The following is a 72,089-nucleotide window of genomic DNA, read 5'->3' as shown; positions in this document are numbered from 1 at the left end:
TGATAATTATCTGGAATGGTACAAAAGCAGAAGCAATAGAAATGATAAATACGTTGAATAAAAACGATTGGGGTATTTCATTTACCTCAGAAATAAATAATGAAAAAATAGTGTTTTTAGATTTGGAAATTAGCCATAAGGGGACTGGTATCATCACAAAAATGCATTTTAAGAAAGTTGAATCTAACGGATTTTTGGATTTCAGAAGTGCCTATTATAAAAAATGGAAAGAAAACATTCCATACAGTCAGTTCTTTCACATCAAGAAAAACTGTACTGAAGATAAAGACTATGAAACCCAGGCTGACATTTTAAAGAAAAGATTTAAGGAAAAGAAATATCCCAAAAAATTGGTTCATGTCGCATATGAAAAAAACAGAGTCAAAAAACAGGAGGACTTTTTTGAGTAAAAAAGAAAGGAAAAAAATTGAGGTGATGTGTAAAAACACAAATGACAGAGAAGGAGGCAGGTGAAAATTTAATTTTACTACAACTTATAATAATAGAGGGAATAAGATGATACGTATAATTCTGAAAAAATATTGGTATATTCTGAAACGGGATCTTATTTTTGAAAAATATTTGCCTGAGGAACCAAATATAACATTTAGGAGGGTGAAAACGATAAAACACTTAATAGCCCCAAATAGATTAAGAGAAAATAAAAAAAAAATCAGCAAGGGTAGAAAAAAATGAAGATCAGGTGATTGGAGTTTTTAAATGTAGTTCTAGGAAATGTCATACATGTGGAATTATAAACCATGGAGCAAAACAGATTACAAGTAAAAGTACAGGCGAATTAATTAAAATAAAACAAAATCTGAGTTGCGATAGCGATTATATTATTTATGTTATCGACTGTAGCTGTGGGCTACAGTACGTGGAACGCACAACACAGACGTTACGTGCTCATATGAATGGGCACAGAAATAGAACAAAAAATGGGTATTTAAAACATAGTTTATCAAGACATATACTACTCAAGCATGATAAGAATTTTAATATCAGGGTGACACCTCTAGAACAGATACCTATGGAAACTATCAATAGAAAATCTTTGCTCAATCGCAAAGAAACATATTGGATTTACTGCCTTCAAATATTGCATCCCAATGGCCTTAATGATATTATGGAAAGAATATAGTATACATCCCTGTCTAAACAAAGAAATAAAAAACGTTTGTTTTGTTTTTTAAAGAATATATATATATATATATATATATATATATATATATATATATATATATATATATATATATATATATATTCTTGTACAACCTTTTATTTGATACATCTTATTGATAGTAATTTTATTGATAAATGCTCACGTGCTTTAAGTTTTTGGATTTTTTAAGTGATTTGCTGTTTGTGGATTTGTTTTTAATGAACCATTAGAGTTGAAGTGAACTAAGCGATTGATTATACAGCTGTGGTTATATCCACACCCTTATTTGAATACCAGGTAAATTGTATTTATTTTTTTATCTATAAAGTAGAGTGAGATGCATTTTTATTTAGATACCTGAGGAAGGCGGTTGTTCCCGCCGAAACGCGTTGTATCTGTTTTTTATTTCCGTATGTTTGAGTAATAAATTCCATTTGTGGACAAGAGGTTTTAAAGTCATTACTACGGGGAATGTGGCCACTACAGAATTGGTTTACTACATTTTTAATTGTAGTTCATGGTATTGGTAAATGTAGGATGATTTTTTTTTATGTTAATTTGTGAAAATATTGGAAATTTGACAAAAAATTCATAATTTCAAAAATGTGGATTTTCATACCCTTAAACCAGAGTCATGTCACACAAAAAATTAATAAATAATATACTACATGTCTACTTTAGAGCAGCACAATTATTGAAACATATTTCTTTATTAGGAAGTTAGAAAAGTTAAAAGCCTATCAGCAATTTCTCATTTTTAAGATAAGATGATAAGTAGAACACCACACATCCAATGGGGATTATATATAAAGATGCTGGATAAATAATACCAAGGAGGTCCTTTTAACATGATAGTAATAGACTAAATGTCAATAGTAATGCTGCTTTATATTATTGACTAGAGCTGCACTGTTGTGACAAAGCCATACAACATAATTTTCACTACTCAGAAACCAGAGGGTTCAAGAGTGAAAGACTAAATGCAACTGTGGCCTCTCCCAGAGTAAGTTGAGCAGAGTGGGTGGCAAAAAATGCGATATAGGCCAAAGCACCCAGGCTGGTGGTATCCTTCCTGTACTGGAGTCACGTATGGAGTAGTGTGTGATGTCACAAGGTCAGGTCGTGAGCACTATGGGCTCTTGCTGGGTCCAAAAAAAAACGCGTTTCAAAAGACTGTGCATCCTTCTTTGTGTTTTATTCCACTTTTTTGTCAGCTGGATAATGAAAAGACAAAAATGTATACTGTTTTTAGTTATTCCTTAAGGTATTCACTGAAGGGGTTAACTGTTATGATAGTATTATAGATGGGTTGTTCCGGATTCAGCTATACCAAATATGTGTACTTTTTTACGTAGATATACAGTACAGACCAAAAGTTTGGACACACATTCTCATTCAAAGAGTTTTCTTTATTTTCAGGACTCTGAAAATTGTAGATTCACATTGAAGGCATCAAAACTATGAATTAAAACATGTAGAATGAAATACTTAAAAAAGTGTAAAACAACTGAAAATATGTCTTATATTTTAGGTTCTTCAAAGTAGCCACCTTTTACTTTGATTACTGCTTTGCACACTCTTGGCATTCTCTTGATGAGCTTCAAGAGGTAGTCACCGGAAATGGTTTTCCAACAGTCTTGAAGGAGTTCCCAGAGATGCTTAGCACTTGTTGGCCCTTTTGCCTTCACTCTGTGGTCAAGCTCACCCCAAACCATCACGATTGGGTTCAGGTCTGGTGACTGTGGAGACCAGGTCATCCGGCGTAGCACCCCATCACTCTCCTTCTTAGTCAAATAGCCCTTGCACAGCCTGTAGGTGTGTTTGGGGTCATTGTCTTGTTGAAAAATAAATGATGGTCCAACTAAACGCAAACCGGATGGAATAGCACGTCGCTGCAAGATGCTGTGGTGGCCATGCTAGTTCTGTGTGCCTTCAATTTTGAATAAATCCCCAATAGTGTGACCAGCAAAGCACCCCCACACCGTCACACCTCCTCCTCCATGCTTCATGCTGGGAACCAGCCATGTAGAGTCCATCCGTTCACCTTTTCTACAAAGACACGGTGGTTGGATCCAAAGATCTCAAATTTGGACTCATCAGACCAAAGCACAGATTTCCACTGGTCTAATGTCCATTCCTTGTGTTCTTTAGCCCAAACAAGTCTCTTATGCTTGTTACCTGTCCTTAGCAGTGGTTTCCTTGCAGCTATTTTACCATGAAGGTCTGCTGCACAAAGTCTCCTCTTAACAGTTGTTCTAGAGATGAGAAGGTGTGTCCACACTTTTGGTCTGTACTGTACATATTAATAATTATAATTTATTTTAATTTTTTTCAGATTGTATTTAAATATATTTACATTTTTTTTTCCTTTTTATTTAGTCTTTGTATAGGACATTACCTTTTAGTTCCCTACTTTTCACATATGGTATTGCAATGCAGCAGCATTGCAATACTTTATATCGGTCAATATTGCACTGACATAAGCCTCTGGAGTCATGCTCCTGGAATGATTTCAGAAGCTTTCCAAAGCTGAGTGATCTGGAGGTTATCTTGATGACCCCGTGCCACTTTGACAAGAATTGGGGGCACTTGTAATGCCAAGGGGGCACCGATTGGATGGGAGAGGGAACACACTCCTTCTCACAGACCCCTAAATGCTTTCATTGATATTGATTGTGGCATTTAGGGGGTTAAATAGCCAGGGATAGTGTGGGGACCACTTTTGGCTGTGAGAGTTGTGGCTCGGCTGTCATATAAATGAACTCCCGCTGGCAATTGCGTAGTAACAGCTTCTGCACCCATGTGGTTGCTAGGATGTACCAAAGCGTCCAAGGCTGTGAAATTCAGACCAAATAGGACATAATGGTATGTGCAGGAATGTAAAGGAGTTAAAGACAGAAAATGAAGGCTAAAGACCGCTTTACACGCAATGATATCGCTAACGAGATATCGCTGAGATCACGGAATTCGTGACGCACATCTGGCCTCGTTAGCAACGTCGTTACATGTGAAACCTACGAGGGTCCGCTAACGATCAAAAATACTCACTAAATCGTTGATCATTGACACGTCATTCATTTCCGAAATATCGTTGCTGGTTCAGTACGCAGGTTGTTCGTTGTTCCCGAGGCAGTACACATCGCTACGTGTGACTCCCCGAGAACGATGAACAACAGCGTTCCTGCGTCCTCCGGCAACGAGGTTGTAATGTCATTATGTAGCTGCTCTCCGCCCCTCCGCTTCTATTGGTGGGACACTGTGAGATGTCGCTGTGACGCCGCATGAACCTCCCCCTTAAAGAGGAGGTTGTTCACCGGCCACAGCAACGTCATTAGGAAGGTAAGTATGTGTGACACGTACCTGTTATATCGTTCGCCACAGGCAGCGATTTGCCCAAGATGCAAGAACGACGGGGGCGGGTGCTATCTCTAGCTACATCGCTAGTGATGCCGCAGCATGTAAAGCAGCCTTAATTCTGAGCTGTCCGAGTCATGAAACAATAATTTTTCTAATTCTTATGCCTGCTTTACATGGGTTGACCGATCGTGCGATTTCATGATCGATCGTACCCTCCCCTGTCTTTTGTGCATTGCGTGCAAATTGTTGTCCGTGGCGCACAAAGTCGGTAACCCCCGTTACACGTACTTACCTCCTGGGCGATGTTGTCGTGGGCGGCGAACATCCTCTTCCTGAATGGGGAGGGACGTTCGGCGTCACAGCGACGTCACCCAGCCGCCGGCCAATAGAAGCGGAGAGGCGGAGATGAGCGGGATGTAAACATCCCGCCCACCTTTTTCCTACTGCATTGCCGGCGGGTGCCGCGTGACGCAGGTAAGATGTGTTCATCATTCCAGGGGTGTCACACACTGCGATGTGTTCTGCCCCGGGTATGATGAACAATCAGCGCCATTGTAATTAAACGATATTATGGAACTGAGCGACGCGAAATCCGTGACCCCGACGATGCATCGCACGATAGTTCGTCTCGTGTAAAGCACCTTTTCTTAAAAATTTGTCAGAAATATGCAGACTAATGCCTTCTCCAAAGTGACAGGGTTCACTTTTCTGCTTTAAGAAAAATAATTAGAGTGAAAGTTACATAATGTTTTAATCATAAAGTATTTTAAGGTAATGTGTGTTAAGAAATAACATATTGATTAACTCAAATTTTTTTGCAAATTGTATATTTCATATCAATGTGTATACTAAAACTAAAAGAAAAATTGAATCTGATGAAGCAGAGTGAAAGACAGATTGGGGAAATGTGACAAGTGGACAAGAAGCAGCTGAATTTGTAAGATATTTTTACCACTCTATTTCAAAAGGTATGCACACATGAGCGTATGATTTGGATGAGTGCAATGCGAGAAAATGTTGCCCTTGCACTCAGACCAATGTTATTCAATGAGGGAGAGCAGATGGTAAGATTTTTTCCTCATCCAGATTCTGGATGAGTGAAAAGTCGCAGCCTGCTACGATTGTCAACTAGAGATGTGCCACTCATGCCCATAAAAGTCTATGAGTGCGAGTGAAACATTAGATTGTACTCGAATGACACCCGAGGGCAGTGCGATAATTACATCAGTTGACAATGGAGGAGTTAGAGAGATTAATACCTCCCTCTACTCTGCAGCTCCCACCGCCACCTCCATAGCTGTGATCCGATCACAAGATCGGATCACAGTTGCATGACACTCGACTCACGCCGCCAGCATAGCAGCAGCCAAGGTTCATTATTATATTGCATCCAATGCACTTCCATCAGATGCCATACGATCATGTGAATCCAGCCTTATGGTGACGCTTTTCTATTTGTGTATTGAAGAATATAGTAAATATAGTAAATTGTGTATCGTACCAAAGCTGTACAGAAAGACATGGACCATCCATCCAAAAATTATACACTGATCTAATGCTGCTAGGCAAAAATGTACAAAACTGAACATGAAGTTCTTAATTCAAAATTATGACAAGACTGTATGAAGTCCACTGTCACTGCTAAAGCTTATGTTTAGAGGATTATTGGTGAGGGCCACTTGGTCACACCCTCTGCTGATGCGATGTCACTTTGGTGATCAACATCGCATGGTGATACACCTTTTAGGTTTCGGACCCAGTGAGAGGTTCACTTCATTTAGTCAGATCAGAATATCAAACTAAGAACCTCTTGCTCAGTTCATTTTTTCCTCGCCATGTTAGATCAATGTATGATCTTTGGGTGTGCGGTCCTTGTCTTTTTTTACAGCTATGGTTTATTGCATGGTCTGTCCCATCCTTTTTTTTACATGGACCAGAACTTTTGTCATTTCAACCAGGTATTGTAAAATAAGCAGAAGATTGCAAGAGGGATTCCACCAATCTTTGTCTCTCAGCTTACAGTATGAGTGCTTGACGAAGTGGAGTTTTTAATCTTTCTTCAATTGGTGTTGTTGCTCTGTCATGGCCATTGCTGCGGTGGTGGTGTGTCTGTAGGGTGATGTGGCCTGGAGCCATGGGTCTATTACCTTGTAACTGGACTGCTGTGGGGCATCAGGGCTGCCGGTTTGCAGCAGGGTTGCTGTGGGGAACTAGGTTGCTGCCCCTGCAGATGCACTGTTGTTGCATTGCGCTGCTCCTTTTAGGTTAGGGACCCACTGAGAGGTTCAATGTGACATGGTAATAGGCTTCATACAAACTGATCACAATGTTAAACTAAAAACCTCATGTTCAGTTTTGTAAAATTGTTCCCTGGTGGCATTGGATCAATTGTTTATAACTAGTGATGAGCGAGTACTAAAAAGCTCGGGTGCTCGAAGCTCGGGCCGAGCCTCCCAAGATACTCGTGTACTCGGCCCGAGCACCGAGCCCAATGTTATCCTATGGGAGACCCGAGTATTTTTGTGAAATGACCACCGGCAGCATGTAGAAACCCTAAAAATGGCACAAAAGTCTCCGAAGAGTGCTCAAATGACATGGCAACAGCATGGGGAAGACCCCTTGAAGCATTTATCACTCAAAAGTCACAGCTGTGAACAATTTTGTCCGCGTTTTACGCCATTTTTACGGACTCACCAGAAAACCTTCCAAAATGACACCAAAATGATTTTTCATGGCGGAAATGTTAAGGGCACATACCCAATAGTGAGATAGAGCTAATGTATGTTACTTTTTGAGATCAATACATGAAAGATTTTACGTAAAACATTGTGTGGCACTCCGATGTCCCTGAGAAGAGACGTACATAAAGGCCTCTGAGTCTAATGTGCCCATTTTGAGGAACTGAGTCTTTGTAGTATTTTCCTTTGCCAGGGCAGTCCAAAATTGTGAGGTTCACCAATGCCCCTGCATACAGACGTGCATGATGGCCTGTAAACCTGAAGTGCCCATTGGAAGGAAGTGGGTCTTTTGTAGTATAGCCCTTTGGCAGGGTAGCCAAAAATTGGGAGGCTCCACGTTGTCCCTGGATAGAGACGTGCATGAGGGCCTGTAAACCTGAAGTGCCCATTGGAAGGAAGTGGGTCTTTTGTAGTATAGCTCTTTGGCAGGGCAGCCAAAAATTGGGAGGCTCCACGTTGTCCCTGGATAGAGACGTGCATGACGGCCTCAAAACATTAAGTGTCCATTGTCAGGAAGTGGGTCTTTTGTAGTATAGCCCTTTGGCAGGGCAGCCAAAAATTGGGAGGCTCCACGTTGTCCCTGGATAGAGACGTGCATGAGGGCCTGTAAACCTGAAGTGCCCATTGGAAGGAAGTGGGTCTTTTGTAGTATAGCCCTTTGGCAGGGCAGCCAAAAATTGGGAGGCTCCACGTTGTCCCTGGATAGAGACGTGCATGAGGGCCTCAAAACATTAAGTGTCCATTGTCAGGAAGTGGGTGTATTATAGTATAGCCCTTAGGCAGGGCAGCCAAAAATTGGGAGGCTCCACGTTGTCCCTGGATAGAGACGTGCATGAGGGCCTCAAAACATTAAGTGTCCATTGTCAGGAAGTGGGTGTATTATAGTATAGCCCTTTGGCAGGGCAGCCAAAAATTGGGAGGCTCCACGTTGTCCCTGCATAGAGACGTGCATGAGGGCCTCAAAACATTGTTCCCATTGCAAAGGAGCGGGTCTCCTGTCGTTGTAATGTCCATTCTGCAAAGAATGGGCAAAAAAATTTACCACTGGGGGTATACCTGAAACAAAGGCCTAACTCTTGTAACGGTCATCATGGTGGCGCATGAGGAGAAGGAGGAGCAGTCCAGCGATTATCCAAAGTCCAGAAGTGTGTACCCATGGGTGACTGGAGGTACATGGCAAATTCCCGTTACAAACTTTAAATTCCGCTCTCATTTGCTGGTGGTGTGGTGAAGTCTGGCCCAATCCAACCCTTGTTCATCTTGATCAGAGTCAGCCTGTCAGCATTTTCAGTTGACAGGCGGGTGCGTTTATCTGTAATGATTCCACCTGCGGCACTAAAAACACGCTCTGACAAAACGCTAGCGGCAGGGCAGGCCAGGACTTCCAAGGCGTAGAGAGCCAATTCATGCCACGTGTCCACCTTGGATACCCAATAATTGTAAGGCACAGAGGAATGTCGGAGTACAGTTGTTCGATCTGCAAGGTACTCCTTGAGCATCTGGGCAAACTTAGGATTTCTTGTGGCACTACCCCGCACCTCAGGGGCTGTGGTACGTGAGGGGCTGAGAAAACTGTCCCACATCTTAAAGACTGTTCCCCTACCTCTGGCGGATTGGACTTGTGCCTCTCTCGGCTGTACGCCTTGGTTGTCCACTGATTCCTGACCTATGCCGCTAGCGTTTTGTGAGGGGAATGCTTTGCCTACTTCCGTGACTATGGCCTTCCGGAACTGCTGCATTTTGGTTGACCTCTCCGCCTCGGGAATAAGAGACATAAAGTTCTCCTTGTAGCGTGGGTCTAACAGTGTTACCAACCAGTAATGATTGTCGGCCAAGATGTTCTTAACGCGAGGGTCACGAGACAGGCAGCTTACCATAAAGTCAGCCATGTGCGCCAGACTCTTAACAGCCAGGACTTCAGTAGCCTGACCAACACGTTGACTGAACATGCTGTCCTCCTCCTCCTCCTCCTCCTCCTCATCTACCCTGTCCTCTGGCCAGCCACGCTGAACCGAGGATATGACTGGTGTGCATGTCATATCCTCAATTTGGCCGGAGATTTGCTCCATGTCTTCATCCTCCTCCTCGTCATAGTCCTCCACTGCACGTTGTGATGAGACGAGGCTGGGCTGTGTGTTATCACCCACACCCACTACTGTTTCTTGCTGCAACTCATCGCGCTCCGCCTGCAATGCATCATGTTTGGTTTTGAGCAGAGACCGTTTTAGAAGGCAGAGTAGCGGTATGGTGACGCTAATAATGGCGTCATCACCATTCACCATCTTGGTGGAGTCCTCAAAGTTTTGGAGGATGGTACATAGGTCGGACATCCATCTCCACTCCTCAGGTGTTATGTGTGGAGTTTGACCAATTTCCCGACGGCTTAGGTGATGCAGGTACTCAACAACTGCCCTCTTCTGCTCACATATCCTGACCAACATGTGCAGAGTTGAATTCCAACGCGTGGGGACATCACACACCAGTCTGTGAGCCGGAAGATGCAAACTGCGCTGAAAGCCAGCAAGGCCGGCTGAAGCAGTAGGTGACTTTCGAAAATGTGCAGACATGCGGCGAACTTTTACCAGCAGATCAGACAGCTCTAGGTATGACTTTAGAAACCGCTGAACCACGAGGTTGAGCACATGGGCCACGCATGGAACATGTGTCAGCTGGCTTCGCCTCAAAGCCGCCACCAGGTTCCGGCCATTGTCACACACGATCTTTCCTGGCTTTAGGTTCAGAGGTGTGAGCCAGTGATCTGCCTGCTGTTTCAGAGCTGTCCACAGCTCTTCTGCATTGTGGGGTTTGTCACCTATGCAGATTAGCTTCAGCACAGCCTGTTGCCGCTTCTCCGAGGCAGTGCTGCAGTGCTTCCAGCTTGGGACTGGTGTGGAGGGTACAGTGGATGAGGATGCGCAGGAGGAGGAGGAGGCTGAAGAGCATGACATTCCGGAGCTGTAGAGTGTGGGTGAAACACTGACTGAGGTAGGGCCTGCAAACCTTGGTGTGGGAAGGACGTGTTCCGTCCCTCGCTCAGACTGGGTCCCAGCTTCCACAATATTAACCCAGTATGCCGTCAACGAGATGTAGCGGCCTTGCCCACAAGCACTTGTCCACGTGTCTGTGGTTAGGTGGACTTTGGGTGAAACAGCGTTGTTCAGGGCACGTGTGATGTTTTGTGACACGTGGTTATGCAACGCGGGGACGGCACACCGGGAGAAATAGTGGCGGCTGGGGACCGAGTAACGTGGGACAGCTGCCGCCATCAGGTCGCGGAATGCTTCTGTCTCCACCAGCCAAAAAGGCAACATTTCCAGCGCAAGCAGTCGCGAAATGTTAGCATTTAGAACTGTGGCATGTGGGGTGTTGGCAGTGTATTTGCGCCTGCGCTCAAAGGTTTGCTGAATGGATAACTGAACGCTGCGCTGGGACAAGGACGTGCTTGATGATGGTGTTATTTCTGCGTAGGCAACTGCAGGTGCAGGACCGGAGGAGGCTTGTTCGCAGGCAGCATGGACAGGGGATTGGCTCGCATGCACAACCAGCGAAGACGTAGCAGTGACATTAGCAAGCACTGCTCCTCGACTCTGTTGTACTTCCCACAAAGTCGGGTGCTTGGCTGACATGTGCCTGATCATGCTGGTGGTGGTCAGGCTGCTAGTTTTGGTACCCCTGCTGATGCTGGCACGGCAGGTGTTGCAAATGGCCTTTTTAGAATCATCTGGATCCAACTTAAAAAACTGCCAGACTCGGGAAGACCTAACATTTGTACAGGCACCTTGTGTCGTGTTGTTGTTCCGGGGAACGGTTGCCTGACTTCTGCCTGGAGCCACCACCCTGCTTCTTACTGCCTGTTGGGATGCTACGCCTCCCTCCCCCTGTGCACTGCTGTCCTCGCTCTGCATATCCTCCTGCCAGGTTGGGTCAGTTACTGGATCATCCACCACGTCGTCTTCCTCTTCCGCACCCTGCTCCTCCTCCTGACTTCCTGACAATTGTGTCTCATCATCGTCCACCCCTTGTTGAGACACGTTGCCAACTTCGTGAGAACGTGGCTGCTCAAATATTTGGCCATCTGTACATACGATCTCCTCATGACCCACTTCAACATGAGCTGGCGAGAGGCCAGAATGTGCGAATGGAAACGTGAACAGCTCTTCCGAGTGTCCAAGTGTGGGATCATTAATGTCCGAGGACGTGTACTCAGCCTTGTGGTAGGAAGGAGGATCAGGTTCTGAAATGTGCGTTGCAGTATCACGGCTACTGACACTTGACCGTGTGGAAGACAGAGTGTTTGTGGTGGTGCCAATCTGACTGGAAGCATTATCCGCTATCCAACTAACAACCTGTTGACACTGGTCTTGGTTCAAGAGCGGTGTACTGCTGCTGTCCCCAAGAATTTGGGACAGGACGTGCGAGCGACTAGATGTGGCCCTTTGTTGTGGCAAAATTAGAGCTTGCCCACGACCTCGGCCTCTGCCTTCACCACCATCACGTCCACTTCCTTGTTCCTTGCCAACGCCCTTGCGCATTTTGCAATGCTGTGCTGACGTGTATTCACTAGACTTGGGCGTTATATCAAAGTTTGTGCAAATCGTGCACCTGTACGCTGCCACCGACAGGCACACACGTGCGGTTTTTAAATGCAAGTACGGACGCACTAAGAACCTAACACAGGTTTTAGGAGCAAAAAATAATGACGAGAACTCTGACACTATCAGCCACTGCTGACTGACGTGTATTATACACTACACTTGTGCGTTATATAATAGTTTGGTAAAAACGCACACAAGTGCACCTGTACGCTGCCACCGACAGGCACACACGTGCGGTTTTTAAATGCAAGCACGAACGCACTAAGAACCTAACACAGGTTTTAGGAGCAAAAATTAATGACGAGAACTCTGACACTATCAGCCACTGCTGACTGACGTGTATTATACACTACACTTGTGCGTTATATAATAGTTTGGTAAAAACGCACACAAGTGCACCTGTACGCTGCCACCGACAGGCACACACGTGCGGTTTTTAAATGCAAGCACGGACGCACTAAGAACCTAACACAGGTTTTAGGAGCAAAAATTAATGACGAGAACTCTGACACTATCAGCCACTGCTGACTGACGTGTATTATACACTACACTTGTGCGTTATATAATAGTTTGGTAAAAACGCACACAAGTGCACCTGTACGCTGCTACTGACAGGCACACACGTGCGGTTTTTAAATGCAAGCACGGACGCACTAAGAACCTAACACAGGTTTTAGGAGCAAAAATTAATGACGAGAACTCTGACACTATCAGCCACTGCTGACTGACGTGTATTATACACTACACTTGTGCGTTATATAATAGTTTGGTAAAAACGCACACAAGTGCACCTGTACGCTGCCACCGACAGGCACACACGTGCGGTTTTTAAATGCAAGCACAGACGCACTAAGAACCTAACAGGTTTTTAGGAGCGACAATTGCTGAGAAGTCTGACACTATCAGGACTGTTTTAGACTGTGTACACCAGCCCCAGATATGATGAAGGCTGGTATACGGTCACCACTAGGAATGGCTATATATTCTGCCTGCCTGCCTGCCTGCCTGTATACTGCTACAATAGTCCTGACAAGGACTCTTTTGGTCACTAGCCTGTATTCCGACCTGGCTATACCCTGCCTGTATACAGCAACAATAGTCCTGAGAAGGACTCTGCTACTGTACTCCGACCTGGCTATACCCTGCCTGCCTGTATACAACTAGAATAGTCCTGAGAAGGACTTTTGGTCACACTGTTTGCAGCCCTGCTACGGAAATAGCTATAAAGGGCCGCAAACCTTTCCCTGAAGCAGCGACCCTCTCCCTGACTGTCTGGATAGCTGTGAGCAGAGCACAGCGCGCCCGCCGGTATAAAGGCTCGGTCATGCTGTGCAGGCCGGCCAATCACTGCAATTCCACAACTAACAGGGCTGTGGCATTGCAGTGGTCTGCCAGCCAATCCCTGCATGAGGGCTGGCTCTCAAAAGAGTGCCAACATGCAGGGATGAAGACCGAGTACAGCACGAGTATCGCGAGATTACTCGGTCCCCGCCGAGTAGACCGAGTACAGTGATACTCGTGCGAGTACCGAGTAGTAACAAGCATGCTCGCTCATCACTATTTATAACATTTTCATATTATATAATTTGCACTTTTAAAGGGACTTTTACTCCTCATGTCCGGTTATATTAGCTCACAAATTTGGTTTAACATGATGCAGTATTGAATTAAACTTATGTAATTAGAAATATAATCTTTTTACCAAATTGAAGAAAATGAAAGGCTGGACACAATTGTACCTATAAATGTAGCAGGAGGAAGGGTGGGTCAGTAGGATTGCACAATGTGCAAAATAACTAATAAATAGCCAACCCTAAAAAGTTAGATAGTTCTTATTGATGTATACTTTCACTATTCATAACATGAAAGCTAAAAGTTTTTTTTCAGATCCCTGGGATTTTGCTGTTACAAGTTATGTGGCTGTCCCCCCAAAAATTCCTTGGCCTTGCTGATTTTTTTTAAGGGCTGAAGTTTTCACTGTTCACGTTGAAAAAACCTTTCTGCTATGTATTAGGCCTGTTTCACACGTCAGTGATTCTGGTACGTTTGTGCTTTTTTTTAAACGTACCAGAATCATTGACATACGCAGACCCATTATACTGAATGGGTCTGCTCACACATCAGTGATTTTTCACTGCACGTGTCTCCGTGCGGTGTACCCGCGTGTCCGTGATTGCCGCATGGAGACATGTCCATTTTTTTCTGGCATCACTGATGTCCCACGGACCACGCAGTGGTGTGGTCCATGAAACACGTGCCAGAAAAAAACGTGCTCTTAAAATAAAAATAATTTTTACTCACCCGGCTCCAGCGACGCTCTGTGCAGCCTGTGCAGCTTGTTGCTTCTGAGCCGGCTCATTACTGTCGCGCATATTCATGATGCACGACACAGCCGACCCAGAAGCAGCTGCTGCGGGGGTCAGCGCTGGCCAGATGCTGCACCGCGGGAGCGATCAGCACCATGGAGAGCGGGAGCGTGCACAGGTGAGTTAATCTCTAAGTGCAATCACGGGCCACGGAGAACGGAGCCCGGATTGCATTTAGACAACCCACGTGTGCTGTGATTCACAGCACACGGAGGAACATGTGCGTGTTTTACACACCAGTGAAAAACGTCAGTGTTTTTCACTGACGTGTGAAACGGGCCTAATGGGAATTTTTAAAAAAATATTTCTTGCTTTGAAATGTACTGAGAATATATCTGATTATTGGTTTAAAAAGGAACTTGTTACGGTTGCTGTGGCACTGGAGTCTATGTCCAGATTTCTTGCTACTGCACATGTGCGAGCACTGGAGACTATGTCCAGATTTCTTGCTACTGCACATGTGCAAGCGCTGGAGACTAAGTCCTATCTTGGAGCCATTGCACATGTGCGGGTGACATCATCGCTGACACGAGGTCACATGTCTCTGACACCTTCTATGCCGATTGGCTGCTGGTCATGTGCTTGTGACACGTGGTCACATGTCTCTGACACCTTCTATGCCGATTGGTCGCTAGTCATGTGCTTGTGACGCTTTGCTCGGTGATAGGCCAGCGTGACGTCATTCCTGTCGTTCTGGCAGCGGATTGGCTCTGGTGTCCTCCATCTTGGATGAGGCACAGAGTCTATATAAGACCCTGACGCACGCCGCACGGCGCTCAGTCCTCTTGGTTCATGCATGAGAGTAGACGCTCTGTGCACGTTCCTCTAGGCATCTCTCTGTCTATGCTAGTTGAGCGCTATCAGCAGGGTAGCGTTCTTATACCTTACAGCTTCGGCTGCAGTCCATATCCTTACCTCTTAGGGGAGCGGACATAGGCAGATGCCTGAGGCACATGGTCTGGCTGGGCCTTGTGATTCTACTTGTAGGTGGATGTTGCCGCTAGGGTAAAGTTCCTTATACTGCGTCTGGCAGTTGTTCGTATCCTCGCACACTAGGGGAGCGAACAGAGGTAGGAGCTTTGTGCGGCTTATGCTGCTGTCCGTCTCTTTTGCACCACTAGAAGAGCGGACCTAGGCAGGTGCCATATCTAGTGGTTCGTGTCCTCGCACACTAGTGGAGCGAACGCAGGTAGGAGCTTTGTGCGGCTTACGCTGCTGTCCGTTTCCTGGCACCACTAGAGGAACGGACCTAGGTAGGTGTCATTTCACACTCACTGCCTTTGTCTCTGTGATTATTAACAGAGACCATTCCACACACCCTCCAAGTAAGGGAGGAATTGCCTTATTTACTAATTATATTCCTCTGTGAGTTTAACAGAGGTATTGCACTCTGCCATAGTCTGCAGCAGAGTCTTTGCACGGTGGACCCTGACTGTCTGTTACTCGTTTAGGTTTTATTTTCAGACAGCCCTCCGTAACATTAGGACTGAGCCTAGGGTCTGGCAGTTATGGCAGAATATCAGCAGTTACACCGTTACATACAAGTACTTGAGTCACGGCTCAAGAGTATAGAGGATAAACCTCAGACCATGGTGACATCTGCACATGATCCTCGACTTGCTCTGCCAAACAGATATTCTGGCGATGCCAGATCATGTCGTGGTTTCATTAGTCAGTGTCAGATACACCTAGAGGTCAACTCTTCTCGCTTCTCTACGGAGAGGTCCAGAGTAGGCTTTATCATCTCCTTACTTCAGGACAAAGCCTTAGAATGGGCGACTCCCCTACAGGAGCGCTCTGATGTGGGTACTCTGAGACATCAAGACTTTCTTGATGCTCTTAAGGCGGTATTCATGGGTCCGCAGGTTACCCATGATGCGGCCCTGAGACTGTTAGATCTATCTCAGGGTTCGTTATCCACTAGTTCTTATGCCATTGCTTTTAGAACTCTGGTGGCAGAACTAGATTGGCCAGAGAAGGTGTTGATTCTTATCTTCTGGAGAGGGTTGGCAGGCTATGTTAAGGATGCTCTTGCTACTTGTGAGGTCCCTGCTTCTCTGGAAGACTTGATCACAGTAGCAACGAGGATCGACGTACGCCATAGGGAACGTAGACTCGAGGTCTATTCCTCACGCCCTAAGCATCGGGCTATTCCAGTTGTTGAGGGTCCACTACCATCTTCCTCAGCATCTGAAACATCTCCCACTCCTATGGAGTTAGGTCATACGTCCTCCAGACTACGCAAGTCTGGTCCTCCTATATGTTACGTATGTCGTCAGGCTGGGCACTATGCCAACAAGTGTCCTAGCCGTCAGGGAAACTCCCAGGCCTAGTGACCATTAGAGGGGGGTTACTAGAGACGTCTTCTGCACCCTCTAAGTGTAGTATCCCAGGACAGCTCTCATTCTCTGAGAATACATTGCCTATTATCGATTTTGTGGATTCCGGAGCTGACGGGACTTTTGTGTCCTCAGGATTTGTAAAGAGACACAATATTCCCTCTATCATGTTAGAGGCGCCTATTCCTGTCCGTGTTGTTAATGGAACTATGTTGTCTGACTCCATTACATTGAGGACAGTTACCTTGCGCCTTTCCCTGTCTCAGGGTCACATAGAGGAGATTTCTTTTCTTGTTTTGCCTGAGGGTATAGACGACGTCCTTCTGGGTCTCCCATGGCTTCAGACTCATGCTCCTCACATTGACTGGGAGTCCGACAGCATTATTAGTTGGGGTTCGAAATGTCAGTCCCGATGTCTTCCCTTACCACCTAAGGTCATTGCGGTTGCATCAACTGATCTCTCTCCCATACCTACACCCTATTTGGATTTCGCTTACGTGTTCTCCAAACAGGGTGCTGAGGTTCTTCCACCCCATAGGCCGTATGACTGTGCCATAGACCTTATCCCAGGTTCGGTTCCACCTAAGGGCAGGGTTTACCCCCTGTCGATACCTGAGTCGGAGGCCATGTCGACCTATATAAGAGAGAGTTTAGAGAAGGGGTTCATTCGTAAGTCTGTCTCTCCCGCGGGAGCTGGGTTTTTCTTTGTTCGGAAGAAAGAGGGTGATTTGCGTCCCTGCATAGATTACAGGGGTCTCAACGCAATCACAATAAAGAACAAATACCCGTTACCTTTAATTTCGGAGCTCTTTGACAGACTGAGGGGAGCTCAAGTTTTTACGAAGTTGGATCTGCGGGGTGCGTATTACTTGGTACGAATTCGAGAGGGTGACGAATGGAAGACCGCTTTTAACACCCAAGACGTTCACTATGAATACTTCGTCATGCCTTTTGGTTTATGTAATGCACCCGCAGTATTTCAGGACTTCGTAAACGATGTGTTCAGGGATTTATTGTTATCCTCCGTCGTGGTGTATCTGGACGACATCCTGATTTTTTCTCCTGATCTGGAGACTCATCGTCAAGATGTCGTTCGTGTCCTTTCCCTTTTAAGGGAGCACTCATCGTTTGCTAAACTCGAAAAATGTGTATTCGAGCAGTCATCCTTGCCTTTTTTTGGCTACATTATCTCACAAGAGGGTCTGGCTATGGATCCTGCGAAGCTCTCTGCTGTCCTGGAATGGTCCGAACCTCATTCCTTGAAGGCGGTGCAACGCTTCTTAGGATTCATAAATTATTACAGGCAGTTCATACCCCATTTCTCTTCTTTGGTGGCCCCTTTGGTGGCCTTGACTAAGAAAGGTGCTAATCCCAAAGTCTGGTCTACTGAGACATCTCAGGCTTTTGAGGCAGTAAAAAGACACTTTTCAACTGCTCCCGTTCTTCAAAGACCCGATGAGAATAAGGCCTTCCTCTTGGAGGTTGATGCCTCTTCAGTGGGTGCTGGTGCGGTCTTGTATCAAAAGAACGGTGCAGGTAGAAAAAGGCCGTGTTTCTTCTTTGCTAAAACTTTTTCACCGGCAGAGAGAAACTATATCATTGGGGATAGGGAACTGCTCGCCCTGAGATTAGCCTTGGAGGAGTGGCGTCACTTGCTGGAAGGAGCGAAACATCCTTTCCAGGTCTATACAGACCATAAGAATCTGATGTACTTACAAACCGCTCAGCGTCTGAATCCTCGCCAAGCCCGCTGGTACTTGTTTTTCTCCCGCTTTCACTTCTCCATCAACTATCTGTCTGGAAGTAAGAATAACAAGGCAGACGCCCTGTCTCGCTCTATGGTTTCTACCCAGGAAGAGATTGACGAACCTCGTCTTATCCTTCCCTCCAGGGTTTTTCATACGCTCTCAACTGTGATGTTAGACCAAATCCCACCGGGCAAGACCTTTGTTCCGCCTGATCGACAGAATGATATACTGTCGTGGGCCCATACCTCAAAGGTGGGTGGGCATTTTGGTATTAGGCGGACACGAGAGTTACTGGAGAGGTGGTATTGGTGGCCACACTTAGCCAGCCACGTCAAGAGATATGTCGGTTCCTGCTACTCGTGTGCTCGCAACCGTCCATTACGGCAGAGACCGGCTGGGCTCTTGCATCTTTACCAGTGCCAGATAGACCATGGGAGGTGGTAGGCATGGACTTTGTGGGTGATCTTCCGTGTTCACAGGGACATAGATTTGTGTGGGTCATTACGGACCATTTCTCCCGGATGGTTCATCTCGTACCGTTATCGAGAATCCCATCTTCCAGGGTAGTAGCCAAACTATTCCTCAAGCATGTCTTTAGGTTTCACGGGATGCCAGATCGTATCATTTGTGATAGAGGCCCACAATTTGCTTCCCGTTTCTGGCGAGATCTTTGTAGCCTTCTGCAAATTGAGTTGAATCTCTCTTCGGCATACCATCCGGAGACCAATGGTTTGGTTGAGCGTACCAATCAATCCATGATTATATACCTTCGACACTTTGTTGCTGAGAACCATGATAACTGGTCCTCCCTCCTACCCTGGGCAGAATTTGCCCTTAACAATTCACTGGCTGAGGCCACTGGGCAGACACCGTTCGTACTCAATAATGGGCAACACCCTAGGGTACCGGTACCGTTTCCCGCTGCTGCACCTCCTCCTCTTGTGGCTGACTGGGCAACTAATGCCAGAGAGGTTTGGGTCGGACTCAAGAGTCGATCCAAGCAGCTAAGGACCGTATGAAGACGGTGTCTGATCGGTTTCGTCAGGCCCTGTCTTTTCTCCGGGGGACTTTGTGTGGGTCTCTGCAAAACACGTGAGACTTAGAGTGAGCTCTGTCAAATTTGCTCCTCGCTTCATGGGTCCTTATGAGGTTCTTCGACAGGTAAATCCTGTAGTCTACCAATTGAAGTTAACCGTCCATCTTAGGATCCATGACAAATTCCATGTCTCACTGCTAAAGCCGGCTATTTTACCTCACGCTCGTGAAGTGCACTCTCCTGCCTCTGATTCCTCTCGATCTAGCTATGAGGTACGAGCCATAATTGGTTCTAAGATGGTTAGAGGGTGCAGGTCCTTCTTGATAGATTGAGAGGGCTACGGCCCGGAACATCGCTCTTGGGAGCCTGAGGAGGCTGTCCATGCTCCCCACTTAGTTGCCGATTAGATGCGTCGCCGGGAGGGGGGCCCTAGAGGGGGAGGTACTGTTACGGTTGCTGTGGCACTGGAGTCTATGTCCAGATTTCTTGCTACTGCACATGTGCGAGCACTGGAGACTATGTCCAGATTTCTTGCTACTGCACATGTGCAAGCGCTGGAGACTAAGTCCTATCTTGGAGCCATTGCATATGTGCGGGTGACATCATCGCTGACACAAGGTCACATGTCTCTGACACCTTCTATGCCGATTGGCTGCTGGTCATGTGCTTGTGACACGTGGTCACATGTCTCTGACACCTTCTATGCCGATTGGTCGCTGGTCATGTGCTTGTGACGCTTTGCTCGGTGATAGGCCAGCGTGACGTCATTCCTGTCATTCTGGCAGCGGATTGGCTCTGGTGTCATCCATCTTGGATGAGGCACAGAGTCTATATAAGACCCTGACGCATGCCGCACGGCTGTCAGTCCTCTTGGTTCATGCATGAGAGTAGACGCTCTGTGCACGTTCCTCTAGGCATCTCTCTGTCTATGCTAGGTGAGCGCTATCGGCAGGGTAGCGTTCTTATACCTTACAGCTTCGGCTGCAGTCCGTATCCTTACCTCTTAGGAGAGCGGACATAGGCAGGTGCCTGAGGCACATGGTCTGGCTGGGCCTTGTGATTCTACTCGTAGGTGGATGTTGCCGCTAGGGTAAAGTTCCTTATACTGCGTCTGGCAGTTGTTCGTATCCTCGCACACTAGGGGAGCGAACAGAGGTAGGAGCTTTGTGTGGCTTATGCTGCTGTCCATCTCTTTTGCACCACTAGAAGAGCGGACCTAGGCAGGTGCCATATCTAGTGGTTCGTGTCCTCGCACACTAGTGGAGCGAACGCAGGTAGGAGCTTTGTGCGGCTTACGCTGCTGTTCGTCTCTTTTGCACCACTAGAAGAGCGGACCTAGGCAGGTGCCATATCTAGTGGTTTGTGTCCTCGCACACTAGTTGAGTGAACGCAGGTAGGAGCTTTGTGCGGCTTACGCTGCTGTCCGTTTCCTGGCACCACTAGAGGAACGGACCTAGGTAGGTGCCATTTCACACTCACTGCCTTTGTCTCTGTGATTATTAACAGAGACCATTCCACACACCCTCCAAGTAAGGGAGGAATTGCCTTATTGACTAATTATATTCCTCTGTGAGTTTAACAGAGGTATTGCACTCTGCCATAGTCTGCAGCAGAGTCTTTGCACGGTGGATCCTGACTGTCTGTTACTCCTTTAGGTTTTATTATCAGACAGCCCCCCATAACAGAACTGCAATATTCAGCTCTATTGCAGTCAATATCTCCAATGCTACAAAACCAAAAAATTGATAGCACCTCCAAACATAATCAAGCAAGAGTGAAAAGATGCAAGCTCCCATAACTGCATAATAGTATACTACTGGAGGTTTTGACTGCTTCCTTGTCAGACTGAACGACTGAGCACTACTCCCAGCAGCCCAAATCCATTTTTAATTAGAGCTGGAATCTAGCGGCCCTTTGCCTTTGTAGGCTTTTAGTCTCAGAGTCATGATACTAGGTCAAGGTCCCATCAAAAAAAGCCTTTCTCAAGAATTGGCCAGTTTATGTGCTAAGTAAAAGTATACTCCATATAGCAGTAATGCAGTTCAATTCTCATATATTCAATGTTTGCATACATCTTAGAGCTTACAGAGTGCTGCAGTATTCTTTTGTTTGTTAATTCTGCAATTGTTTGATCACATACTTTATCTTACAATAACAAAACATTGCAGTATATAGTGAAAATTGCAGTCTCCTGAATGTGAAACTACCACAGTATTTCTGTAAATGGTGGAAATTCTGGTTTCCTCTGCCTATGGCTGCAGTAATAAGGCCCTATATTGTCTCTTGCAACAGAATACTGTAGGTCGAATAATGTTAATGTCACTCGGACTCAAACTCTGTTCCAAGTTTGATCCAAGTGTCATGTTTAAGTGATCCGATTCTCGTGTATGAGAGAATCGTAGCACACTGCAGGAGAAAATAGAGAATCAAATTTCTCCATCTTCTCCATTCTGTGAATCCATGGATATTGGACTGCACTCAGATGTCATCCAAATGCAATCCAATGATTTCTCCTTACTCATAGACTTGAAAGAGTGCATGCCATCTGATATTCACTGCTACTAATTGGCATGAGAAAAAATACACTGATTGGCACTGCCCCATTACTCAACATTTGTCTGAGCGCTATCTGATAAACATTAGGAAGAATTTGTCCAATGTATATGCTCGTGTGTGCAGCTTTGAGCTGAGCTTCACAGGAGTGCCAAGATGGCAATCATGAGAGCTTTCAACAGAGATTAAAGTACACCAATCATCAGGATTTTCCTATAAAACTTAAAGCCAGTGCTAAACTGGCACTCTCATGCTGATTTAGTTGTCAGCTAGGATGTATAGGTTTTGAAACACAAGCAAAGATTGTTAAATGAGCAGCTATTTGAATGGCAGCAGCTGCCAATCAGCTAATAAATGGGGTGGGTTTTCATAGTGATTCCTGTCCCCTGCCTGTCCATCCTCCCCTGGTTATTCATGCTAATTCTATTACAGATTTGTTTTGCTAAGTGACTAGAAGGACTTGTGCTGATGTCATAACCATGTGACCAAAAGGGGTGAGGCCTCAGCCAACATAGCTGATACCAGTAAGCAACATTATTTTTCTGTTGGCTGAGGCCCCACCCTTTCTGGTCACATGGGTATGACATCAGCACAGGTCCTTCTAGTCACTTAGTAAAATGATTCTAAAATATAATTAGCATAAATAACAAGGGGAGGACAGACAGGCAGGGAGGCGGGAATCACTATCGAAACCCACCCCAGCTATAAGCTGATTGGCATCTGCTGCCACTCAAAAAGCTGCTCATTTTACAAACTTTACTTGCTTGTGTTTCAAAACCTATACATCCTAGCTGACAACTAAAGATATGTATAGAATCAGCATGATAGTGCCAGTATAGCACTGGCTTTAGGTTATTTAGGAAAATCCTGGTGATTGGTCCGCTTTTACAGTGATATATAAATGAATAATAGCAGAGATCAGAGCTCAGCTTCAGCCCCTGCTGCACTGTTGTTATAGACAAAAGCTGGGTATGTTGAATAGATGGTATCCACTATGTTGGAAGAAGTCAGCTCTTGAGCGCCCCCTACACAAATGGTGAATCCAGCATGGACGCAAATTTACCTTATTTTGCACTAAGAGGTTAAAATACAAGTTTATAAGTTTCCAGAAATTTTTGGCAGACATTTTCCCATTTTACCAATTTGTATTTTTTTTCTTTATCATGAAGTATTATTTGATTTAATTGTAATTTTAAGTTCTTAATATTTATTATAATACTATATACGTTATACAAATTTGAGGAAAAACATTGATATAGCACAATTACAATAGAGCAAAGTCTATAAACCATACACCAGGCTCAAATGATAGCCCAAAAAATAAAAATAAAACACTAATGTGACATTGTAACACACAACAGACAATGTAACACACACATACTTACAATAAACTGAATATATATTCCAACTAGGTAAGAAGAACATTTCCCTTTATTCTGAAAATGCACATATGCCTATTAATTTATAAATTCCAGATTAGATTGGTATCCTACAGTCGCATTGTTCCAAGACTTATATGTATGCAAAAGCTAAGCTGGAGTTGGTGTAGGTGGGAACAATGATGAATTATTCCAATTAAGTTTGTGCAAATCTTTGTGATAGCCAGAAGAACGCAAGGTTATGCTGTCAAGAGAATAGTTCTCCTTTTTTACAAGTAATACCTGCAAAGATATTATGTTAGTTTCATGGTATTACTTACCTTTAACATTTAATGCATATTTATGTTTTGAACACAAACTGTGTTAAGTCACAAAAGTTAGTTATTGCACAAATGTGAAAATGAATTGTAGAGTAATATCCTGATCATGAAACCTTAAACATGTATCATTTTCTTGATGTTACAATTTATGGAAATTCCATTGTGTACATTGTATAGTGTTAAAGATAAGATGTCTTGTAAAAAAAAAAAACATTATTAGCCTGCAAATATAATGTTGATCTGCAGGTTTAGAGCCTTCTGAAGCTCCAGCACTTAGTGCCTTGTTGCTGGGAGGAAATTAACTTTTTTCCTCCCCCATACATAAAGCATACAGACAGAAATAGCAGCTGCATGGAGGAAATTATACAGCAATATTTAGCTGTGCGGCTGGGAATCCAGCATTGATGGGAAATACATTCGATGATGATAGAAGCATAATACTCTCTACATCTACCTGTAATGTAAAAAAAATGGCCATACAAATTATATATATATATATATATATATATATATATATATATATATATATATATATATATATATATATATATATATATATATATATATATATATATATATATATATATGAGAAAGTTAAACCAGACCAAAAGAAAAAACTCCTAGAATATATTTTGTATTTAACTAAATAAAATACACATGCTGAAATACTATGTGATGTATAACACACTATTACAATTCAGGCAGCGTCATGTGAAATGGGTGCAAAAAGAGGTGGGCACACAGCTAGTGATAGGATGGTGAGGTATTGTATCTATCAGCCGGATAGCTAAGTAGCCAGAATCTTATTGAGAAATGGCCAGGGTTAAGCTAACAAGAGACTAACTGTTCCCTCCCTTACCCCTACCTACCAACGAAGATGCACCATACTTTTTTGGGTGCACCTTTCCCCGGAATTGATCTACTTATGGCTGGCAGTATTGTGGAGCGAGACTCATTTGCTGCCAGTGAACCGTACATCCAAAGGTTTGCTCATCTTTAATTGTGACTCGGCTTAACTCCATGACTCATGAGAAAATAACATACTGCTGCTTCGGCTGCTAAGCCACACACCGGTGTGAGATGATGTGCTGAGAACCAAAAGAAAAGATGAGTAGTGATTCTTGAGCGCACACAAGAAGAGCTGTTTATGGATATGCATTACTAGGATATGTATTCATACAACACATTTCAGAACTAGATCTACTCTTTCTTCAGATACCAAAGCTACGTGATAGAAGGGGTGGTGATTCCAAGGCGCAGAAGAGCTGACCATGGATATATGTTACCAGGATCTTATTTCATACAGCGTATTTTGGAATCAGATATCTGATGAAAGAATTGATCAGATTCCGAAACTCATTGTGTGAATAAAAATCCCAGTAAGGCCTCTTTCGCACATCATTTTTTTGCCATCAGGCACAATCCGGCGAATTGCGGATAAAACGGATCATGCGCTGGATAATTTTTTTCCTCATAGACTTGTACTAGCACCGGATTGTGTCGCATGGCCTCGCGTTTGATCCGGCAAAAATTGTCTGTGCAGCCACCGGAAGCACCGTCCAAAGTAACGTTTTTTGGGATCGACGAAAAAACGGAAGGCGACGAATCCATCGCCGTCCGTCTTTTTTTACAATGGATGACTATGCTCGCAGCATCTGTCATCATCCTTCGAATGACAGAATCAGGTGACGGATCCGGATTGTATTTCTGGGCATGCCCAGACATTGTGTAAATTCAGTTATGGTCACAAAAAAAGTTTCTCTCTCTCTCTCCTTTAGCCTGAAGCGAAAAAATGAGACAGATCCGTTTTTTTACCGAATCCGTCGCATTAGTTTTGCCACAATCTGAGACAGATCCATCGCATCAGGCACAAACCGGATTGTGTCTGATGGCATAAAACTGATGTGTGAAAGTAGCCTAACATATCCATAGTCAGCTCTTCTTGGCAGCGCCCGGGGATCACCGCTATTTCTATCCTTTTGATTTTAAGCAAAGTTTCTTTTAGGCCTCTTTCCCACGTCCGTAAAAATCACGCACATTTTTCACGGATGTGTCAAAGGTGCGTATTGCCATCCGTGAGTCGTGTTTATGGCACACGTGTGTTCTCCGTGTGTTATCCGTGATAACACACGGAGAACAGGAATTTTCTGCTCACCTGTCCCTGGCTTAGCTGTCCGTGGTGCTGATCTTCGGTCTCCGGTCCCCCTGCTGCTGCTTCTGTCCCGCAGTGAAGTGAATATGCAATGAGCATAATGAGCGGCGGTCAGAAACAAGTGACTGCAATTGCAGAGACAGCAGGGCTGGAAAAGTTGAGTAAAGATTTGTTATTTTTTTTCTCAGACGTGTGTTTTCTCCGGTGTGTGTCACACAGAACACCTCCGTGTGGTCCGTATGCGGGCCGTGTGACACCCGTGATGCCGAAGAAAAACGGACATGTCTACGTGTGGAGCACATGGGCACACATATGCTCCACACATACACATGGTCTATGGCAGAATACGCACGTGTGCGCAGACCCATTGAGTTTAATGGGTCTACATGTGGCCGTTTCTCTGGCATGTGAGGAAACAGACAAAACACGTACCGGAGACACGGACATGTGAAAGAGGCCTTAGAGCTTTTTAGCAAATAATGATAAGGTTAAAAACTAGTAACTTTAGAGCAGAGAGAAATTAACAATCTGTTCTCTGACATAAAAGTTTTGATTAATTGGTTAGAAACGGTCTACATATAATTCAACCGTCACTACACTAATTATAAGGAAAACATATAAGTGCTTATATCACCAGATTTTGTGTACTTTTCTACTTTACTGTTTTCTCCCGACACCTATTTTGTCATTTATTATTTAAGTACCATTTTATTCACACTGCAGTGATAAAAAAAAATATAAACCAAACAAATTATACTTTTTTATATTGAATTTTAGTTGATGGATTCTTCTAAGATTCCGCTATGAGTAATTCTTCATAACAAGCAACATTTCCAAATGATTGATTGTATTGAAAGAGTTCTGGTGAAGGTAGCACTCCTCTCTCATTAGCATTTTTGGTAAACAAAAGAAATTTATATCTGACAGCTCATCTGTCTATTAGCTTTTATTTTATTTTTTAATTTTTGATTGAATGACGCTAAAATCTTTAAGCCTATCATTAAAATTCCTGCAACGAGAGAACTGCACTAGAGATATTTTGAGAATGTCAAGAAATCTATCATGTAGCCTAAAAACTTGTCAAATAACATTTTGCTGCAAGGCACGAAGAAAGTAAAAAGTTACAAAAGAAAAAAAATATTCACATAAGGCATCTATTTTTTTCCCAAGTCAAAATAGGAAAGTAGCTTGATGGATTAATAAAATAAATATATATGCAGTATGTGTTTGTCTAGAAACATGGCATAAAAATGTGAAATGATCATTTGGAGAACTAAAACTAAGTGTATTTGGAATTTGGAATGGAAATAAAGTAATTAAATTTGGCGTAGATTGGCAGATTTGCATCCAGAGATTTATTATGATAGCTGAAAATGACACTTTAAAAGCACAGACTCGCTTCTGTTAGAGCCTTACATCCCAATCATTTAAAGCAAACTATATAATATTATGGCAGTATTTGAATAATAATAGTTTTCAACATTATAGGTTGATGGGAAGTCTAATGCAACATTCGAAAAATGCTATATGCACAAAATTCCATTGGAGTTACAATTTTACAGAAAACTGAATTCATATATGGCATTTCACATTTTTGTTAAAACCACGGAGTTCAAAAGATAAATCTTTGAACTATGACATTTTTACTGTTGTGGCCATCTTTTTTACAGAATGCAAGAGAGTAAAGCCAGCTTTACACGCTGCAATGTATCTTACAATGTGTCGGCTGGGTCACGTCGTAAGTGACGCACATCCGGCATCGTAAGGTACACTGCAGTGTGTGACAGGTACGTGCGATTGCGATTGAACGTTAAAATGTTCATTGCATACACATCATACCTTTCTCTAGAATTGCACGTCAGATTGTTCATCGGACCCGGGGTATCACACTTCGCAGTGTGTGACACCCCGTGAATGATGAACAGATCTTACCTGCGTCCTGCGGCTCCCAGCCCACAATGCGGAAGGAAGGAGGTGGGCGGGATGTTTACATCCCACTCAGCTCCGCCCATCCGCTTCTATTGGCCGGCTGCCGCGTGACATCATTGTGACGCCGAATGTCCCTCCCACTCCAGGAAGTGGACGTTCGCCGCCCACATCGAGGTCGTATGGAATGTAAGTAAGTGTGATGGGGGTTAATCGTTTGTGCGGCATGTTCAACAAATTGAACGTGCTGCACATACGATGGGGGTGTTGCAAATAGCATACGATATCGTATGCGAAATTGCAACGTGTAAACCAGGTTTAATAAATTACTGTGTTTTTTGGATTAGAAGACAATTTTCCTTCCAAAAATTTGGGAGGAAAATGAGGGGTGAGTCTTATAATCAGAATGTAGTTTACGGGGAGGTGGTGTAGAAGGGTAGCAGAAAGCAGGGGCTCTGTGCTGCGGCTGTGTCGGGTTTGTTGTATGCTGTGCTGCAGGAGGTGAGGGCTTGAAATAATGGCTACCAGATTCGGCGCATCTCAGATGGAACTCTTGGCTCAGGATCTCACTTACACACACACCATTTCTTGCTCATTGATCTCCCAGCAGCGGACTTGAGAAAAATGGCACCCGGAGGTGGTGCGTGCAAAGATGAGATCTCGACTTGTCATTGAGCTAATAACTCAATCTGCACACATGCCAACTTCAGGCGCCACATCACCTGCACCATCGCCCTGCTCCACCACCACCCTGCCTCCTGTTGTGACCCGGATCCACCACCACTGCCGCCCCCCCAATAAGACACCACCAGATTATAAGACAGACCCCATTTTTTTCACCTTTTCAATTCTCTAAATTTGGGGTGCGTCTTATAATCCGGCACAATAAGTAGGGTATGTTATTGTATACCAAAAAATACTTTGGATGGATGGAGAACTATGGAAAAGACAGTCAATTAGACAACAGAGTTTCATCCTTTAGACCTTGTCTCATTGCAGTGCACAGATATATAGGGGTCACATCCTGATATATTTTCAGGTAAAGTTTTGCCGTATTGTGATTGCAGCCTAACAAGTTTTAATAAAGGGTTTGTCCAGTCTAAATTCACAAGTATGCAGTTACATATGTGACTGCAAACTTGTGAATTCTCCCATCCCACACACTGTATCAAAGTCGGAAAAGTTGGTGGTGTGGCCAATTATGTGCGATATGCATACTCCCATCCTGTATCTGACTAGATGGGTGCTGCCTTGCTCAATGCAGGTGTATTGAGTTAAGGCTACTTTACACACTGCGATATCGGTCCCGATATCGCTAGTGTGGGTACCCGCCCCCATCTGTTGCGCGACACGGGCAAATCGCTGCCCGTGCCGCACAACATCACCCAGACCCATCACACATACTTACCTGCCCGGCGATGTCGCTATGACCGGCAAACCGCCTCCTTTCTAAGGGGGTGGTCCATGCGGCGTCACAGCGACGTTACTGAGCGGCCGCCCAATAGCAGCGGAGGGGCGGAGATGAGCGGGACGTAACATCCCGCCCACCTCCTTCCTTCCGCATAGCGGACGGGAGGCAGATAAGGAGACCTTCCTCGTTCCTGCGGCGTCACACATAGCGATGTGTGCTGCCGCAGGAGCGACGAACCACATCGTTACTGCTGCAGTAACGATAATCGAGAATGGACCCCCATGTCACCGATGAGCGATTTTGCACGTTTTTGCAACGATGCAAAATCGCTCATCGGTGTCACACGCAGCAACATCGCTAACGCGGCCGGATGTGCATCACAAATTCCGTGACCCCAACGACACCGCATTAGCGATGTCGCAGCGTGTAAAGCCCCCTTTAGGCAACGCCCATATAGTTGAAATATGGCCGGGAGTATAGATATCACAAAAAAATTTATAAACCTCACCCACCTTGACCCGGAAGTGTTTTCTTTATGGGCCATTAGCAAATTAATTCTGGGGAAGGATGGGTAGGGGTTATAATTTTTTTGGAGGTGTTTGTGTGTGTACACTACACCTTATCATGCTGATTTTACCTGCAATGTGAGCCGATCAAGCACTACATGCGGCTTGCACAGGGCTGTGCATTATTCATAAGCAAGCACAGCGCTACTCGCTTGAGTATTTTGTGCTCGTCACTCACTCAAACCTGAACCTTGTTTTTTCTGGAGCACGGTTTCCGATCCTGAATCTCAAACCTTGAGCCTCAGGTTCGCTCATCTCTACTTACACTTTACATACCCTATCAGAATGTCTTTTGGCCATGACTGTACTGTATGCAGCTTCTCTGGTATAGGTGGCTTTATCCTTCTTTGTCGTTACCCCCCATTTATTTCACTGACAAATAGAAAAGTTTTAATACTGGAGTAGGACTCTCCGGACTGGATACACCTTGTCGTTTTGGAATGAATTTTACTCTTTTTTATCCAAGTACATATACTACAACTATTTATTTACTATAGGGTACATGCTCATTTTGTCTTTTTCTCTTGTGTTATTTCTGTGGTACAGCCATAGTATGAAGGTGCTCTTACTATTGCACATATACAAGCTCTTTTTGTTATGTATTCATCATATCATACTATGTTTAATCCACTATATATTAGTAAAGCTCAATCAGTGTCCTGGTGTCAACCTTGGACCTTTTTTCCAGCATGTTTGCTTCCAGCATATGCTACTCATAGGAAAGAGTTTCCTTTGTCTATATATCATTAGTGCTATGTGTGAAGGGGGCTGTCTGACCTTTTCATTTCAATAGCTAATTGACTGATTCATTAAATGTCAATAGCTTTTATGGTATGGCAACAGAATACACAGACAAAGAAAGAAAGAAGGAATGAAAGAAAAAGAAAGAAAGAAAGAGAGAAAAAAAGAAAGACAGAAAGAAAGAAAGAAAGAAAGAAAGAAAGAAAGAAAGAAAGAAAGAAAGAAAGAAAGAAAGAAAGAAAGAAAGAAAGAAAGAAAGAGAAAGAGAGAGAGAAAGATTATTGGAACATAAATAACATTTCTTTTACTAATGGAAAAGCTGTGTTCATATGTAGCTGTTTTTCCACGAACAATGCAAAACTGTGTTTTTAACTGTGATTGCAACAAAAGAACGAGTAACAATATCCATTAAAGAACTACAATTGTCTATATACAAGCTGATTCTTTGGTGCGCATAGAATATCAAAGTCATCCGTAACACATATCCTTTGTAGACACAATGATGTGTTACCGTTAATGATGATTTTAATGCCAATATAAACAATACAATCACCTGACTGAGCTTGTTCAATATGTGGATGTGGACAATTGCATAGTCATTGGACCAACATTGATGGAAGAAGCTTAGGCCTCATTTTCATGGCACGGCTGTCTTATTATCTGGGTGTATTTATTTTCCACATATTGCACATCTAACTCATTTTATTGAAACTTTTTCATTAATGATACACTTTCTAAAATAAGACAGTAGAGACAAAGGGTTAAATAGCCACGCAGATGTTCACAAAAGGAAAAAAGGAGGATGCTTATTCCTGGGGAAATGATTTTGCTTAACGGGTTTCGGAGTCAACACTCCTTCATCAGAATGTAACAATCTCTTTAAAATAAGGGATGATCTATTATTTTATCAAAGGTCAGTGAATAGTAGAAGACTATATATATATATATATATATATATATATATATATATATATATATATATATATATATATATATATATATATATATATATATATATATATATATAAAAAGCTGAGTGTATGTACGCATGTGTGTGTATGTCTGCTAAAAGAATCAGCACTGTCACATTTACAATCATAAAACTTTGCACAGACGCCTCCTTTGGCTCGAGGAATGTCATAGACTATTTTGATAGGGAAATTTAATCCCGCGCTTTACAGTTATTTACTAAAAAACCTGCTTCCATAAATGTTAATGGAGCTGGGAGCCACAATGCAGCCGATACTCTAGAAGAATGTTGGCGTGTCACAATGCAGAATGGGAAAGAGACATACAGAGAGACAGACAAAGAGACAGACGGGGAAAGGGAAAGACAGGGAAAGAGACAGACAGACAGAGACAGACAGGGAAAGAGACAGACAAGCAAAAACAAACAGGGAAAGAGACAGACAGCGACAGACAGAGAAAGATACAGACAGACAGAGACAGCCAAAGAGACAGATAGGGAAAGAGACAGACGGGAAAGAGACAGACATGGAAAGAGACAGACAGATAGAGACAGACAGATAAAGAGATAGAGGAAGAGAGAAAGACAGGAAAAGAGACAAACTGACAAAGAAAGAGACAGAGAGAGACAGACATAGACAGGGAGAGAGACAGACAGAGAGGGAGACAGACAAAGACTGGGATATATATATATATATATATATATATAGAGAGAGAGAGCGAGAGAGAGTGTCATGATAGTTAAGTGAAACATGCTATATCTTGTTTTTAAATTCACTACGTCACTCCAATAGTTACTCTCCTTATAAGGAGAGAGGAAATAACGTTTGAGCACCTTGGACCCATAGAAGCATCAGCAATCGGTGCGAAACGGCCATAGTCTGTGTGCACGCTCTCCCATCACCCTCCCACAATGCCTGAATAAATTTATCATCTGATTTTTCTACAAACCGGTGAGTGCTTTCTTTTCTTCTATAGCTGGATAGTTAAGTGACACATGTTTTCACATTTTATGCCTAAAAAGATAAATAAACTAAAAAGTGTATCTATATATATAATTGCCTTATTCTGTCTGTCTGTCTCTGTCTTGCTCCAAAATTGTGTCACGGTGGCAGTGTCGTTTCAGTGACAACCGTCGGATTGGCCACTCAGCTCGGCCTGGCCCCGCCCCCCGCACGGATTGGCCGCTCACCTTGCCCTGGCCCCGCCCCATCCACGGATTGGCCGCTCACCTTGCCCTGCCCCCCCGCACGGATTTCCCGCTCACCTCGCCCTGGCCCCGCCCCCCGTACGGATTGGATGCTCGCCCTGGCCCCGCCCCCCCATGCATTCCTATATATAGCTTATATATAGCTTACCTCGGCTCCGGCACATGTCAGAGCCGGCGTAGGCTGGTAACTATAGTACACATCGGGTAACTATAGAAACCACTTTCCTAGCTTGCCCCGGCACACGTCAGCACTGTCACTTTTAATACTTACCTTTTCTCCACTTTGTCAGATCCAGATCCGGCGCGATCCCGTGCACTGTGTACAACACAGTGGCCGCGCAACAACCTCCGATCACGTGTTGTCATGTGACCAGGAAGTTGCGACACTGCCAGTGTACTGTACACAGTGTACGGGAGCACGCCGGATGTGTGAAATCACTAGCTTACCCCGGCTCCCAGCACACGTGTGCCAGAGTCGGCGTAGGCTGGTAATCATAGTACAAATCAGGTAACTACTCCTCCTATTAGACTCCTCTCTCTACAGAACTACTCCTCCTATTATACTCCTCACCTCCAGGACTACTCCTCCTATTATACTCCTCTCCCCCCAGGACTACTCCTCCTATTATCCTCCTCTGTCCCCAGGACTACTCCTCCTATTATACTCCTCTCCGCCCAGGACTACTCCTTCTATTATATTCCTCTCCCCCCAGGACTACTCCTCCTATTATACTCCTCTCTCCCCAGGACTACTCCTCCTATTATCCTCCTCTGTCCCCAGGACTACTCCTCTTATTATACTCCTCTCCCCCAGGACTACTCCTCCTATTATACTCTTCTCTCCCTAGGACTACTCCTCCTATTATACTCCTCATCTCCAGGACTACTCCTCTTATTATACTCCTCTCCCCCAGGACTACTCCTTCTATTATACTCCTCTCTCCCTAGGACTACTCCTCCTATTATACTACTCTCCCCCCAGGACTACTACTCCTATTATCCTCCTCACCCCCAGTACTACTCCTCCTATAATACTCCTCTCCCCCAGGACTACTCCTCCTATTATACTCCTCATCCCCCAGGACTACTCCTCCTATTATACTCCGCTCCCCCCAGGACTACTCCTCCTATTATCCTCCTCACCTCCCGGACTACTCCTCCTATTATACTCCTCTCCCCCAGGACTACTCCTCCTATTACACTCCTCTCTCTACAGAGCTACTCCTCCTATTATACTCCTCTCTCCCCCCAGGACTACTCCTCCTATTATACTTCTCACCTCCAGGACTACTACTCCTCCTATTATATTCCTCATCCCCTAGGACTACTCCTCCTATTATACTCCTCTCCCCCAGGACTACTTCTTCTAATATACTCCTCTCTCCCCAGGACTACTCCTCCTATTATCCTCCTCTCCCCCCAGGACTACTACTCTATTATCCTCCTCTCCCCCAGGACTACTCTTCCTATTATACTCCTCTCCCCCCAGGACTACTCCTCCTATTATACTCCTCTCCCCCCAGGACTACTCCTCCTATTATACTCCTCACCTCCAGGACTACTCCTCCTATTATACTCCTCACCTCCAGGACTACTCCTCCTATTATACTCCTCTCTCCCCAGGACTACTCCTCTTATTATACTCCTCACCCCCAGGACTACTCCTCTTATTATACTCCTCTCTCTACAGAACTACTCCTCCTATTATGCTCCTCTCCCCCCAGGACTACTCCTCCTATTATACTCCTCACCTCCAGGACTACTGCTAATCCTATTATACTCCTCTCTCCCCAGGACTACTCCTCCTATTATACTCCTCTCCCCCCAGGACTACTCCTCCTATTATACTCCTCTCCCCCCAGGACTACTCCCCCTATTATACTTCTCTCCCCCCAGGACTACTCCCCCTATTATACTTCTCTCCCCCCAGGACTACTCCTCCTATTATACTTCTCTCCCCCCAGAACTACTGCTCCTATTATACTCCTCTTCCTCAAGACTACTCCTCCTATTATACTCCTCTCCCCCCAGGACTACTACTCCTATTATCCTGCTCTCCCCCCAGGACTACTCCTCCTATTAAATTCCTCTCCCCCCAGGACTACTCCTCCTATCATACTCCTCTCCCCCCAGGACTACTCCTCCTATTATACTCCTCTGCCCCAGGACTACTCCTCCTATTATACTCCTCTTTCCCTAGGACTACTCCTCCTATTATACGCCTCACCTCCAGGACTACTCCACCTATTATACTCCTCTCCCCCAGGACTACTACTCCTATCATCCTCTTCTGTCCCCAGGACTTCTCCTCCTATTATCCTCCTCTCTCCCCAGGACTACTCCTCCTATTATACTCCTCTCTCCCCAGGACTACTCCTCCTATTATCCTCCTCTCTCCCCAGGACTACTCCTCCTATTATACTCCTCTCCCCCCAGGACTACTCCTCCTATTATCCTCCTCTCTCCCCAGAACTACTCCTCCTATTATCCTCCTCTCTCCCCAGGACTACTCCTCCTATTATACTCCTCTCCCCCCAGGACTACTCCTCCTATTATCCTCCTCTCTCCCCAGAACTACTCCTCCTATTATCCTCCTCTCCCCCCAGGACTACTCCTCCTATTAAGCTCCTCTCCCCCCAGGGCTACTCCTTCTATCATACTCCCCTCCCCCCAGGACTACTCCTCCTATTATCCCCCTCACCTCCAGGACTACTCCTCCTCTTATCCTCCTCTCTCCCCAGGACTACTCCTCTTATTATACTCCTCTCCTCCAGGACTACTACTCCTATTATCCTCCTGTCTCTCCAGAACTACTCCTCTTATTATACTCCTCTCCCCCAGGACTACTCCTCCTATTTTACTCCTCTCCTCTCCCCCAGGACTACTCCTCCTATTATCCTCCTCTTTCCCCAGGACTACTCCTCTTATTATACTCCTCTCCCCCAGGGCTACTCCTCCTATTATACTCCTCTCCCCCAGGACTACTCCTCTTATTATACTCCTCTCCCCCAGGACTACTCCTCTTATTATACTCCTCACCCCCAGGACTACTCCTCTTATTATACTCCTCTCCCCCCAAGACTACTCCTCCTATTATACTCCTCTCCCCCAGGACTACTCCTCCTATTATACTCCTCACCCCCCAGGACTACTCCTGCAACACACACACACTGCACAAAACATACCTCCCCCAAAACACACACACACACTGCACAAAACATACCTCCCCCCAAAACACACACCCACACAAACCACGCAACACACACACACAACACTGCAGACACACAACGCTCTACAAACAACGCAACACACAAACAACACTGTTCTCACACACCCCCACCCAGACAACACCCAGAACATTTGCAGCGCCCTACACAAACACTTGACAACTACACACAACTACATCGATATATATAACAAAAAACATACATTAACTACACAATAAATTGTAGAATACCCGATGCGTTAGAATCGGGTCACCTTCTAGTATATATATATATATATACACACTACAGTTCAAAAGTTTGGGGTCACCCAGGCAAATTTGTCTTTTCCATGAAAAATCATACTTTTATTTATCAAATGAGTTGCATAATGAATAGAAAAAATAGTCCAGACATTGACGAGGTTAGAAATAATGATTTTTACTTGAAATAATAATTTTCTCTTTCACAGAATGCTCCTTTGCAGCAATTACAGCTTTGCAGACCGTTGGCATTCTAGCTGTTAATTTGTGGAGGTAATCTGGAGATATTTCACCCCCTGCTTCCCCCCTCCCACAAATCGTATTGGCTTGATGGGCACTTTTTGAGCACTATACGGTCAAGCTGCTCCCACAACAGCTCAATAGGGTTAAGATCTGGTGACTGGGCTAGCCACTCCATTACAGATAGAATACCAGCTGCCTGCATCTTCCCTAAATATTTCATGCATAATTTGGAGGTGTGCTTTGAGTCATTGTACTGTTGTAGGATGAAATAGGCTCCAATCAAGTGCTGTCCATAGGGTATGGCATGGCGTTCCAAAATGGAGTGATAGCCTTCTTTATTCAAAGTCCCTTTTACATTGTACAAATCTCTCACATTACCAGCACCAAAGCAACCCTAGACCATCACATTACCTCCACCATGCTTAACAGATGGTATCAGGCAGTCTTCCAGCATCTTTTCAGTAGTTCTGCTTCTCACAAATCTTCTTTTGTGTGATTCAAACACCTCAAACTTCGATTCGTCTGTCCATAACACTTTTTTCCAATCTTCCTCTTTCCAATGTCTGTGTTCTTTTACCCATATTAATCTTTTCCTTTTATTAGCCAGTCTCAGATATGGCTTTTTCTTTACCACTCAGCCCTGAAGGCCAGCATCCCAAAGTCGGCTCTTCACTGTAGACGTTGACATTGGCGTTTTGCGAGTACTATTTAAAGAAACTGCCAGTTGAGGACCTGTGAGGCGTCAATTTCTCAAACTAGAGACTCTAATGTACTTGTCTTGTTGCTCAGTTGTGTAGAGTGACCTCCCACTTCTCTTTCTACTCTGGTTAGAGCCTGTTTGTGCTCTCCTCTGAAGGGAGTAGTACACACTGTTGTAGGAAATCTTCAGTTTCTTACCAATTTCTCGCATGGAATATCCTTCATTTCTAAGAACAAAAATAGACTGTCAAGTTTCACATGAAAGTTCTCTTTCTTGGCCATTTTGAGAGTTTAATCGAACCAACAAATGTAATGCTCCAGATTCTCAACTAGCTCAAAGGAAGCTCAGTTTTATAGCTTCTCTAATCAGAAAAACTGTTTTTACCTGTGCCTACCTACATGTACAAGGGTTTTCAAGGGATTTCTAAACATCCATTAGCCTTCTAACACAGTTAGCAAACACAATGTACCATTAGAACACTGGAGTGGTGGTTGTTGGAAATGGGCCTCTATACACCTATGTAGATATTGCATTAAAAAACAAACGTTTCAAGCTGGAATAGTAATTTACCACATTAACAATGTGTAGAGTGTATTTCTGTTTAATTTAATGTTAGCTTCATTAAACAAAAATGTGCTTTTCTTTAAAAAAAAAAAGGAAATATCTAAGTGACCCTAAACTTTTCAACTGTACTGTATATACAGTACAGACCAAATGTTTAGACACAGCTTCTCATTCAAAGAGTTTTCTTTATTTTCAGGACTCTGAAAATTGTAGATTCACATTGAAGACATCAAAACTATGAATTAAAACATGTGGAATGAAATATTTAAAAAACTGTAAAATAGCTGAAAATATGTCTTATATTCTAAGTTCTTCAAAGTAGCCACCTTTTGCTTTGATTACTGCTTTGCACATGTGGCGCCCTGACCTAGCCAGGCCATCACAAATAACATCCAAACACCCCCCACCCCCATCAGACAGGGACATCAGCCAAACAAAAATCCTTGTTGCCTCCCTCCAGTGTCTGATGTCAACACCAGGTGGGGCAGAGCCAAGCGGTTGGCCCCCACCCACCAAGGAGTTCACAGGCCTGGAGGCGGGAAAAGTGACAGAACAGTGTAGGAGTTTGAAGTGAGAGGAGTGAACACTTGGGTGTCTGGGTTTGTGTTCCAGGCACTAACAGCAAGGTTGGCAGATGGTGGTGGCCGTCTGCAGGAGTGGTGGAGCAATGCGGAACCATAGGACCGGGGACGGGCGACGGCCCGCCGGTACCGACCAGGGAGCGAAGTGAAGCCAGCACACACATGCAGGGTCATCGGACCCCGACCAGACTTGAAGCCGCCGACCATAGTCAGATCTGAATGTGACTGGAACCCCAGGGGTTTCACAACAGCAAAAGTCCCGATTGAAGGCAATAGCCCACACTGTGAGGGTATACAGCTACCGCCTAAGGCTAGAGACCCAAGGGCCAGCGTCTGCGGGCAAACGGGCTCCTCCGGTACCCATACACCGGGGAGCAGACTACCGTTGGGAATCCATAGTAGTCAGAAAGAGAACATCATGGTGCAGGGAAAGACAGCCGCCATCACCTGTCCGGGGAGAAGCACTGCAGCCGGCTGCGGGGCCCGTCCATCCAGCCGTTTGGTTTACCGAGGACTTTGTACCTTTCTTGCTGAGTGAGTACACCCGTGCCATCCGGCACCGCGCCGCGCTGTCCCTGCAACCCTGCACCTCACCAACCCTGCCTCCCCGTCACAACAACATCACCGGACCCCGGGACCACCGACCCCTACCCACGGAGGGGGAAAACAACATCCCAGCTGCTCCTTACCATCACTCCCGGGATCCCCATCATCAGTAGCAGTGGTGCCTATCTTCACCACGACCCGTGGGTGGCGTCACGGACTAAATCCCCCAAACAAACCACCCCTTTCACTCACGGGCGGGGAGCGCCACTCGAGTCCCCGGATAGGGCCCACCACTCGAGCCACCGAGCAGCAGCAGCAGCAGCCGCAGCAGCGCCGGACCTGAGCGTTAGCGAGAGCGCGGCAGCAACGGCGTCCTCCCCGCCCGCGACACACACTCTTGGCATTCTCTTGATGAGCTTCAAGAGGTAGTCACCGGAAATGGTTTTCCAACAGTCTTGAAGGAGTTCCCAGAGATGCTTAGCACTTGTTGGCCCTTTTGCCTTCACTCTGCGGTCCAGCTCACCCCAAACCATCTCGATTGGGTTCAGGTCTGATGACTGTGGAGGCCAGGTCATCTGGCGTAGCACCCCATCACACTCCTTCTTAGTCAAATAGCCCTTCAACAGCCTGGAGGTCATTGTTCTGTTGAAAAATACATGATGGTCCAACTAAACGCAAACCGGATGGAATAAAATGCCGCAGTAAGATGCTGTGGAAGCATGCTGGTTCTGTATGCCTTCAATTTTGAATAAATCCCCAACAGTGTCACCAGCAAAGCACCTCCACACTATCACACCTCCTCCTCCATGCTTCATGCTGGGAACCAGGCATGTAGAGTCCATCCGTTCACCTTTTTTTTACAAAGACTCAATGGTTGGATCCAAAGATCTCAAATTTGGACTCATCAGACCAAAGCACAGATTTCCACTGGTCTAATGTCCATTCCTTGTGTTTTTTTAGCCCAAACAAGTCTCCTCTGCTTGTTGCCTGTCCTTAGCAATGGTTTCCTAGAAGCTATTTTATCATGAAGGCCTGCTGCACAAAGTCTCCTCTTAACAGTTGTTCTAGAGATGAGAAGGTGTGTCCAAACGTTTGGTCTATACTGTATATATATATATATATATATATATATATATTCTTATTTGATTATTTATTCATTTTTTACATCTAAAATGTGAAAACATGTTCCATTTAACCATTAAGACTCATTTGTCATGTACTGTGTATATTACACATAGTATACAATTTATACTTAATTGGTAAAATATATGCTTAAATAGAAAATAAAAATATTTAGCCTCCAGCAATACCTGACTGGAATTCTACAAATAGTACAGTACATTTAGTACAATAGTAAATAAGAAGTGTTTTATAGCACAGATATGTGCAGTGATGACATACATATATGGTCCATTAACTTGAATAGGTTCTTAGAGATTGCATTTGGTGTCCAAAGGCTTTCTGTGTGATATTACCATTTAAAAATATATGGGTCATTATGTACTTATAAGTAAGTAAGCAATCTCATCTTTTGTCTGGCCGGCTTACCATATACTGAAAATGAAAATCCAATACATGGAACCTGAAGGACCTTTTCAACCCTTGTAGCTATATACTGTAGCTGTACAAAACAAAGCAAATGTGCAATAAATCCAGAATGCTCTATGGTTACGGCCCTGCTTATCAGCTATATTCGATGCTTAAGAATGACTCTGACACTCTTTCCACAGGACATAAATATATATTCCTATGGATTTTATATTTTACCTACATGAGTGCTTGAAAGATGGACATAGTTGTAGTTAGTTTATAAATTTATACTGTATAGACAACATAAACTACACTATATGATGAATGTGTACTGTAATTTTGTAATATTCTATTAAACATAATAGACATTATGTAGACATTATGATAAGCTTTTATTTTTTTTTTTGTTTCTCATGTTATTAGTAATACTATCCTTTGCAAAATTATTAGCAACAGACAGTAAGATTGTATGAAAGAGAAATGTGCAGTAAGGCATTTAATGGCAATATGTTACCTGTGTAAATTAAATTTCTTTTTCTTGAATTCGTTAGCTTGAAAAACTTTTCCCAAAATTTTGATTTCCAGAGAACTGATTTTCCAAAAATTGACAGTAAAGTAAAGCCTTTAATTACAGTGAAAGAATCTTAAAGAAACTTTGTGGTTTACAGGTCTGCATTCAACCCATTTAAAGTTCTTTACTTTTATTAGCATTAATGAAATTACCAATTATTACCAATTAAATTATTACTTAAATTATCATTAATTATTACTAATTAAACTACCAATTATACATTTTTTACTTACAGTAAATTATCATTATTTAATATGTATGTATATATATTATTATATTCAAGGTAAAATAGCTGCCAGGAAACCACTGCTAAGGACAGGCAACAAGCAGAAGAGACTTGTTTGGGCTAAATAACACAAGGAGTGGACATTAGACCAGTTGAAATCCGTGCTTTGGTCTGATGAGTCCAAATTTGAGATCTTTGGATCCAACCACCGTGTCTTTGTAGAAAAGGTGAACGGATGGACTCTACATTTCTGGTTCCCACCCTGAAGCATGGAGGAGGAGGTGTGATGGTGTGGGGGTGCTTTGCTGGTGACACTGTTGGGGATTTATTCAAAATTTAAGGCATACAGAACCAGCATGCCTACCACAGCATCTTGCAGTGGTTTGCTATTACATCCAGTTTGCGTTTAGTTTGACCATCATTTATTTTTCAACAAGGACAATGGACCCAAACACACCTCCAGGCTGTGTAAGGGCTATTTGACTAAGAAGGAGAGTGATGGGGTGCTACGCCAGATGACCTGGCCTCCACAGTCACCAGACCTAAACCCAATCGAGATGGTTTGGGGTGAGCTGGACCACAGAGTGAAGGCAAAAGGGCCAACAAGTGCTAACCATCTCTGGGAACTCCTTCAAGACTATTGGAAGACCATTTCTGGTGACTACCTCTTGAAGCTCATCAAGAGAATGCTAAGAGTGTGCAAAGCAGTAATCAAGGAAAAGGTGGCTACTTTGAAGAACCTAGACATATTTTCAGTTTCACACTTTTTAAAGTATTTCATTCCACATGTTTTAATTCATAGTTTTGATGCCTTCTGTACAGTATATGGGTATGTATATATAAAGGTTTTAAATATATATATATGTATATATATTATATATATATATATATATATATATATATATACTTATTATTTAATAATTTTAATTGTATTATTACTTACATTTTTGATTATTAATAATTCAATTATTACTAATTAAATTACTGTATTTTTCATTTTATAAGATGCCCCGGATTATACTGTATGACGCACTCCAAATTTAGAGATACAAAAATACGGGGTCTATTTTTTAATCCAGTAATGTCTTACTGAAGGGAGGCATCAGCAGTGGTGGAGCAATGGTCACAGGAGGTGGGGTCGGTGGTGGAGCAGGTCAATGCTGCGGGTGGTGCAGAGGCGGGCCCAGTTGCTCATTGCGGCACTGTGCTGCGGCAGCAGGCACTGCTCTGTATTGGGGTGGCTGGCGCTGCTGTGTGCTAATTTGTGTCACTTTCACAACTATTGACCACGACTGTGTAGATATACAGTACTATGAAGCAATGACATGTTTGTTGCTGTCTATATTTTATTAGAATCAGCATAGTTTTTCCTCTGAATATGCACCAGTATAGCTCACTAATTTAAACATTTTCCTTCACAAAGAATTTTTTTTTTTTGTAAAGTTTGTCACAACCATTGGTCAAATCAATGGATTCTTAGTAAAAAGATAATCAGTGTAACTTACACGGAGCTCATCCTTCATCATTCAATTTTCTTATATGCATTTTTAATGTTTTTTTTCCTCCTTTTGACATTATTTTTCCATTACTTTTAACCAAACCCACTATCATCAACTATAAATTTCAAGGTAATAAACAAAGTTATTTTATCTGTGATGTATTGCTAAACCTTTATTCCATATTCCAAATTCAATTTCTCTGTTTCTAGGCTATATTTTTCTTTTGTTTTTCATTTTATGTAACATTCATAATATTAAGTAAGGAAATATTTTTTCAAACTAATATAGCCGTCATATCAATTCATTAAGAAGCACAAGTAACCTTCAAAAACTGTTCCTTATTTTATTACAAGGAACAAAACAGTCAAATCCAATTCAAGTGTTGCATTGGCAACTGAAACATGTTATTAATAATAGAATAAAGATCATGGTTGACTAAAGGCCGCTTTACATGCTTCGATATCGCTAGCGAGATCGCTAGCATGTGTACCCGCCCCCGTCAGTTGTGCATCACGGACAAATTGCTGCCCGTGGTGCACAACATTGCTCGGACCCGTCACACTACTTGTTTGCCTATCAACGTCGCTATAACCGGCGAACCATCTCCTTTCTAAGGGGCGATTCGTGTGGTGTCACAGCGACGTCACTAAGCGGCCGCCCAATCGAAGCAGAGGGGCGGAGATGAGCGGAATAAACAGCCCACCCACCTCTTTCCTTCCTCATTGCTGGCGGCCGCAGGTAAGTTGAGGTTCATCATTCCTGCGGTGTCACACATAGCAATGTGTGCTGCTGCAGGAACAATGAACAACCTGCGTCCTGCAACAACAATGATATTTGGGAACAGGACAGTGTGTCAACGAGCAACGATAAGGTAAATATTTTTGATCGTTAGCGGTCGCTCGTATGTGTCACATGCAATGACGTCGCTAACGAGGCCGGATGTGCGTCAAGGAATCCGTGACCTCAACGATATCTCATTAGCGATGTTGTTGCGTGGAAAATGGTCTTTAGTCTAAGTTCAAATGTTGCTTATTTGGTAAGTCTTTGTAGCATAGGATCGCATCTAAAAGAGGTTGGCTTGCTGCTGGCAAATAGGCTCAGGCAGTTTTAATTAATATGTGTGCTAAGACCTCTCTGGCGTAATGTTGTAATATTTATATTCATTGGTGATTAGCAAATCTCATGGAATTCGGATATGTCTGTTTGATGAAATTTGATATCAATCAATATTTTTTATTGTGAATCAAATTTCCCTTATTATGCTTTTAAAACCCCAGAACATAATAAAAGTGGGTTGAAAAAAGAATAATTCTCACCTCACCAGAAGAGATGAGTGAACTTGAGCTTCGGTTTTCGAACAGAACACCAACTTTAAAAAACAGGGTTTGGGTTTGGAGTTTTAATGCTTTATGTGTGAACTTAACTCTCATGAGCAATACTGTGCTCAGGTCCGCTTGGTGTTCAGTCCTGTATGAGCCGCTTGCAGTATTTGAATGGTGCACACTGGTGGTAACAACAGCGCTATCACATTTATTGTGCAACCCCCTCAAAAAAATTGAAAATGCCAGCCCACTTTACCCTGGAAGTGATCTGCTTATGGCTGGCTGTATGTGGGTGGAGACTCAAACTGCCCATCAGTCTTTTTCGAACCTCCTTGGGCAAGGTTCAGACACCTGGAAGCTCGGCTTGGTGCTCGGAGCTGCCACTGTAGACTGCCATTATGGCTTTCGTGCAATTGAATGCTTTGGGGCGCTGTAAAGCATTCAACAGCAGTAAAGCCATGATGGCAGTGGCGGCGGACCTGTACACCGGACGAGATCACCGAAGGATCTATGTGCCTGTAGACTACAAGAAGCACCCCTCAATGATCGTGTCCAGTGCACAGGGCCACTGCTGTCATGGTTGTACTGCAGTTGATTGCTTTATGGTGCCTGCGGACTGCACGAAGGAGGTAAGAACACTGTAGGAACGGAAGACAGATGAGAAGAATTGTGTGTGTGTGTGTGTCTTTGTGTGAACAATGGCATAATAGGGGACAAGAAGGTGACCAGAATGATGACATTACTAAAGCATAGGGCATATTACTGCAGGGCACGTTACTAAAGGATGGGCACATTACTATGCGGCACAAGGATGGGGAACATTACTACAATGGGGGGACTAAAATGGGGCACATTACTATAGGTCAGAAGGATAGGGCACATTACTACAGGGGACAATATGGGAACATTATATTTTATTTGTGTATTTTTATTTTTTAAATTGTCCAGTAGCTGCTGCATTTCCCACTCTAGGCTTATACTTGAGTCAAGCATATTTCCCAGTGTTTTGTGGTAAAATTAAGGGCCTCGGCTTTTACTAGGGTCGACTTATACTCGAGTATATACATTGTAGATCATTGGTATCAGGATCGCTTTTCCTACATTATGCTGCTTCCAGATGAGGTAGCAAAAACCTTGTGATAGATTCACTTTAAAGTGATTTTATAATATAGACTGTATTAAGATATACCATCCCTTTCTTATTGGTGGGTGTTCTAACTTTCAGATATGAGACTCCCCTCTTTATTTACATCTATCCAAGATTGTTAAAAATAAAATAGGATTCACTTGATTCGGGAGGCATGGTATATTCTCTTTTCAAAATAATACAGGTTGTAGGCAAAATCAGATGCTGGGAAGTCTAACTGTATGTTTTTGTTATCTCTGGTGCAAACAATAGAACACATGAACTGTACCTTTTGTAGAACATCTCAAAAAGAGTAGTCAGGAGAGAAGATAGCTTGACATGATGTGGTTACAGTCATCACGCAGGTTCGCCCACCGTTAGGATGATTCTTTCCCTTTAACAATGCACACAAAAAATAAGAGATTGAGACCACACTTTTTTTGGACAGATTATTGTACTGTTAGTGTATAGGATTCAATCTTCTATCAATAACAATAATAGAATATATGTACAAAGTTCTAGTTTTCAGTTCAGTACACAAAAGAAAGCTTGAGAAAAGACTGTGAAAATAGAGGTCAAAAAGAAAATAGTAATAGGAAAAGTAATAAAAAAGAGCAATACCAACAAGAAAGAAACATATATTGACTTTTGTCCTCACACTTCTACTTTTCAAACATACATTGTATTTGTCTCAATGTTTCACATAGTTTTCTCTCTTTCCACGTATCTGAAAAGACAATGTGTTCAGTTTCAAAGCTATTTACTGCATGACATGCTTTCAAGATAGAAAAACAATGCTGTATGGGTGCAGAAATGAAAACTGGAGTATTTTTGGGAAGTTGAAATCATTCTTTAATGAGATTAAACATTGTCCCAATAGAATTAATTAATTGTTAGGCATGAGCAAGTATAATATAATGGTTTTTAAAAATGATTTAAAGAATACAGACTATTCATTGATACTTTTACAAATTTGCTTGGTAATTTATTTTCTATCCAACATTAGTCAAATAATAAATGTAAACCTTAAAGGGGGTGTTTGTATAGTCAAGATTGTTTATGTTATTGTCAAGGTTGGGAATTTATGGAAAACCGTAAATTCGCTTTTTCAGGGTCACAGAGACGGAGTTCAAATCAAATCTGCGCAGATGTATGTATGAGGAGCAATAACCACACAGAGACGTGTCTATTCGAGAGAAGCTCAATGGTCTTCTGATTCGTATATTGTAAAACATTCACAGTTATACAGTTCAACATTTGACCATGTGATGGGAGCAAGGAGTAAAGATAAAGCCCCAGCTTCACATCCCAGCTGGTGAGAACTAGTATGTTACGAATACCTCTTTGTCCATTATTCATTCTGACTTCATTTATTTCCATAAACACCTTACTGTACACACATCTTAGAATCATTTTATGGCGTCTATGCGATTGTCATATAGACACACAGATAATTATGCAACAACATCTATGCTTGGATAATTTACACACACAGATAATCTTATTAAATTTGGACAAACGACCTATAGCCCAGGCCTACCCTCACGTTAGAAAACACCAATCTGAGCAGTACTTGCCTACAGTTTAACTTGCAGCTCCAGCAGTTTTATCTGCAACAAATCTGTCCACGGGTACAAGAGGACCCAAGGCAAGCGACTCAACACAAAGGATTCACCAGGGAAACAATACACCGGATGGCTTTGCTTCTAGGTAGAGGGTAGTGGGTTGACCTATCCCTGCACTGCCTAATATCCCTAGATGAGTCTTTCCCCCAATACGCCATCACATGCCTAGACTGGCCATGGACAAAAAAAGGTTCCACACCTTTTTCCTTTCTGACAGTCCATGAAAATCGGCCACACTCGATAACATCCCAGTGTGGGCAGATTTTTTCACAGACCCGTATACTTGCATTGCCAATTATGATGAGATCAAACTAGAAAAAATTGCTGACACTTCCTAATCTCATAGACTGAACTGGTGCAAACTGACCATGACATACAATATCCAAAAATACCAGTTGCACTCAAGTAAAGGGAAGGAGAAAAAACAAGAATGAGAATGTAGATGGTGAATATTGGAATGTGTATATGCATTAATTCTAAGAAAACAGGAAAAAAAAAATTAAAATATTTTTTTGGAAAAATATGAGTTACTTAGCAAATAAAGGTGGCCAAATTTATCTGTGCCCAGAAACCAACGTTAAAGTGTAACTCTCATCTGGGTCCTACTTTAGATGCTATGCCGGCACTTCCTAAGCTCATGTATGTCATGTTCAGTATGCACCAGTTCAGACTATGAGATTAGGAAGTGCCGGCAATTTTTCTAGTTTGTATTATGGAGTCATGTCCTTTGGCTGCGCACTTCTCCCAGTTATTTCAGGTGTTTTTAATTTTCTTTTTGCAGGTTCTATTTTAGCGCATATAAGGGTGCGACCGCACTTTGATTTTTACCTGCTTTTTACCTGCTTTTTTGCTGCTTTTTCAACAGCAGCATTTAATGCCAAAATGGATGTGTTCTGCTTTTCAAGCAAAGTCTATGGGAATTTGAGTTTCTAGACCGCACTATGCTGTTCAAACTGCAGCCTTTTTGTTGCAGAACTTTGGTCAAAAACTCAGCATTGCAGTGCAAAACCCAAATGGCAAAAACAATTGACATGTTTTTGCCCACACTTCTGCCACAAAAAGGCTGCAGTTTGAACTGCATGGTGCGGTTTAGAAAACCAAATTCCCAAAGACTTTGCTTGAAAAGCAGAACACATCCATTTTGGCATTAAACGCTGCAGTTGAAAAAGCAGCAAAAAAGCAGGTAAAAAGCAAAGTGCGGTCGCACCCTAATAGTTCATAAAAATAAAAATAGCAACAAAAAGAGGACAATGTCCTCCAAAAATCAAGTATTACTCACAGCAAGTTGGGCTGCAGTGTGTACATCGCCCAGGCCAAAGGCTAATGCTCTACCAGGATACAGCTAAACCCCCACTAAAGTGGAAGCATCACAGGTGCAGATGAAGCAGATCACACACACACACCTCCATGGAATGGAGGGGAGGCAAATGCTAGATGATAAAACTGCACACTGGTGACTTGTATAGAGCGCTGTTCACATGCAGATGGCACAGTCACAAACCCGCAGCCTATTAGGTGACGCCCTTATATTAGATCAGGCGGGCTGCCAAGCCGTACCCCACTGTGTATCATGCACGGACAGACACTCTACAATGCAAGGCCCAACAGTAAGGGGCCTGGCTGTATCCTGTACAAACAAAAAAATATGAGGTTTTTGTTGGTATTTATGGCCATAAAACGTAAGCCTACACCCTCGTCACGGGACCTCATGTCTGTAGGTCCCTACACTAAATATAAAAATAGCAACAAAAAGAGGACAATGTCCTCCAAAAATCAAGTATTACTCACAGCAAGTTGGGCTGCAGTGTGTACATCGCCCAGGCCAAAGGCTAATGCTCTACCAGGATACAGCTAAACCCCCACTAATGTGGAAGCGTCACAGGTGCAGATGAAGCAGATCACACACACACCTCCATGGAATGGAGGAAAGGCGAATGCTAGATGATAAAACTGCACACTGGTGACTTGCATAGAGCGCTGTTCACATGCAGATGGCACAGTCACAAACCCGCAGCCTATTAGGTGACGCCCTTCTATTAGATCAGGCGGGCTGCCAAGCCGTACCCCACTGTGTATCATGCACGGACAGACACTCTACAATGCAAGGCCCACACCTCCATTCCATGGAGGTGTGTGTGTGATCTGCTTCATCTGCACCTGTGATGCTTCCACATTAGTGGGGGTTTAGCTGTATCCTGGTAGAGCATTAGCCTTTGGCCTGGGCGATGTACACACTGCAGCCCAACTTGCTGTGAGTAATACTTGATTTTTGGAGGACATTGTCCTCTTTTTGTTGCTATTTTTATATTTAGTGTAGGGACCTACAGACATGAGGTCCCGTGACGAGGGTGTAGGCTTACGTTTTATGGCCATAAATACCAACAAAAACCTCATATTTTTTTGTTTGTACAGGATACAGCCAGGCCCCTTTCTGTTGGGCCTTGCATTGTAGAGTGTCTGTCCATGCATGATACACAGTGGGGTACGGCTTGGCAGCCCGCCTGATCTAATAGAAGGGCGTCACCTAATAGGCTGCGGGTTTGTGACTGTGCCATCTGCATGTGAACAGCGCTCAATGCAAGTCACCAGTGTGCAGTTTTATCATCTAGCATTCGCCTCCCCTCCATTCCATGGAGGTGTGTGTGTGATCTGCTTCATCTGCACCTGTGATGCTTCCACATTAGTGGGGGTTTAGCTGTATCCTGGTAGAGCATTAGCCTTTGGCCTGGGCGATGTACACACTGCAGCCCAACTTGCTGTGAGTAACCCTAATATTTCAGTTTGGACAAGAGAGGCATAGCTTTTAGAGTAAGATCCAGATGAGGGTTACACCTTGATCTTGGTATCTGAGTACAGATACATTTGGCCATCTTTTTTTGCTAAGTAAAAAAGCCAGTAGGAGATGTTCCTCGTTCCTGTGGCTTCACACACAGCGATGTGTGCTGCTGCTGGAGCGAGGAACAACATCGGACCATCGCGCCAGCGTAATTATGGATTACGCCGATGCTACACCGATGATACGATTACGACGCTTTTGCGCTCGTTAATCGTATCATCTAGGCTTTACACACTACGATGTCGCCTGCGATGCCGGATGTGCGTCACTTTCAATTTGACCCCACCGACATCGCACCTGCGATGTCGTAGTGTGCAAAGTACCCCTAAGTACTGTGCATGTCTGAATGCCCCTGCAAAAATGTCACCTATATTTTATACGTGAATATTTATATTTTGTATTTCTGTTTTGTTATCCTTTTTCCTTGCAGCACAGGTAGCTTTGATTTATTGCTAAAATAAAATATGCACTATAAAATACATAGCACTTCCAAAGATGTGTTTAAGCAGTGTTGGGCTGTGGTGTCTAGAACCAACCAATAAACTTGGTTTTGGGACCCACTGAACATCTACATGTATATATCACCCAATCCACCCAACTGCTGCAGAATATGCCTATGCTCTAGAAATAGAAATAGAAATTATTTTATGAAATTATTATTACTCCTGATAATCAATACCCGACTTCACATTTTTTTTCTACACATAAATGGAAAAATGGCATATAGCCACATCTCAACTTATATGTATACATATACATACACTGTGTGTGTGTATATATATATACTAGAAGGTGGCCCGATTCTACGCATCGGGTATTCTAGAATTTACGTATTGTGTAGTTAATGGATGATTTTTGTTATATATATATATATATATATATATATATATATATAGATGTTGTTGTGCGTAGTTACCAAGTGTTTGTGTAGGGCGCTGTACATGTTCTGGGTGTTGTCTGGGTGTGGCGGGGGGTGAGAGCGGTGTTGTTTGTGTGTTGTATTGTTTGTAGAGCGCTGTGTGTCTGTAGCGTTGTGTGTGTGTTGCGCAGTTTGTGTGGGTGTGGGGTGCGTGTGTGTGTTTTGGGGGGAGGTATGTTTTGTGCAATGTGTGTGTGTTGCGCAGTATGTGCGTATATTTGTGTTTGCTGCGGTGTTTGTGTGTTGGGTGTTGTGTTTGTGCGGCATTGTCTGTGTTTGTGGGTGTCTATGTAGGGCAGTGTTTGTGGTTCCCAGTGTGTGTGTGGTGTGTTGTGCGGTGCGCGTGTGGCGGTGTGTGTGTGTTTTGGGGGGAGGTGTGCACCCCCATCATGCTCCGTTCCCCATGCTGCGCACTCCCCATCATGCTCCATCCCCAATGCTGCGCACTCCCCATCGTGCTCTATCCCCCATGCTGCGCACTCACCATCGTGCTCTATCCCCCATGCTGCGCACCCCAATCGTGCTCTATCCCCATGCTGCGCACTCCCCATCGTGCTCCATCCCCCAGACTGCGCACTCCCCATCGTGCTCCATCCCCCATGCTGCTCACCCCCCATCGTGCTCCATCCCCCATGCTGCGCACCCCCCATCGTGCTCCATCTTCCATGCTGCACCCCCCCCATCGTGCTCCATACCCCATGCTGCGCACCCCCCATCGTGCTCCATCCCCCATGCTGCGCACCCTCCATCGTGCTCCATCCCCCATGCTGCACACTCCCCATCGTGCTCCATCCTCCATGCTGCGCACTCCCCATCGTGCTCCATCCCCCAAGCTGCGCACTCCCCATCGTGCTCCATCCCCCATGCTGCGCACCCCCCATCGTGCTCCATCCCCCATGCTGCGCACCCCCCATCGTGCTCCATCCCCCATGCTGCGCACACCCCATCGTGCTCCATCCCCTATGCTGCTCACCCCCCATCGTGCTCCATCCCCCATGCTGCGCACCCCCCATCGTGCTCCATCTTCCATGCTGCGCACCCCCCATCGTGCTCCATCTTCCATGCTGCGCACCCCCCATCGTGCTCCATACCCCATGCTGCGCACCCCCCATCATGCTCCATCCCCCATGCTGCGCACCCCCCATCGTGCTCCAACTCCATGCTGCTGCCCACCCCCCATCGTGCTCCATCCCCCATGCTGCACACTCCCCATCGTGCTCCATCCCCCATGCTGCACACTCCCCATCGTGCTCCATCCTCCATGCTGCGCACTCCCCATCGTGCTCCATCCCCCATGCTGCGCACCCCCCATCGTGCTCCATCCCCCATGCTGCGCACCCCCCATCGTGCTCCATCCCCCATGCTGCGCACTCCCCATCGTGCTCCATCCCCCATGCTGCGCACTCCCCATCGTGCTGCATCCCCCATGCTGCGCACCCCCCATCGTGCTCTATCCCCCATGCTGCGCACTCCCCATCGTGCTCTATCCCCCATGCTGTGCACTCCCCATCGCGCTCCATCCTCCATGCTTCGCACTCCCAATCGTGCTCCATTCCCCATGCTGCGCACCCCCCATCGTGCTCCATCCCCCATGCTGCGCACCCCCCATCGTGCTCCATCCCCCATGCTGCGCACCCCCCATCGTGCTCCAACTCCATGCTGCTGCCCACCCCCCATCGTGTTCCATCCCCCATGCTGTGCACTCCCCATCGCGCTCCATCCTCCATGCTTCGCACTCCCAATCGTGCTCCATTCCCCATGCTGCGCACCCCCCATCGTGCTCCATCCCCCATGCTGCGCACCCCCCATCGTGCTCCATCCCCCATGCTGCGCACCCCCCATCGTGCTCCAACTCCATGCTGCTGCCCACCCCCCATCGTGTTCCATCCCCCATGCTGCGCACTCCCCATCGTGCTCTATCCCCCATGCTGCGCACTCCCCATCGTGCTCTATCCCCCATGCTGTGCACTCCCCATCGTGCTCCATCCTCCATGCTTCGCACTCCCAATCGTGCTCCATTCCCCATGCTGCGCACCCCCCATCGTGCTCCATCCCCCATGCTGCGCACCCCCCATCGTGCTACAACTCCATGCTGCTGCCCACCCCCCATCGTGCTCCATCCCCCATGCTGCGCACCCTCCATCATGTTCCATCCCCCATGCTGCGCACTCCCCATCGTGCTCCATCCCCCATGCTGCGCACTCCCCATCGTGCTCCATCCCCCATGCTGCGCACCCCCCATTGTGCTCCATCCCCCATGCTGCGCACCTCCATCGTGCTCCAACTCCATGCTGCTGCCCACCCTCCATCGTGTTCCATCCCCCATGCTGCGCACCCTCCATCGTGTTCCATCCCCCATGCTGCGCACTCCCCATCGTGCTCCATTCCCCATGCTGCGCACCCCCCATCGTGCTCCATCCCCCATGCTGCGCACTCCCATCATGCTCCATCCCCCATGCTGCGCCCCCCCCATCGTGCTCCATCCCCCATGCTGCACACTCCCCATCGTGCTCCATCCCCCATGTTGCACACTCCCCATCGTGCTACATCTCCCATGCTGCGCACCCCCCATCGTGCTACATCCCCCATGCTGTGCAACCCATCGTGCTCCATCCCCCATGCTGCGCACTTCCCATCGTGCTCCATCCCCTATGCTATAATAGTTCTCCTATTATACTCAGAGAGGAGTATAATAGGAGGACTATAATAGGAGGAGTAGTCCTGGGGGGAGAGGAGTATAATGCTGGCTCCCTGCACATGTGTACCGGGAGCCGGTGTACGCTGGTAACTATGATACACATCGGGTAACTAAGGGACCTTAGTTACCCGATGTGTATAATGGTTACCAGCATTCACCGGCTCCGTCACGATCCCAGCATCGCAAGGTTATGTCTGGCGATGCGTGCGGAGGGCCGGGGCCAGCAGTCAATCCATGCGGAGAGCGGGCCAGGCCGAGCCCAGCGGCGACCAATCCGGGGGGGGGGCGGGGCCAGGCCGAGCCCAGCGGTGACCAATCCGTGGGGTGGGCGGGGCTAGGCTGAGCCCAGCGGCCAATCAGGCGGTTGTCACTGTAATGACACTCACTGTGACACAATTTTGGAGCAAGACAGACAAAATAAGGCAATTATATATATGATATATATATATATATATATATATATATATATATATATATATATATATATATATATATATATATATGACCCGCCCCAGGGCCGTGGGGTACTCGGTTCCGGGTGTTGGTTAATGGGATTATGTCACGGGGGCCTGTGCCCGGTTCCGTGGCCCTGGTGGTCGCTGAAAGTCAATAAATAATAAAAATAAATAAAAAAAAAAAAGTATTTCGTGACGCCACCTACGGTTCCAGTATGGTTACTGGGGCTGCAGGGCAGACCTCTGGGGTGATGGTTAGGCAGCCAGTTGTTTACGCTTCCCGTAGGTGAAGCGGGGTCTCCAGGGCAGTTTTAGTAGTACACAGATATGGCGGTTTTTCTTCACAGCCTTTTCAACTGTCACTTTAGTGCAGCAGCCTATGGCTCCTCAGATGAAGAAATAAAGTGCGTCACACCAATTCATTAACTCTGACCAGATTTTACTTGCAGGTGTTAAAAAGGGGTTCAGTTTCGGATGATACAGTTTTTGGGTAATCTGGGAACAGTTCAGGATCTCTGCACCAGGTCAGTTGTGTGGCCTCCCTGCTGCACTGTTTCTCCTTGGTACTAGGCTGCCTGTAGCTATACCTTGTCCCCTCTCTCACTGTCTTCACCTGTATGGCAGGCGGCGGGAGCTTCTCTAAGGGGCACTGCTGTACTCACTGCAGTCCCTAAGCTCTCTGTAGCGGCTTTGCCATCAGGTGCTGCTGCGGCCAGGAGATCTGCAGTCTCCCTGGCCCCCGGTCTTTATTGCTGGGCAGATTAGAACCCTCACAATCTCGGACGCCGGTGTCCGATAATCAGCGCTGTTCCTTGGGGATGAACCGGTCTGGCTCCACCTCCCCGGTCACTCCTCTTTTGCCTCACTCTTGATCCCTCAGGCGGTCACACAGTTACTTGTGCGGGCTAAGCACTGCCCTCTCCATTTTGATGTCATCCCTCACTCTCTGCTCGCACAGTCTCCTTTTCTCCAACTGTCAACTGTCTCTTTGAATCTGCCTTCAAACCTGGCTTTAAAGGGGACCTCACCTGAACTCGACTTTTAGAGCTCCCCCTCCAGGCTTGAAGTGGAAATGTTGTATGTGGGATTACCTAATGTGGAGATCCTTCCCTGCCCAGGTACAGGTATATTTGTGGCAACTGAACCCTGGGGTGCCACATATATATCTTATATATATATGAAAAATGTAGAGAATGAAAATACCCAAATTGCCATCAGTGGATCTATGTTCTTCTATTAGCGAAGTATCAAAGCACTGATAATTTAGGAATATGATGTAAAGAGTAAAATAAACTATGGTGACCATAGTGAGGGCAATGCAGTTATACAGCAAATGGTACAGATTTTAAACTGATGCTTTCACTTTTTTTCTTATCTTTCACGAAAAACCATATCTTTATTATTTTTTGTAGACATAGCTATATGAGGGCTGTTTTTTTCTGGGTTTTTTTTGCCTTTGAGAAATGACATTTACTATGCGAAATGCGTAAGCCGGGGCTTGGAGCCTGGAACATAAATTTTAATCATTACTCTTTAAATAAACTCTAGATTTTACTGAAGCTCGGATCTTGAGATTTTTTTTATTCTTTTTTCATTTGCATTACACATCTGTGGATACCTGCCACCCATCCTGATCTGTGGATCCATGAAGAGAGTGATGAGCATACATTTTTTCAATATTGACATAAAAAGTGGAGCTGTGATTTAAACTAGTGACTGTTACCTGAGATATTAGGATGGACTGTGGTCTAGCCTTGCTCTGGTAGACCTCTCGGGAGAGTATGTCTCCAAGTTCTCGGTGCTCTGTATCTGTGAGTATATAGTAAAGACTGTTCCTGTGGTAATTCAACTGTGGAAAATTCTGATGTGATACACTGTAAGGGGTTCTGAGATAATTACCCTCCTCAATTCTGCAGAACTCTACATTTTATGGTAATTTTAACCTGCTGTAGTTATTATGGTAGACTGCTTCAGTTACCACTATTGCTGTAACCATTTGAACAGTGTTGGTCTGCTGACAGTATATTGGATGGGAGAACAGAAAGCGTTAAAGAGGTAGTTCACCCCTTTTCATTACTGGCCACATCTATATTATGTTGAGAAACAAAGTCTTTCTCAAATACCTTGTGTTGCCAATAGTGCCTGTGAGTGGCTACTGTGGTCTGCTGTTCCCCATATTGTGTTCCCTGGGCTCCATGACCTCTGAAGTCCGGTGATGTCACGTCAACTTCCTGTTGACCCAAGATCACCAAGGCCAGTCCCAATCTCTGTAAGTTAATGGGCTGTGGGTGGTGTTCTACTGGTCATCACAGCCCAGCATCACTCCTTCTTGCACAATCTGCAGTGAAGGAGAGAGTAGGGAGTTGCTGTGCTGTGACGCTAGGCTGTGATGAGCAGTGAAATGCCGCCCACAGTCCAGTCACTCAGGAAGACTATGGCCCACCTCAGTTGATGTGACATCGCTGGACATCAGAGGTTACGGAGCCTGGGGGTCACGCGGAGGGTGTGAGTGGACCGCAATAGCGCCACTCACAGGAACTATTGGCAACACAAGGTATATGAGAGAAACCTTGTTTCTCAACATAATATTGATGTGGCCAGTAATGAAAAGGAGTGAACCACCCCTTTAAGATATGAGATTTTTTTTTTCAATCTTGTGACCACCATTTTTTACGCCTAGTCAAATTTAATTTGAAGTTATTCAGGAAGAAATATCACATTATTTACTACTTATAGAACAAATACAAGTTTATATCTGCCACTATTTTCTAAAAGATTGCTGCAAAAAAACAGACTTGCTTGTCAGTGGTCTAGGTGCATCTGATAACACACATTCATTTATAAGCAATAACCTGTTAGAATTTATGGACCTTTCAGTATCACTCCTAAAGTATTACAGTCAGTGATGTTCACAGCAAGTCCTGAATTTTTATCGCATGCAGAATGGCCGTGTCATATATCAGTCAGATGTTCAAAGTGATGTAGTGTATCTTTCATTTCAGAAGGGCATATGAAAAAGCGAACTTTTACATTCACTTCAAAATTTTACCCATTTAAATAACTAAAAGTCATGGCTAAAACCGGTGATCTATTTTTTTCTATTTGTATATATAGAGGTGCATTCATATATTATTTATTTAATAAATATGACAGTCTTAATTTACTAATGATCTACCACAAGAGTGTTGATATAAACACTGCTTAACCCCTTCATGACCCATGACGTACATGTACGTCATTGGCCATGTCCCTGCCTTTGACACTGGCTCTCACACTGAGCTCGCATTTTTCTCGACACTTGAAAACTAATTTAATCAGCCATCAAGCTACTCTAACAAATTTGGGTGGATGCGAGATCTACCTGCCTGTGTTAACTAGTCGATCATTCAGCTGCATTTAAAGGGAACCAATCATCAGGATTTTCCTATATAATTTAAGGCCAGTACTACAGTGTGTCCACCCATATCCTGTCCACCGCCATTAACTTGAGAACGGCGGAAGCTATAGGAATAGAAGTGGTGTCTAGGTATAGTAAAGAAGCCATTCGCTATGCAATGAAACCACCTATAGTGCCACCTGGTGGAAAACAACGGAGTTAGCATTTTCATCTCGAAAACGGAACGAGATAGAGAAAAAAAGTGAATTAAAAAATTGTAGGACATCATCAATTCAATACAAATCAACACCGTGCATACAGAAATGCTATGATTATAATGTGCAAAACTCAAAAGGCTGCGGACGTAAAGCGATACCTCATGGAGACCTTCCTACAAGTCATTGGGTATGGTGGCTGCTTGGAGTGGCCTCTACGCTCACCTGACCTGACCCCATTGGACTTCTTTCTGTAAGGTCACATCAAACAGCAGGTGCATGCGACCCCTCCACCAACATTGCAGGACCTACGATGACGTATCACAGATGCTTGTGCAAACGTGTTACCTACCATATTGCACAATGTGCAGCAAGATACAGTATGCTGTCCAGAGTCCAGATGTGCATTGCAGCTGACGGTGGCCACTTTGAGCATCAAAGTTAAATGAGCGCCATATGCGTGACCAGCATTCAATGTTTGGGGGGGGTCATGGGTTTCATATCATAGCATTTCTGTATGCAAGGTGTCGATCCATATTGAATTGATTATGCCCTACATTTTTTGATTAACTTTTTTTCCCTATCTCGTTTCGTTTTTAAGATAAAAATGCTAACTCTGTTGTTTTTCACCATGTGGCGCGAAAGGTGGTTTCATTGCGTAGCGCATGGCTACTTTACTATACCTAGACACCACTTCTATTTCTATAGCTGCCGCCATTCTGAAGTTAATGGCGGTGGACGGGATATGGGTAGACAGACTGTATACTGGCACTATCAGGTTGATTCGCTACATACCTGTAGCGGTCAGCTTGGATGTTTAGGTTTTGAAATCCAAGAAAGTAAAGGTTATAAAATCAGCAGCTTTCTGAGTGACAGCAGCTGAGGATCACATAATATATTCATAGTTATCCCCTCCCCCTGTTAGAATTAGCATAAGTGTTATACCAATGATTTAATATTTGACTTGCAGGACCTGTGTGAGGTCATACCCATGTGACTAGAAGGGGCGGGGCCTCAGCCAATAGAAAAATGTTTCTTCGTAGTATCAACTTTGTTGGCTGAGGCCCTGCCCCTTCTGGTCACATGGGTATGATCTCACACAAGTCCTGCAAGTGAAAAAGTGAATCGATTGTATAATACTAAAGCTAATTCTAACAGTGGGAGGGGATAAGTATGAATACCCCCAGACATTATCTGATCCTCAGCTGCTGTCACTCAACAAGCTGATGATTTTATAAACTTTACTTTCTTGGGTTTCAAAAACTATACATCCGAGCTGACCACTACAAGTATGTATAGACTTAGCCTGATAGTGCCAGTATAGCACTGGCTTTAGCTTATATGCAAAAATCCTGGTGATTGGTGTGCTTTAACATGTGCTGACAGTTAGAGTGTCACTGATCCCGCCAATTGGTGTCTCCGTCACTTAATCGCGAAGGCTTGTCATGACAGTCTGGGGTCAGCGGATGACCCTTGTTCCTGCAAGCTGGCATTTATAGCAGATCGTGATTTCAGCTATGCAGTACAGTGCTGACGCTGATACATACTGATGCACTGCTCTCTATAGCACAAGCTATCAGATGATCACCGTTTCAAGACCCCTAACAGGACTAATAAAATACTGTAAAAAGAAAGGTTAAAAAAATAAGAGGAATAAAAAAACAAAAAAGTTCAAATTACCCCCCTTTTACCGCGTTAAAAATAAAAAAAAATACTCATATTTGGTATCAAAATTGTATGATTTTTCAAAACATAAAATAATTTAATCGGTAAACGGTGTAACAAGAAATAAAAGTAAACCACAGAATTACGTTTTTTGGTCACAACTAGGGATGAGGGAGCATGCTCGACGCTATTCGGTGCTCGTTCGAGCATCTCAGTCCTTTGTATACTCGGTGAGATCCGAGTACGGGCGAGATTCTCTGGCAGATGCTCGGCTCCCCCTCCCTGCATTTGGGCGCTTTTTACAGAGTCAGCCTACATGCAGGGATTGGCTGTTACACACTGTAATGCCATAACCAACATGGCTGTGGCATTACAGTGATTGTCTGGCCGCACAGCGTCATCAGCTCTATATGATACCTGATGGCGCTGCTCTCGGCAGTGTGATCCACAGTCAGCTAGTGTAGGGGGAGGTGCTGCTGAGCTAGGAACAGATTCAGTGTGTAAGTAGTGTTGGTACTAGGAGACGTAACGTCACCGCTGCCACCGTTGCCATAGTAACCTACCAAGCGGGTTACTATAGCATCGGTAATCTCCGATCACTTGATTACCGACGCCGCTATGCACTGGCTCCTGCAGGAGCCACAGGAGTAAACTCCCTGTTTATCAGCGTCGCTATTCAGCGGCTTATGAAGGAGCCACTGAATAGCGGCACTGGGAATCAGCTGATCAGAGATCACCGTTGCTATAGTAGCCCGCTCAGTAGGTTACTATGGCAACGGTGGCAGCAGTGACGTCACCGCCTACCAACCCAACACAGCCTCTGTTCGATTAGACAGCACAGGGAGGAGCAGCATTCTTCCCCCCTGTGCTGTGTGATATCACAGAGCTGCATGGGTAGAAGTAAACAGAAGACCAGGATCATAGAGGGGTGAGAGGGAGTAATAAATATGTAATACCTAAGTGTGTCTGAGTATTTATTTATAATATAGTATTTTTTCTCTGTGTGGTGTCTTTTTTTTAACCCTTTATTGGAGTTTCTTAATGGCCGGGTCATTAAGAATATCAGGCGTAATACCAGCTGGTAAAACAAAACTGGTATTAACCCCTTATTACCCAGCATGCCACCCGGCACCAGGGCCGCTGGAAGAGTTTGATACAACGCCAGAATATGGCGCTTCTATGAAAGCGCCATTTTCTGGGGCAACTGCGGACTGAAATTCGCAGTGGGGGGGGGGCCCGAAAGCTTGGGCCGATCTGCACTGCAGATTCCAACCCTCAGCTGCCTAGTTGTACCTGGCTGAATACAAAAATTGGGCGAAGCGCATGTCATTTTTTTAAAATTATTTCATGAAATTCATGAAATAATTAGAAAAAGGGCTTCCCTATATTTTTGGTTCCCAGCTGGGTACAAATAGGCAGCTGGGGGTTGAGGGCAGCCCGTTCCTGCCTGCTGTACCTGTCTAGCATACAAAAATATGGCGAAGCCCACGTCATTTTTTTTTATTAGTTTTTTGGAACAAAACTTAGAAAAGGGCTTCCCTAGATTTTCCATTGCCAGTGGAGATAACACCAAGCAGTGGGGGTTAACAGCCAGTAACTGCTTGGGTTACCCTTAGCTAGCAATAGAAAATGCAGTGGTAGCCCACATATTTTTTTTTTTTACCCCTAACCCTTTGGGTTAGGATTATGTGTTTGTTTTTTTTTCTTTTTTAATGATATATATATATATAAAAAAAAAATCGACATGGGCCGTGCCATATTTTTGTATGCTAACCAGGTACAGCAGGCAGGTACGGGCTGCCCCCAACCCCCAGCTGTCTATTTGTACCCAGCTGGGAACCAAAATTATAAGGGAGCCCTTTATTTTTTTCATTATTTCATGAATGTCATGAAATAATTAAAAAAAAAAAACGATGTGAGCATCGCCCAATTTTTGCCGGGTGCGTGCGGGCGGTTTCGGTGGCCGGGTGCCTCTCTGTCCCGGCTGCCTCTCTGTGGGGTAGGGCGGCCTGCTGGCTGCCACTCTGTGAAAGCGGGCAGGCGGACGGGTGGCTGTGCGGACTGCGGTGGTTGGCTCTGTGGTGAGTGTCCCAGTCTGTCCGCAGTCCCGGTTTCAAATGATGGTACCAGGAGTCAGCACATGCGCAGATGGAGCTCTTGGATGAGAGCTTAATCTGCACATGTGCCGCTCCGGGTGCCATCATTTAAACCGGAACTGCAGACAGACTGGGAAACTCACTGCACAGCCAGCCATTGCAGTCCGCACAGCCGCCCACCCGGCCGCATAGAGTGGCAGCCAGTAGGCCGCCCACCCACACTGGCCTGCTCCACCACTGATCTGCTGCTGCCGCTGTTACTGGCCTGCCACTGCCGCTGTCACTGACCCGCCGACCACTGACCCGCCGACCACTGACCCGCTGCTGCCACTGTCATTGACCCGCCGCTGACACCACTGACCTGCCGATGTCACTGACCCGTCACTGTCCCTGACCCGCCGCTGACACCACTAACCCGCCGCTGTCAGTGACCCGCCGCTAACACCACTGACCCAATGTCGCTACTGGCACAGCCTCTGCCTCCTGTGACCCCACTCCACAACCGCTTCCACCCCCCTCCTGTAAGACAACACTGAAGTATAAGACGGACCCCATTTTTTTTTGTTTTACCTTTTTTAACTCTAAATTTGGGAAGCGTCTTATAATCCAGTGCGTCTTAGAAAACGAAAAATATGGTATCTTTTTTTTTTTTTTTTTTAAATATTCCTATAGCAATAATTCAATACCAGAGTTCCCTTATTCATTTTTAGCATTTTAGTGTGCAGCTGTATATGTTTTGGAGTTATAATGTGTTTTCAGCTAGCACCTGTTCACACCTGTTGGATGTGCGTGGCCTAGGCAGGTAAACACTATTGCCCTCTTGTTGCTGTGAATAATTGTTGATTTTCTGGGGGAAAATATATTCCTCTTTTTGTTGATTTTTATATCAATACTGCAATCATAGTGATGGCATGTCATAAATTTACATCATCAAATAACTGCTAAACATTACACAGAAATCCAATGGAAAAAAGTGACACAAAAATATTACTATGGCTGCAACATCATTCTATTCATCAGGAAGTTTAGGGGAACTGCTTTCCAATTTGTTAAACTTTTTTCATTTTTTATTCATAGTTTTTAATTTTTCAGTATGATATTTCCAGTTATTGCATTGGCTTCATATGTCTGTTCATTTCTTTCTTTCTGGATATTGTTCAGATTGGTACCAATTATCATTTCCATCAATGTCAAAAACATCATTACCTATGAAAATCCCAGACTTTGTAATACCATATATAAAGTGAAAAAATACAGGATAGGCACTTGATGCAATAGGTAAAACAACAATACAAACACATAGACCTACTGCTGACAAAGCAATCAGTCCTATATTTAGTACTAAACATCATGTATGATAAAGTGCAAAGCCTTATAATGAAAAAAAGCTACTAGGTAATGCAACATGTGAAAAAATCAGACATAGCAGGAAATGGCCCCAAAGACAAATTGTGAAGTCCTATATATGTGTGCAATTATGGAAACAAAACCCTAAACAACACACATCCTTAGACCATACAGGTGTCTACACTTACTACTATGGTGTATATGACGACATGAACTCTGTCAGTGCCTAGCATGGTGTTACGGTTGCTGTGGCACTGGAGTCTATGTCCAGATTTCTTGCTACTGCACATGTGCGAGCACTGGAGACTATGTCCAGATTTCTTGCTACTGCACATGTGCAAGCGCTGGAGACTAAGTCCTATCTTGGAGCTATTGCACATGTGCGGGTGACATCATCGCTGACACGAGGTCACATGTCTCTGACACCTTCTATGCCGATTGGCTGCTGGTCATGTGCTTGTGACACGTGGTCACATGTCTCTGACACCTTCTATGCCGATTGGTCGCTGGTCATGTGCTTGTGACGCTTTGCTCGGTGATAGGCCAGCGTGACGTCATTCCTGTCGTTCTGGCAGCGGATTGGCTCTGGTGTCCTCCATCTTGGATGAGGCACAGAGTCTATATAAGACCCTGATGCACGTCGCACAGCGCTCAGTCCTCTTGGTTCATGCATGAGAGTAGACGCTCTGTGCACGTTCCTCTAGGCATCTCTCTGTCTATGCTAGGTGAGCGCTACCGGCAGGGTAGCTTTCTTATACCTTACAGCTTTGGCTGCAGTCCGTATCCTTACCTCTTAGGGGAGCGGACATAGGCAGGTGCCTGAGGCAAATGGTCTGGCTGGGCCTTGTGATTCTACTCGTAGGTGGACGTTGCCGCTAGGGTAACGTTCCTTATACTGCATCTGGCAGTTGTTCGTATCCTCGCACACTAGTGGAGCGAACGCAGGTAGGAGCTTTGTGCGGCTTATGCTGCTGTTCGTCTCTTTTGCACCAGTAGAAGAGCGGACCTAGGCAGGTGCCATATCTAGTGGTTCGTGTCCTCGCACACTAGTGGAGCGAACGCAGGTAGGAGCTTTGTGCGGCTTACGCTGCTGTCCGTCTCCTGGCACCACTAGAGGAACGGACCTAGGTAGGTGCCATTTCACACTCACTGCCTTTGTCTCTGTGATTATTAAAAGAGACCATTCCACACACCCTCCAAGTAAGGGAGGAATTGCCTTATTTACTAATTATATTCCTCTGTGAGTTTAACAGAGGTATTGCACTCTGCCATAGTCTGCAGCAGAGTCTTTGCACGGTGGACCCTGACTGTCTGTTACTCCTTTAGGTTTAATTACCAGACAGCCCCCCGTAACATTAGGACTGAGACAATGGTCTGGCAGTTATGGCAGAATATCAGCAGTTGCACCGTTACATACAAGTACTTGAGTCACGGCTCAAGAGTATAGAGGATAAACCTCAGACCATGGTGACATCTGCACATGATCCTCGACTTGCTCTGCCAAACAGATATTCTGGCGATGTCAGATCATGTCGTGGTTTCATTAATCAGTGTCAGATACACCTAGAGGTCAACTCTTCTCGCTTCTCTACGGAGAGGTCCAGAGTAGGCTTTATCATCTCCTTACTTCAGGACAAAGCCTTAGAATGGGCGACTCCCCTATGGGAGCGCTCTGATGTGGTTACTCTGAGACATCAAGACTTTCTTGATGCTCTTAAAGCGGTATTCATGGGTCCGCAGGTTACCCATGATGCGGCCCTGAGACTGTTAGATCTATCTCAGGGTTCGTTATCCACTAGTTCTTATGCCAATGCTTTTAGAACTCTGGTGGCAGAACTAGATTGGCCAGAGAAGGTGTTGATTCCTATCTTCTGGAGAGGTTTAGCAGGCTATGTTAAGGATGCTCTTGCTACTCGTGAGGTCCCTGCTTCTCTGGAAGACTTGATCACAGTAGCAACGAGGATCGACGTACGCCATAGGGAACGTAGACTCGAGGTCTCTTCCTCACGCCCTAAGCATCCAGTTGTTGAGGGTCCACTACCATCTTCCTCAGCATCTGAAACATCTCCCACTCCTATGGAGTTAGGTCATACGTCCTCCAGACTACGCAAGTCTGGTCCTCCTATATGTTACGTATGTCGTCAGGCTGGGCACTATGCCAACAAGTGTCCTAGCCATCAGGGAAACTCCCAGGCCTAGTAACCATTAGAGGGGGTTTACTAGAGACGTCTTCTGCACCCTCTAAGTGTAGTATCCCAGGTCAGCTCTTATTCTCTGAGAATACATGGCCTATTATGGCTTTTGTGGATTCCGGAGCTGACGGGACTTTTGTGTCCTCAGGATTTGTAAAGAGACACAATATTCCCTCTATCATGTTAGAGGCGCCTATTCCTGTCCGTGTTGTTAATGGAACTATGTTGTCTGACTCCATTACATTGAGGACAGTTCCCTTGCGCCTTTCCCTGTCTCAGGGTCACATAGAGGAGATTTCTTTTCTTGTTTTGCCTGAGGGTATAGACGACGTCCTTCTGGGTCTCCCATGGCTTCGGACTCATGCTCCTCACATTGACTGGGAGTCCGACAGCATTATTAGTTGGGGTTCGAAATTTCAGTCCTGATGTCTTCCCTTACCACCTAAGGTCGTTGCGGTTGCATCAACTGATCTCTCTCCCATACCTACACCCTATTTGGATTTCGCTGACGTGTTCTCCAAACAGGGTGCTGAGGTTCTTCCACCCCATAGGCCGTATGACTGTGCCATAGACCTTATCCCAGGTTCGGTTCCACCTAAGGGCAGGGTTTACCCCCTGTCGATACCTGAGTCGGAGGCCATGTCGACCTATTTAAGAGAGAGTTTAGAGAAGGGGTTCATTCGTAAGTCTGTCTCTCCCGCGGGAGCTGGGTTTTTCTTTGTTTAGAAGAAAGAGGGTGATTTGCGTCCCTGCATAGATTACAGGGGTCTAAATGCAATCACAATAAAGAACAAATACCTGTTACCTTTAATTTCGGAGCTCTTTGACAGACTGAGGGGAGCTCAAGTTTTTACGAAGTTGGATCTGTGGGGTGCGTATAACTTGGTACGAATTCGAGAGGGTGACGAATGGAAGACCGCTTTTAACACCCGAGACAGTCACTATGAATACCTCATCATGCCTTTTCGTTTATGTAATGCACCCGCAGTATTTCAGGACTTCGTAAACGATGTGCTCGGGGATTTACTGTTATCCTCTGTAGTGGTGTATCTGGACAATATCCTGATTTTCTCTCCTGATCTGGAGACTCATCGTCAGGATGTCGTTCGTGTCCTTTCCCATTTAAGGGAGCACTCATTGTTTGCTAAACTCGAAAAATGTGTATTCGAGCAGTCGTCCTTGCCTTTTTTGGGCTACATTATCTCACAAGAGGGTCTGGCTATGGATCCTGCGAAGCTCTCTGCTGTCCTGGAATGGTCCGAACCTCATTCCTTGAAGGCGGTGCAATGCTTCTTAGGATTCATAAATTATTACAGGCAGTTCATACCCCATTTCTCTACTTTGGTGGCCCCTTTGGTGGCCTTGACTAAGAAAGGTGCTAATCCCAAAGTCTGGTCTACTGAGACATCTCAGGCTTTTGAGGCAGTAAAAAGACACTTTTCAACTGCTCCCGTTCTTCAAAGACCTGATGAGAATAAGCCCTTCCTCTTGGAGGTTGATGCCTCTTCAGTGGGTGCTGGTGCGGTCTTGTATCAAAAGAACGGTGCAGGTAGAAAAAGGCCGTGTTTTTTCTTTGCTAAAACCTTTTCACCGGCAGAGAGAAACTATACCATTGGGGATAGGGAACTGCTCGCCCTGAGATTAGCCTTGGAGGAGTGGCATCACTTGCTGGAAGGAGCGAAACATCCTTTCCAGGTCTATACAGACCATAAGAATCTGACGTACTTACAAAACGCTCAGCGTCTGAATCCTCGCCAAGCCCGCTGGTCCTAGTTTTTCTCCCGCTTTCACTTCTCCATCAACTATCTGTCTGGGAGTAAGAATAACAAGGCAGACGCCCTGTCTTGTTCTATGGTTTCTACCCAGGAAGAGATTGACGAACCTCGTCTTATCCTTCCTTCCAGGGTTTTTCATATGCTCTCCCCTGTGACGTTAGACAAAATCCCACCGGGCAAGACCTTTGTTCCGCCTGATCGACAGAATGATACACAGTCGTGAACCCACACCTCAAAGGTGGGTGGGCATTTTGGTATTAGGCAGACATGAGAGTTACTGGAGCGGTGGTATTGGTGATCACACTTAGCCAGCCACGTTAAGAGATATGTCGGTTCCTGCTACTCGTGTGCTCGCAACCGTCCATTACGGCAGAGACCGGCTGGGCTCTTGCATCCTTTACCAGTGCCAGATAGACCATGGGAGGTGGTAGGCATGGACTTTGTGGGTGATCTTCCGTGTTCACAGGGACATAGATTTGTGTGGGTCATTACGGACCATTTTTCCCGAGTGGTTCGTCTCGTACCGTTATCGAGAATCCCATCTTCCAGGGTACTAGCCAAACTATTGCTCAAGCATGTCTTTAGGCTTCACGGGATGCCAGATCGTATCATTTGTGATAGAGGCCCGCAATTTGCTTCCCGTTTCTGGCGAGATCTTTGTAGTCTTCTGCAAATTGAGTTGAATCTCTCTTCGGCATACCATCCGGAGACCAATGGTTTGGTTGAGCGGACCAATCAATCCATGATTATATACCTTCGACACTTTGTTGCTGAGAATCACGATAACTGGTCCTTCCTCCTACCCTGGGCAGAATTTGCCCTTAACAATTCGCTGGCTGAGGCCACTGGGCAGACACCATTCGTACTCAATAATGGGCAACACCCTAGGGTACCGGTACCGTTTCCCGCTGCTGCACCTCCTCCTCTTGTGGCCGACTGGGCAACTAATGCCAGAGAGGTTTGGGATCGGACTCAAGAGTCGATCCAAGCAGCTAAGGACCATATGAAGACGGTGTCTGATCGGTTTCGTCTCCCGGCTCCTGTCTTTTCTCCGGGGGACTTTGTGTGGCTCTCTGCAAAACACGTGAGACTTAGAGTGAGCTCTGTCAAATTTGCTCCTCGCTTCCTGGGTCCTTATGAGGTTCTTCGACAGGTAAATCCTGTAGTCTACCAATTGAAGTTACCCGTCCATCTTAGGATCCATGACAAATTCCATGTCTCACTGCTAAAGCTGGCTATTTTACCTCACGCTCGTGAAGTGCACTCTCCTGCCTCTGATTCCTCTCGCTCTAGCTATGAGGTACGAGCTATAGTTGGTTCTAAGATGGTTAGAGGGCGCAGGTTCTTCTTGATAGATTAGGATGGCTACGGCTCGGAACATCGCTCTTGGGAGCCTGAGGAGGCTGTCCATGTTCCCGACTTAGTTGCCGATTACCTGCGTCGCCGGGAGGGGGGCCCTTGAGGGGGAGGTACTGTTACGGTTGCTGTGGCACTGGAGTCTATGTCCAGATTTCTTGCTACTGCACATGTGCGAGCACTGGAGACTATGTCCAGATTTCTTGCTACTGCACATGTGCAAGCGCTGGAGACTAAGTCCTATCTTGGAGCCATTGCACATGTGCGGGTGACATCGCTGACATGAGGTCACATGTCTCTGACACCTTCTATGCCGATTGGCTGCTGGTCATGTGCTTGTGACACGTGGTCACATGTCTCTGACACCTTCTATGCCGATTGGTCGCTGGTCATGTGCTTGTGACGCTTTGCTCGGTGATAGGCCAGCGTGACGTCATTCCTGTCGTTCTGGCAGCGGATTGGCTCTGGTGTCCTCCATCTTGGATGAGGCACAGAGTCTATATAAGACGCTGACGCACGCCGCACGACACTCAATCCTCTTGGTTCATGCATGAGAGTAGACGCTCTGTGCACGTTCCTCTAGGCATCTCTCTGTCTATGCTAGGTGAGCGCTACCAGCAGGGTAGCGTTCTTATACCTTACAGCTTCGGCTGCAGTCTGTATCCTTACCTCTTAGGGGAGCGGACATAGGCAGGTGCCTGAGGCACATGTTCTGGCTGAGCCTTGTGATTCTACTCGTAGGTGGATGTTGCCGCTAGGGTAACGTTCCTTATACTGCGTCTGGCAGTTGTTCGTATCCTCGCACACTAGTGGAGCTGTCGCGGGCGGGGAGGAGGGTGTCAGCACACTACGCTCACCCCTTCTGCTCGGGTCCGGCGGTCGCTGCTCAGTGGTGGCTCGAGCTGTGGGCCGGATCCCGGGGGTTTCTCGAGCGGCACTCCTCGCCCGTGAGTGAAAGGGATTGGTTGGGTGTGGGGATTGTTTATTGTCCGTGACGCCACCCACGGTTGTGGTGATTGCACCACCGCTGCTCTGGATGGGGATCCCGGGGATGGTGATGCGGAGCAGCCAGGTTTTGTGTTGCCCCTCCGTGGGTAGGGGTTGGTGATCCCGGGGCCCGGTGATGGCTTGGGGGGTGCAGGGCCTGGTGGGCGCAGGGACGCGGGGGCAGCGCTGTGCCTTGCGGCACTGTGGTACTCACTCAGCCTGAAATGTTGACACAGTTTTTACGGTAAACCAAACGGCTGGTAAGACAGTCTCACGGACGGCTGCACTCGCTCTCCCGGTAGGTGACGGTGATGTCCCTTTTCCTAGCACCTTGGTGTACTTGTTGGTTGCGATGGGTCCCCACCGGTAACCCGCTCCCCGGCTTCAAGCTGGACCGGGGGAGCTCTACTCTTTGCCCGCAGGCGCTGGCCCTAAGAAACTGGTGCCTTGGCGGTGGCGGTGTCTCTCTTACACTGGCTGGGCTGTTGCCTTCAATCTGGACTTGGTTGTTGGGGGATCTACGTCCCCTTCACTGACGGATTCGGCAAATTATGGCGACTCCAAGCCTTGCCGGGGTCCGAGAGGCCCCTGCCCTGGTGCTGACTGTCCTTCGGAACACTGCTCCAGACCACCGGGCACACAGCCTACGGGGTCCTTCCAGGAACTTCCAAACGGTCCCCCTCCAGACAGTCACCGCCGGTGCTGACCTTGCTGACCTGCCCTGTACTTAGCTGGACTCTTCAGGCTTTGCACACTCTTCTGTTCTGTCACCACTCCTGCTTTCCTCCTTTACTACTTTTCCTCCTTCACTTTCACTTAGTTCTTTACTTTAGCCCTGTCTGGGCTACTCCTCCACTCCTTCCACTTCCTCCTCCAAACTCTATCTGCCAGGTTTCTCCCGCCTCCAGAGCTGTGTTCTCCTCGGTGGGCGGAGCCAACCGCCTGGCCCACCCCCTGGTGTGAATCATCAGCCTCTGGAGGAAGGCAACAAGGATTTTTGGTTAGCTTAGATGTTCCTACCTGGGATGTAGGGTGTGGTGGTGTGTGACCTGTGTCCCCTGGCTTGCCCAGGGCGACACATTCCCCCTTAGCAAAATGCAGACCGTCCGTGGGCTGCCGTCCAACACCGGTTTTATTTTTCTGTAAAAGATAACATAATAATAATATAACATATTTACATTTTTAATAAATCTTCCCAAAACGGGAGGCACATTTCTTTAATGTTGCATAACGGTTTACGGTTACGGTTTCCGCTCTCTCCCACCCAAGCAACCTGGCCCTGATGCTGCCCCTAAAGCCCAAACAGCACCCCTTGACCCACAGTCCAGCACACGGTACCCGAGCAGGATCTGTCCTTCCCTCCAGAGGGTAGCCACCGGTTCCTTTGGTGGCTGGGCCCCAGCCTGCTCTGCTGAGGGCCCTCCCTCCAACCTGCCTCTCCGGAGGCGGCATTGCGGAAAACGGTAACGGCAAACAACATATTTACAAGCCACTTATTGTTTGTGGGTGCCCTGCAAGTTCAAGGGCTTGTCCATGGATAGTCCTCCATGCAAAAACTTTTTAAACGGTCCCTACGGGGACAACGGTATCGGCTCCAGCCAGTTGCAAATCACACTAAATCTGGTGAAGCTTCGGTAATCATCTTTTTCTTATCATTGGCAGAACTTTCAAACTTTTCAAACAAACAAACAAAGTGGTGGTCCCAACGGGGACGGTGCAACGGGCATCCGCTGCCCTACTCCGGACTTTCAGGCTCCATTGCTCCTTCCAAGGGAGGGGGCGCGGTGCTTGCTCGGGCCTCTGGGCTGCCCCTCAATTTAGCGTCCAGCGCAAACCACCCCCGCTCCCCAAAGAACCGAGTGTACTGCACGATGTCACCCGGCATCAGATTGCGGCCGGGATGCTCCTCAGGCAGGTGGGCATTCACATCCCGCCGGGCTACAAACACCTCGGCCTCCAGGCCCGGTTCGTAGATGAACCCATAGCCCCGGCGGACATCAAACCGCCTCACCTGCCCCTCATGCAACGGTCCTCGGACACGGGATGTTGCTTGCCGGAGGTTCTCTTTCTCCCGGATCGCTCTGGCCACCAGTTCGGCCTTCTTCCGCTCTCTCTCGGCGATCTCCAGGCCCAGCGGTACCGGCTCCCTATCCCAATACGGCGCTGCCGCCAGCGCACGGGTCGGGCCCCGCGGGACATCCTGGACGTTGCCCACTGTCAGGAATCTGGGCGGCATGTCCCGCGGTGTCTTGGCCTTGGGCGCTGCCTTGCAACAACAACCCGGCGCTACCTCAGCCGAGGTGTGGGGGATGGGCATAGGGGCTTTCCGCTGCTGGGCCTTCAGCTCGGAGCGGGTCATCGGTAGAGATGAGCGAACCGGTCCCGGTTCGGCTCGAGGCGGTTCGCCGAACGGGGGGTCTGGCTCGAGTTCGGCTCGTCGAACGTTCGACGAACCGAACTCGAGCCCATAGGAAACAATGGCAGGCAATCACAAACACAGTAAAACACCTAGAAAACACCCTCAAAGGTGTCCAAAAGGTGACAAACAACTCACAACACAACACAAACACATGGGAAAGTGACAAGGACATGTACTCATGCGAAAACAAAACAGCTGGACAAGGAAAAAGAGGAGGACACACAGATATAGGCATGGCACGCCCTTCTAAAGTCATGTAAAACACCGCAAGGTGACTCCAAGCGGAGTCTCCCTTTTTTCCAAAAATTGGGCCCCACACACCCACCCCTTCAGTGGCAGCAGTTGTGCCCCAGTTGTACACTTCACAGCTAGATTTGCATCAAGCACATTCAAAAATACGCCATTCTTATCCGTCCCCAGGATGACACCGGGGTAGGTAGCAAAGTCTTTCCTGATCCCAGCTCTGTTCATCTTGGCTTCTTTTAAAAACACAGCAAGCAAGGGTTACTCCAAGCGGAGTCTCCCTTTTTTCCAAAAATTGGGCCACACAGACACCCACCCCATCAGTGGCAGCACTTGGGCCCTAGTTGCAAACAGGATGTTTTGATTTGCATCAAGCACATTCAAAAATACGCTATTCTTAGCCGTCCCCAGGATGACACTGGGGTAGGTAGCAAAGTCTTTGCTGACCCATGACTTGTTCATCTTGGCTTCTTTTAAAAACAATGTAAGCAAGGGTTACTCCAAGCGGAGTCTCCCTTTTTTCCAAAAATTGGGCCCCACACACACCCACCCATTCAGTGGCAGCAGTTGTGCCCCAGTTGTACACTTCACAGCTAGATTTGCATCAAGCACATTCAAAAATACGCCATTCTTATCCGTCCCCAGGATGACACCGGGGTAGGTAGCAAAGTCTTTCCTGATCCCAGCTCTGTTCATCTTGGCTTCTTTTAAAAACACAGCAAGCAAGGGTTACTCCAAGCGGAGTCTCCCTTTTTTCCAAAAATTGGGCCACACAGACACCCACCCCATCAGTGGCAGCACTTGGGCCCTAGTTGCAAACAGGATGTTTTGATTTGCATCAAGCACATTCAAAAATACGCTATTCTTAGCCGTCCCCAGGATGACACTGGGGTAGGTAGCAAAGTCTTTGCTGACCCATGACTTGTTCATCTTGGCTTCTTTT

Source organism: Anomaloglossus baeobatrachus, chromosome 9 (assembly GCF_048569485.1).
Source record: "Anomaloglossus baeobatrachus isolate aAnoBae1 chromosome 9, aAnoBae1.hap1, whole genome shotgun sequence".
Taxonomy (NCBI): domain Eukaryota; kingdom Metazoa; phylum Chordata; class Amphibia; order Anura; family Aromobatidae; genus Anomaloglossus; species Anomaloglossus baeobatrachus.
Note: the sequence above shows the minus strand (reverse complement) of the source record.